General features: G+C 43.0%; 5 protein-coding genes and 1 long non-coding RNA gene across 7 annotated transcripts in view; 2 read left to right on the top strand and 4 right to left on the bottom strand.

Annotated features, from left to right (window-relative positions):
- Nucleotides 1-210: 210 nt before the first annotated feature.
- On the bottom strand, nt 211-10563 carry LOC106612854 (solute carrier family 13 member 2). Of its 2 annotated transcripts, none has more exons than XM_014214429.2 (12): nt 10284-10563; nt 8708-8836; nt 8250-8386; nt 7730-8001; nt 6760-6940; nt 6180-6302; nt 5669-5878; nt 5281-5375; nt 2521-2636; nt 2251-2412; nt 1845-1982; nt 211-1509 (listed from the first exon to the last, which is right to left on the bottom strand). In XM_014214429.2, the coding sequence occupies exons 1-12, from the start codon at nt 10383-10385 to the stop codon at nt 1375-1377; spliced, it is 1800 nt and encodes a 599-aa protein (XP_014069904.1). In that variant the 5' UTR covers nt 10386-10563; the 3' UTR covers nt 211-1374. The 2 variants fall into 2 exon arrangements, with proteins under 2 accessions (XP_014069904.1, XP_014069905.1); XM_014214430.2 differs by having other exon boundaries at nt 10357-10513.
- Nucleotides 10564-19559: 8996 nt separating this feature from the next.
- LOC106612858 (uncharacterized) lies at nt 19560-22075 on the bottom strand. Its single transcript, XR_001330378.2, has 3 exons — nt 21789-22075; nt 19936-20315; nt 19560-19759 (listed from the first exon to the last, which is right to left on the bottom strand). It is a non-coding gene; the product is annotated as an uncharacterized lncRNA (long non-coding RNA).
- slc46a1 (solute carrier family 46 member 1) lies at nt 21714-27752 on the top strand. Its single transcript, XM_014214432.2, has 7 exons — nt 21714-22272; nt 23524-23758; nt 23994-24150; nt 24352-24836; nt 25326-25409; nt 25605-25761; nt 25862-27752. Exons 1-7 carry the CDS (start codon nt 21952-21954, stop codon nt 25917-25919), a joined length of 1497 nt encoding a protein of 498 aa, XP_014069907.1. The 5' UTR covers nt 21714-21951; the 3' UTR covers nt 25920-27752.
- On the bottom strand, nt 27669-41013 carry LOC106612856 (NAD(+) hydrolase SARM1). The gene is made up of 10 exons (XM_045724541.1): nt 39652-41013; nt 37816-38203; nt 37431-37661; nt 33206-33418; nt 32368-32459; nt 32041-32234; nt 31831-31963; nt 31480-31669; nt 29945-30066; nt 27669-29699 (listed from the first exon to the last, which is right to left on the bottom strand). The coding sequence occupies exons 1-10, from the start codon at nt 40128-40130 to the stop codon at nt 29522-29524; spliced, it is 2220 nt and encodes a 739-aa protein (XP_045580497.1). The 5' UTR covers nt 40131-41013; the 3' UTR covers nt 27669-29521.
- A 6184-nt stretch (nt 41014-47197) lies between these two features.
- Nucleotides 47198-48395, top strand: LOC123724146 (uncharacterized). Its single transcript, XM_045687090.1, has 2 exons — nt 47198-47957; nt 48080-48395. Exons 1-2 carry the CDS (start codon nt 47219-47221, stop codon nt 48202-48204), a joined length of 864 nt encoding a protein of 287 aa, XP_045543046.1. The 5' UTR covers nt 47198-47218; the 3' UTR covers nt 48205-48395.
- Nucleotides 48396-55727: 7332 nt separating this feature from the next.
- LOC106612859 (scavenger receptor class F member 1-like) overlaps nt 55728-60948 on the bottom strand; it is an 8423-nt gene continuing 3202 nt past the window's right edge. Inside the window, exons 9-13 of the mRNA XM_014214436.2 lie at nt 60716-60824; nt 60342-60466; nt 57708-57845; nt 57305-57494; nt 55728-57099 (exon numbers count right to left, since the gene is read on the bottom strand). Of these exons, the coding sequence (XP_014069911.1) occupies nt 56052-57099; nt 57305-57494; nt 57708-57845; nt 60342-60466; nt 60716-60824 (1610 nt within the window). The 3' untranslated portion in view covers nt 55728-56051. The remainder of the gene's footprint in view (nt 57100-57304; nt 57495-57707; nt 57846-60341; nt 60467-60715; nt 60825-60948) is intronic.

Raw genomic sequence — 60948 nt, 5'->3', positions numbered from 1 at the left:
TACCACCCGACTATACATGGTACCACCCTACCACCTGACTATGCATGGAACCACCCTACCACCCGACTATGCATGGTACCACCCTACCACCCGACTATGCATGGAACCACCCTACCACCTGACTATGCATGGTACCACTGAGTCTTTCTCTTGTTTGTTTGCCTCTGAGTTACACTACCATGGAATGATCACGGGAGAATGGTACCCAGATGTTTTTATATCTCATTTTATTACCGGCCGCCCTGATGACCCTAGGTCATGGAAAGGTCATCCAAAGGTCATCCTGTCCTACTGTCCAATGAACACGGCCCCCTGCCAGTGGTTCCTTTAATTCATTCTATAAATAGTCATTTCATTTGATTAATTTCCTTCATTACCCTCAATTATTATTTTGTACTGTATTTTTCTTCATTTTTTACCTACTGCTTTGAAAGGACTCTGAATTATCTGAAAGCTATATAATTGAAAACAACAATAATAACATTGAAATAGAAAGGATTTGCCTTCAGTACCCTTGTCTCCGTTCAAACCCGGTGGGGTCTCCGCCAGTGGGAATAATCCTATGGATGTCAATGGGATTTGAGCCCATCATTTTTGCCCAAGTTCATATTCTGCAATCCTACAGGAAGTGGGTATGAAGGGAGCAGTGCCACAAAATGTTTGAACCCAAGAAATCAATGTGCAAACCAAATAGTAATGTCATCATCATACATGAACTAATATACAATTATAACCAATACAAATTTAAAAAAAATCCCCCAAATAACATTTTGATTTAGTTTGCGATGGCCTTTGATTGGACACTTGAAATGATTCTCCTATTTCGAAGGGTTGAGTTTCTGTGTGCAGTATTTAATACAGTGGACATGATACATAAACACTGACGAAACAGTAATAAAAATATACATTTTGTGCAGCAGCATTAAGGACCAACAGCACAACGTTTCATAATAATGATGCCACTGATGGTTTCCTGACTTAAAAAAGAACATTTGTATTCCAACTCAGATTGCCTTTCACATTAAATAGATGTTTGTTTGTTTGTTGTTGTTTTGATATAATAACGTAATCATAGATCTCCCTCTTGTGTCCTCTCCTCTAAGCTTAAACAGATTTGGCAATCCGAAAAAGGATCAAATACAACCTGCATGTTTTAGCTGTACAAAAAACCATTGATTATGGTTGTGTGTTGTTATATGGAGTGTGTATACAGTAGGAGCCTACAACACCCTGAGTGGGTTGACCATCAGCACTGTCTTCTGTTCACAGCCTGTCCCAGATAGACGTCTTCCCATCCCTCCGCTCTCTTCCTCCTCTTCTTTTTGTTCTCCCCTTCCTTCCCTCTTTCCTTCCTTCCTTGCCAGTGTCTCCAGATCAGGGGGTGGGTATGGTGGTAACATTGGCCCAGTCAGGGAAGGTGTTGAGATTGAACATGGCTGCTCCCCAGGTGTTAAGTGCGATGTTGATGGTGATGACACCAACAATGTTCAGAACGAACCCAGCCTTCGCCTGTTGTCAGCGCGGTGAAAAACAAGTAGAAACATGGGTTACAGACGGAATGATTCACAACCATGTATTCTACTAGCCTGGATCCAAAGTGAATTGCTCCGTTTCACTTCTGGTTTCAATGATTCAATCAATGAATCACATTTACTGTATTTACAGAATAAAACTATTTTTATATCAGCAATTGTCACAAAGTGTTTTTTACAATGAAGAGATGCCCAGACTGAAACAGTGAAACAGAACAATTCAGTTTGGATCCAGGATAGTATTTCACTCTCTACACAAAGTACTGTATGGAGAGGGGTGAGGGGTGAGGGGTGAAGGGTCATAGGTCGTACCATATCCATGACTTTGAGGTTGCCATAAGAGAAGGCAATGGCATTAGGGGGCGTGGCCACCGGCAACATGAAGGCCAGCGAGGCACAGATGGTGCAGGGCAGCATGACGTACAGTGGGTGGAGCTTAATGGCTACAGCCTGGGAACAGACAGACAGGGTCATACATGAGTCAAAGAGGTGAAATGAACATATTGTGTATGCCTAATATGCTGACCAAACCTCTCGCGGGGCTTTAGTTTTCCCCGTAAAATGGAACCAATGGAATAGTCCCAAAAGGAGCACCACTTAAAATCATTGATCCAGGCTTTCTAAGTGGACATGTGTGTTACCATGTGTGTTACCATGTGTGTTACCATGTGTGTTGCCTGGGTGTGTGTATGTACATTTCTAAGGGATTCTGTCTTACCATAGAGGCCAGTATAGGCAGGAACAGTGTGGTAGTAGCTACGTTACTGGAGCACTCAGTGAAAGTGGCGGTGAGTAGACACAGGAGGAAGGAAATGGCAAAGGGAGGGATGGATTGCAGGGGGGCCAGACTTTCTCCTAGCCACTGAGACAGACCAGACACCTGCACACAGAGAAAAACATATCCACAATTGTCATAATTTTTGTTTAAAAAAAGAAAACACAGACCGACCGATTTGGACAGACTGAACAACCTACAGACAGACAGTACCTCACTGCCCCGGGCCAGAGCGAAGCCTCCTCCCAGTAGCAGGAGAATGTTCCACGGCATCTTCTCTTGGACCACGTCCCAGTTCAGCAGGGTGGGAGGGGCCTTCAGGGGCTTTCCTATAGGGACAAGACACACACAGAAGAATGACACAAGGTTTACTATCACGGTCCTTATAGCCTTGATTCCAGGCACTCCTGCAGGAACTTGGTAGTATGATAACTGAAGAATACAGTCCCGAAGATCTGTGTATTTACATGGTAGTTAGGAAGGTACAGTGTTATTAAAGTGTACAGTATCTCTGTCCAAATCTATATGGGCAGAGATTATACTGTTACGATGTACAGGACTCTGTCCTAGATAGAACTGTACTAACTTACTTATATTGATACTCAGGGAGCAAAGGCCATCGATAACTCCTAGATACTAACATGACCACAAAAACACTCTATTCCAGGAACGGAAAACCAGAAGTCAAGAAGCCATGACAAGGCACCTCAAAGTCTGCTTTGCAAACTCTGCTGCCTCACACTCCAAACTCAAACTCTTCACTAAGTGCCTTTAATCATTGTGACACCCATGTATTTACCAAACACATTAAGCTGCTGCCGTTTTGAGGTAGGAGCTGCATTACTGGAGCACTTGGTTTTGACCTTGTCACTTATCAGGAGTAAGAACACTAAACTCGGCTTAGGTTACAGAGGGAGAAAAGTCAATATGTATTTAATATGAATGAATGAAATCTTATTTTGGTGTCAAATCGCCAGTTGGCAACCCATCCCTTATGGCATTAATTGACACAAACAAACATTACAATAATTCACTGTGAAAATTCAGTGATTCTTGTCATTCCGGTGTTCTCTACAGTGGGCATTGCATAAAGACTGAATTAAATGTTTGATATTGTAACGGCCATCGAAGGGAGTAGACCAAGGCTCATCATGTATTTATTGTACTGAGAACACATAAACAAAGAAACAAAACCGACAGCCAAACAGTTCTGCCAGGTAAGCAACACTAAACAGAAATTAACCACCCACAAAACCCAAAGGAAAACAGGCTGCCTAAGTATGGCTCCCAATCAGAGACAACAATATACAGCTGTCCCTGATTGAGAACCATACCCGGCCAAAACAAAGAAATACAAACCATAGAAAAAAGGACATAGAATGCCCACCCTAGTCACACCCTGGCCTAACCAAAATAGAGAACAAAAACCTCTCTATGGCCAGGGCGTGACAGATATAAAAGAAATCTATACATAATAAATAGCAAATAAGGTTATCCAAAAAATAATTCTATCCCTTTATAAATGTCCGCCAGTCATTTATTGATTTCAAAGCTATTTGTTTCGGGGAAAGGGCAGAACAGAGAATACAGCCGTTGTAGGGCAGGGCTGACCTTGAGGCTAGCGCTATCACGCTGCAGCCCTCTGATGTGTGTGTGTGTGTGTGTGTGTGTGTGTGTGTGTGTGTGTGTGTGTGTGTGTGTGTGTGTGTGTGTGTGTGTGTGTGTGTGTGTGTGTGTGTGTGTGTGTGTGTGTGTGTGTGTGTGTGTGCGTGACTGAGTGAGTGAGTGTGCGAGCCCTGAGAAGTAAGGGTGCTATCAGGACGATTACAAAGCCTGGGACCCAAATAAGTCATTCCTGGGACCCAAGCTCATGAAAACATGGGCCATAAGTGAGATTTGTTTGAGGGGCCTCCCCTCCTCGCAGGCAAAACATTTTATAGGCCCCCCTCCTGGCGGCGGAGAGAAAAGTTTTAAAGCTAATTTCCTGCAATTCTACACATTTTGCCATGACTTATGCCATGTTAATATATATCTGAGCGAGAGTGATGGCGGCCCCGTGGAGGTCAGGGCCCTTGGGCATGTGCCCTGCTTGGCCGGTCGGTATTCGACCATGACTACTACATGTTTAGATAGCTGGCTAGACTAATTTACTAATCTAAAAATTGTTAGCTGACATAGCTAATTGAGTGACTGTCAGAGTGGCTCAGTTGGTAGAGCATGGCGCCTGCAACGCCAGTGTTGTGGGTTTGATTCCCATGGGGGACCAGTACGAAAATGGATGCATTCACTACTATAAGTTGCTCTGGATAAGAGCGTCTGCTTAATGACTAAAATGTACAACAACAAAACATCTGACAATAAGAGAAAAACTGCTGATGCCCAACCAAATGTCTAAATTGCACCTTGTGTATTCTACTATTCAACCAAATGTCTAAATTGCACCTTGTGTATTCTACTATTCAACCAAATGTCTAAATTGCACCTTGTGTATTCTACTATTCAACCAAATGTCTAAATTGCACCTTGTGTATTCTACTATTCAACCAAATGTCTAAATTGCACCTTGTGTATTCTACTATTCAACCAAATGTCTAAATTGCACCTTGTGTATTCTACTATTCAACCAAATGTCTAAATTGCACCTTGTGTATTCTACTATTCAACCAAATGTCTAAATTGCACCTTGTGTATTCTACTATTCAACCAAATGTCTAAATTGCACCTTGTGTATTCTACTATTCAAACTTTCAACAGTAAATTGAGACCCCGACTGAGTTTCCCCCCCAACAAAATAATGTCACGACCCACCATGAACATGTCCGAAAGGCTGCTCTATACAATAGTATCACAGACAGACAGGTAGACACACACACAACGTCTCTCTCGATCACACACTCGTAAACACACCAATGTACTCTCACCACTCATAGATATATTGACAAAACACACACATGCACAAACGTACACACATACCATCCTCAGAGTACCCGCCACATCTGGGTAGTTGGGATGGGATCATAAAGAACAGTGTTGACATCAGGATGGCCACCGTGCCATCAGTGACGTACCTGGGACAGATATAAATGTCTCTTGGTCCCATTTCTCAATGTGTCCTTATGTATTAATATGGTAGTTACATAGACATGTACAGTGTAATTACAGTTTATATCCACATTATGTGTATAGCTAAATTGTTAACTTACATGAGAGTGAGAAAGCGGGAAAGAGCAAAGACTGGGATACACAGCAGAAAGCTATCAGATTAAAAAAAGCGAGGGAGAACCAGGAAGAAGCAGAGGGAGTGACTAGTAGGCACAACACCCAGGAGTTACTACAGACAACATACTGATCTATCACTCACGGTCTGTCCTTGTTGAAGAGCACCGTGGCCCAGCCGGGCATGAAGCCTGGTTCTCTGGTGAACCAGAGCAGGACCAGCAGGACAAACAGTACTAGGATACAGCCCTCAGCGAAGCACATACTGCCCAGCTTCTTATACTCATTCTTCATCACCCCGTACGCCTCCTTGTCACCATCTTTATTCATCCCGCAGCCAAACGACTTCTTCATGCTGTGTGTGAATGGGCAGAACAGATCCGAGACATATCAGAGATCTCTATATAGTGTCATATAGGTCTCTGGGTCTTATATAGGCGTGTATCTACTTTGTCTATATGTCAGTGTCTTACCTAAATGGACAATGAAGTATCTATATAAGTGAAATATGAGCATAAACCATTATCTTCTATTGTTTTACTATGCTTAGTCATTATATTGCATTTTTATGTTATATTGCTTCGGCTTCCTGCCACGAGACGATGTTATGGATATTATTGGCTGTAGATAAAACATAACAGGAAAGAAGGACTCACTTGCAGCCCAGGTACATAAACTGCAGCCACAGCCAGGAAATGATCAGCATCAGAACCATGTTGGGGAAGGAGAAACCGAACCAGCTGGCAAAGTTGATGATGTCTCCATTTCCTGGGAACAGCCTGTGGGGAAAGAATGATAGAATGATAGAATTAGAACTAGCATTAGTTACATGAACATTCTAAAGGGTACTGTACTGTAGGTACACCCAATATGGCCGCTGGGCTGGTGCACCCGCCACAAAAAACTGCTTTGAACGGGAAAGTACAGGGAATCCTAATTCTATGGAGGAAGTGACAAAGATGTTAGCTAACTCCCAAGCCAGGGAAGGGAATGGAAACATGATCAAAGGAGCTACTGTTCAGTCAGTGTATCCAGCCTTGTGCTTTAGCTGCTGTAAGTAAAGTAGACTGGGCACTACAGTTCTCCCAGAGATGAACTGTTGCTTAACCGGTTTGCAATACTGTATCCACACAGAATAACCATTTAATGAGTGCTACTCAGATGGGTATCTTACTGTATTTACTTGTAATACTACCCACGCACAGTAAGCATTCATAAACAGACATATAAACGTACTCGTCGACCTGTCCCTTGAGGATGAGGTTCGGGGTGGTGCCCGTGAGGGTGGCTGTTCCTCCGATGCTGGCAGCGTAACACACACTGAGACTCATGCCTTTATCGAGGTTCAGGTACTTAGCCTCCCTCTTCAGCCTCCTCTCCCTCGCCTCCAGGCTCTCCTCCACCTCTGGCTCGGGCTCTGGAGGGAGAGAACCATGGGTCAGCCAATCAAAATGTTCAGGGATTAGAGGTCAGTCTATCAGAAGTTTTTCTAAGCGTAACTAAGGGTTTAGGGCAAAGATTATTCACGTTGTTTTCAGGGAGTCTGCAAGAAACAGGGATTGAGAGTATCTGGTGGTGATATTGAACATGATGTTCAATGTGTCCGTGTACTTTGTATTCTATCTCAGCCAGATGAGACGATAAGTCCAAACAATCTTGTCTCGAACAGACAAAATCAATGAGGTCACATCCTGAATTATCATATCATTAACTTATCAATATCTCTTACTTAACTGTGTTCCTCTACTAAGATGAATGGTTGAATAATTGACAGAAGGGTGTTTCAGGGAATCAACAACAGCTGTGTTATTACTGGGCTGGAACAAAAGCCTGTACACCCTGATAGAGGAACACTGTGGTTGAGAGAACAGACACTGTATTCTACTTCCCTAACTTGACCCCATTCTCCCTGGGCTTGACATCCTTTTTATATTTAGCAGCACCTCCATCAGCTGCCAAATAAGGGAGATATCATTTATTACAAAAAGAGAAAGATGTGGAATAGCTTGTGATTGTGAAAGCTCATGGTCGAACTAATGGACACATAATCTTGTGGTACCAGGCTGTATTCTCGTTTGAGAATGGCTTGATAAACCTAGAACGGATGGTGTTGGGGCTAATGGACACAAAACAAATGCTCACACACACACATACACCACCTCCACCCCACCACCCACACACACCACTTTCTCCTAACAACACACACCTATGGTAATAGTTTTTTCCTTGTCACCCATCTCAAAGGCCTGGTTTTCCTGGCCCTTTGGTACCCCAGTCCCAGTCCCAGTCCCAGTCCCAGTCCCAGTCCCGGCCCCCCTGATGGCCATCAGGTCCATCTCCCTCTCCTCTGCCTGGGCCTCAGTGTCACACAGCTGCTTCAGCACAGCGTTAGCGATGGGCAGCATCATGGCAGTGGAGGCTGTGTTACTGATCCACATGGACAGGAAGGCTGTGGTGCCCATGAAGCCCAGCATCAGACTGGAGAGAGAGTGGGGAATAGAGAGAGAGAGAGAGAGAGAGAGAGAGAGAGAGAGAGAGAGAGAGAGAGAGAGGGGGGAAAGAGAATGGAGATAGAGTGGAAAAGCAAGAGTGAGGAGAATAGAGAGTGAGATAAAAAAACATTTAAAAATGAAACATATAAGACACTTAATATGAATAGAACATTGGGCTATCAGAACACTAGACCAAACAGCTCTGTAATAGAATCATTAAAACAGGTCTCTTACAGGGCAGGCCTCACCCCTACTAGCAGCAGTACTCTGAGGGCCATGCGTGTGTGAAGGTTCCAGTATTCCACAGCTATAGCCACCAACAGGCCTCCGATGAACAGCATGTTAGAGTCCTTCATGTACTGGTTACACACCTGGATGAGAGACAGACAGGGGGGTTCTGAACGAGTGTACTGGCCTGAGACAGGTTCTGCTTAGAAATACCATAATGTTCTAATAATGGGATCAACAGTAAGAAGTTTATCAACACTACTTAGGTGCTTTATTCATACGTCCTCAACACTGTATCTACTAAACAAAGATTTACATTTCACTTTTTAGTCAACTGTTGACCTGTTTATTCTGATCATAAAACAGAATGTTGTTGTCTCCGTTAGTCTAATGGGTGGGTAAGATCCAGTCATTAGGTATGGAGGTGGTTGAGTAGAGAGGGGAGAGGGTAGCAGTGTTGGTACCTCGCTTGACTCCATGATGCCCATCATAGGGAAGAGGATGACAGGCAGCAGACCAGTCACAGCCAGGGGCATACACTCTGTACACCAGTACAGGGCCATCAGGATGATTACAAAGCCACAACTAGCCTCCTGTACACACACATGATACAGACGGGGACTGTGAGAGTACTGTTGAGGTAGGACAACATGTACAAATGCACACAACACACAGTCATTCCTCTCTCAGGACCATTTTGTTCTTAGTAAACAATCATCTGGGACAACAGCCGACAGCATCAAAGCACAGACAAGCAGTATAACTATTTTAGAACATAAAGAAGTGTTCTTGTGTGCAATTCAATAAATCTATTCAATAAGTCAGTTATAGTTCTTGCAATGCATAGTTAATAACAATCAATTAAAACAAATATTATGCCTACCCAAATTCATATTACTGTCATTTCTAAAGGTGCTCCAGTTCTCTCCAGTTCTCCATGGACATAGTATCTCCCATGTAACTTAACATGATCATTTTGTTGTAGGTCTAATCTTTAACCACGATGGAGAGGTCAAGGGAGGTTGTGTCTGCAGGATATAAACTGTAGCTGGGCCAGCAATGAGTTGGCATAATTATGTCATTTAGTTACGATGCCCTTCAGTTAACCAATTAAAGCTAGAATCCTCAGTTGCTACATACATTTTGGGGGATTATGTATTAATTATGTACCTGTTGATTTTTGAGGAATATAACTTATCTCATGAGCTTAGTTTAACTGTCGTACCCCATCAGAACCCAAAATATAAGCTTGTTTTACTCCACTGTTTGTAAACAATGTCAATGTAAACAAATACTGTATAGCCTCAAAACATGGTTAAACCTATAATTGTTATATCATGGATGGTCAGTCCTAGCATCCCTAGCTCTCTCTATGAATTTGAGAGTGGTTATATTTCTCCAGCCCCATCCCTCAGCTGTTTACCAAAAGTTTGAATCAGTGACGGGGGGGTAGTTGTATGAACTGCAGATTGCCCTTTAAATATCAATTTTGATAAAACAAATATATTCTTAGAGGGAAAAAACAGGCTTGGATTTTCTATAAAAATATTTATGATACATTGTAAGCCCTTGGTGATAAAAGATGAAGAAGGAACGATAAAGTGCCTGTCATGCAAGTCTTTCATTCCTGATGGTTTATTGTCCTGGAGGGCAACCGTAACTCACAGCGAACACTGAACCAGCAATGTGCATGGCTGAGGAAGTTCTTATCTACAGTGTCTACACACACTAAATGACCAGTCTACAGTAGATTCCTGGATATTCTGAAATATTAAGAAATGTCACAAATACAATAGAAATGTCACATCAGGAAATACACACAGATGTGTAATCAAAGCATGCAGTGAAGCGTCAATAAACATATAGAGTTTAAGGAATTTCAGTATTACATTTGTGTACAACCAGGACTTGAAATGCTGCAGAATAACTTCTGAACTTTCAAGAGGTTTAAAACAAACAAATCACAGCCTCTGCACAGTTAGACACAAACAAACAAACAGACACACACACACAAACACACGCATACACACACACTCTTACCGGTCCCCCAACTATTAGGGGTAAAGGTAGAATCAACAGAGGGATGAGGAATATGATCAGGTAATTCCGATACCTCCATAGTCCACTTAGACACACCACCATGGCTGGTCCAGATATCCAGAGGGTAGCGCAGGTACACAGAGAAGAGAAATGGATATATTAGATAGAAAATATAATTGGAGTGCGGGGGAGATGTTAGGAGATAAATGAGGACACTACCACACTGTTAAAAGAGAGAACAGGAGATAAAGTTGCAGTATATATATCACACAGAGAGAATTAAATATTAACTTTGGAGTGAGGCGACTGGGCTGAGGAAGGAGTGTGTTGTACAACACAAGACAGTAATGTAACTGAGTGCCTGAGTGTCTGAGTGCCTTAGTGAGTGAGTGAGTGAGTGAGTGAGTGAGTGAGTGAGTGAGTGAGTGAGTGAGTGAGTGAGTGAGTGAGTGAGTGAGTGAGTGAGTGAGTGAGTGAGTGAGTGAGTGAGTGAGTGAGTGAGTGAGTGAGTGAGTGAGATCACCTTACCAGTGTAAGTTTGAAATGACAGATTCCTATTGCAGGATATACTGTATAAGGATGAGCATGGTTTTATAAAGTGTGAGTGTACAAATCTCTACAATCCAGGGAAATATTGTGTACTGTTTTTTTGTCCAAACATATTTAAGATGGATAAAAAAGCATGAAAAGGCTAAATAAAATTTGGCCCTAAACAGAGAGTACACAGTGGCAGAATACCTGACCACTGGGACTGACTAAACTTAAGGAAAGCTTTGACTATGTACAGACTCAGTGAGCATAGCCTTGCTATTGAGAAAGGCCGCTGTAGGCAGACCTGTCTCTCAAGAGAAGAAGGGCTATGTGCACACTGCCCACAAAATGAGGTGGAAACTGAGCTGCAATTTCTAACCTCCTGCCAAATGCATGCCCATATTAGAGACATACAGTATTTCCCTCAGATTACACAGATCTACAAAGAATCTGAAAAAACAATTTTGATAAACTCCCATATCTACTGGGTGAAATACCACATTGTGCCATCACAGCAGCGATATTTGTGACCTGTTTCCACAAGAAAAGGGCAACCAGTGAAGAACAAACATCATTGTAAATACAACCCATATCTATGTTAATTTATTTTCCTTTTTATACTTTACTATTTGCACATCGTTACAATACTGTATATAGACATAATATGACATTTGAAATGTCTTTATTATTTTGGAACTTCTGTGTAATGTTTACTGTTAATTGTTATTGTTTATTTCACTTTTGATTATTATCTACTTCACTTGCTTTGGCAATGTTAACATATGTTTCCCATGCCAATAAAGCCCTTGAATTGAATTGAATTAAATTAAATTAAATTGAGAGGGGTAGTGAGAGAGCTGGAGAGAGAGATGTCCAATTTTCGAAATACAAAAGCCTACAGTACATGGTAAAATTCCCCAAAAAGGTGAAAAGAAGATCCTTTTCATGTTCCCTGTTAAGGTATACAGTCTTGCTGAATAAATATACACTGAGTGTACAAAATATTAGGGATGTTGCTCTTTCATGACCAGGTGAATCCAGGTGAAAGCTATGATCCCTTATTGATGTCTGGGGTGTTTGTTTTATGTGGTTCGGGGTTTGTTGGGATATGTCCTTATGTAAGAGGGGTGTTTGTTTTATGTGTTACGGGGTTTTTGGGTATTGTTCTATGTTTTGTATTTCCATGATTTTCTATGTTGTGTATTTCTTTGTTGGCCTGGTATGGCTCTCAATCAGGAAAAGCTGTACATCGTTGTTGCTGATTGGGAGTCATACTTAGGTAGCCCTTTTTTTCACTTGTGTTTTGTGGGAAGTTATTTTTGCATAGCTGTGTGTAGCCTGCAAGACTGTTTGGCATGCGTTCGTTTTCTTGTTTTTGTTACGTGTCTCAAATAAAGTTAAAATGAGCACTCAACCCGCTGCGCCTTGGTCCACTTCATACGACGACCGTTACAATGTCACCTGTTAAATCCACTTCAATCAGTGTAGATAAAGGGGAGGAGACAAGTTAAATAAGGATTTTTAAGCCTTGAGACAATTGAGATATGGATTGTGATTGTGTGCCATTCAGAAGGTGAATAGGCAAGACAAAAGATTTCAGTGCCTTTGAACGGGGTATGGTAGTAGGTGCCAGGTGCACTGGTTTGAGTGTGTCAAGAACTGCAACGTTGCTGTTTTTTTATGCTCAACAGTTTGTATCTCCCTTTCCTTCCTTTTCCTTTCCCGATTGTATCAAGAATGGTCCACCACCAAAAGGACATCCAGCCAGCTTGACACAACTGTGGGAAGCAATGGAGTCAACATGGGCCAGCATCCCTGTGGAACATTTTCAACACCTTGTAGAGTCCATGCCATGACAATTTTTATAAATGTTATTTACTTTACCTTTATTTAACTAGGCAAGTCAGTTAAGAACAATTTCTTGAGGCTGTTCCGAGGGCAAAAGCGGGGTGCAACTCAATATTAGGATGGTGTTCTTAATGTTTTGTACACAGTGTATATCCCACCCCAGCCCTTTAGGCAATGCTGGCTTTTCAAGTGTTACCTATTGCTTTGTTGATCTATTGGGCACCCTGTCACGTGATCATCACATTCACCTGAGGCTGCCTCACCCATCCACCTCCCCCTTGTTTGGGTTGTGCCAAAGTCCATTGAAGAGAAAAACAATAAGAGCTGGGCAGAGGGCCTTGTCAGACAAATACCTGCATAAGGGCCTCTCCTACAGAAACCTGGGTGGTTTTCAGTAACCATAAACTGAATAAAATGGGGAGTTACAATCTGAATGTTTCTAATATTAGACGCTTATATTCCCTTTCCATTGCACAAATGTCGCTACAGAATGCCCTAATGAACACAACCCATGAACTCCATCTTGCAGTTTTTTACAATCGCTAGGACCCATTTCTCAATACTTAGGTCATTTTTTCAAAACTATTTACACAGTTCTCCTAACCAACTTTCAGCTTGGCACAGCAGTTCATTTCACATCCAAAATGCCCTAAAACTACCAAAACACTTCATACATGTCTCAAATCAACTCATTCTTCCATAACACTAACAAAGGTTGTCAACCAACAAGCACACGTTGTCACTCATAAAACAATTACCTAAAAAACACTAACAACAGGTAACATTACACAATGTTTTCTTTTGTAAAATGTCTTTACAAAACAAGAATGACACCTCTCTACTGTTTAGGATTCACTGCAGTATATGTTATAGGAATGACACCTCTCTACTGTTTAGAATTCACTGCAGTATATGTTATAGGAATGACACCTCTCTACTGTTTAGAATTCACTGCAGTATATGTTACAGGAATGACACCTCTCTACTGTTTAGAATTCACTGCAGTATATGTTACAGGAATGACACCTCTCTACTGTTTAGAATTCACTGCAGTATATGTTACAGGAATGACACCTCTCTACTGTTTAGAATTCACTGCAGTATATGTTACAGGAATGACACCTCTCTACTGTTTAGAATTCACTGCAGTATATGTTACAGGAATGACACCTCTCTACTGTTTAGAATTCACTGCAGTATATGTTACAGGAATGACACCTCTCTACTGTTTAGAATTCACTGCAGTATATGTTATAGGAATGACACCTCTCTACTGTTTAGAATTCACTGCAGTATATGTTATAGGAATGACACCTCTCTACTGTTTAGAATTCACTGCAGTATATGTTATAGGAATGACACCTCTCTACTGTTTAGAATTCACTGCAGTATATGTTATAGGAATGACACCTCTCTACTGTTTAGAATTCACTGCAGTATATGTTACAGGAATGACACCTCTCTACTGTTTACAATTCACTGCAGTATATGTTATAGGAATGACACCTCTCTACTGTTTAGAATTCACTGCAGTATATGTTACAGGAATGACACCTCTCTACTGTTTAGAATTCACTGCAGTATATGTTATAGGAATGACACCTCTCTACTGTTTAGAATTCACTGCAGTATATGTTATAGGAATGACACCTCTCTACTGTTTAGAATTCACTGCAGTATATGTTATAGGAATGACACCTCTCTACTGTTTAGAATTCACTGCAGTATATGTTATAGGAATGACACCTCTCTACTGTTTAGAATTCACTGCAGTATATGATATAGGAATGACACCTCTCTACTGTTTAGAATTCACTGCAGTATATGTTATAGGAATGACACCTCTCTACTGTTTAGAATTCACTGCAGTATATGTTATAGGAATGACACCTCTCTACTGTTTAGAATTCACTGCAGTATATGTTACAGGAATGACACCTCTCTACTGTTTAGAATTCACTGCAGTATATGTTATAGGAATGACACCTCTCTACTGTTTAGAATTCACTGCAGTATATGTTACAGGAATGACACCTCTCTACTGTTTAGAATTCACTGCAGTATATGTTATAGGAATGACACCTCTCTACTGTTTAGAATTCACTGCAGTATATGTTACAGGAATGACACCTCTCTACTGTTTAGAATTCACTGCAGTATATGTTATAGGAATGAATCAGACATGATGCAATATGCTTCATGTCATTTTCTGGCATTGAGTGATTCCAAAATACAAGAATTTGTATATACACCATCTACCAATAGAGATACAATAGCAATGCTAGTCAACCCTGTCTTCTGCATTTGGCCACAGGTTCTCATCCACATCAGATCTTATATCATCTTGGGCAGTACAGCTACTGTAGGAAAGAATATTTTGGCATGCCTGGTCCATCCCTGGCAATCGTTTGCAGATATGTCCAGGCATCCAGCATTCATTGCATCCAGGAGGGACATTTGATCATGTGGATGGTGGTCATAAACCTTCCACCTCCATGAGGAAAATAATTCCTCTATGGGGTTGAGGAATGGAGAGTAAGGTGGGAGGAAAAGTGACACCATCCTGGGATGGGCTGCAAACCACTCTGTAACTGCACAGGAGTGGTGAAATGCCACATTGTCCCATACAATTACAAACGTTGGCCGATTTTGCCTCACTGCAACCCTTTCCTCACCTGACTCAACCCTTCCATAGAGGTCATCCAGGAATGAAATGCGCTCGGTGTTGTATGGCCCAATTAGTGGTTTGTGTAACAGCAATCCATCAGAGGATACTGCTGCACACATTGTGATGTTGGCACCCCTCTGGCCCAGGACATCCACTGTGACTCTTTTCCCAATCACATTCCTTCCTCGCCGCTGTGTTTTGGCCAAGTTGAAACCAGCCTAATCCACAAAGAGGAATATGTGGGGTGTTTGCCTGGCTTCAATCTCCATGACTCTCTAAAATAAATCCACAAGGCAACTTAAGAGTTAGGCTATTACGGTAGTTTACATTATACCTTAACACATGCCATTGTGTGCCGCTGCCCTGTTTGGTTTGGTTCAAAACCAGTTGTGTATTTTATAGTCATCTTACCTGGACATATTGGTTCCTGAGTTGCTTGACTCGTTCAGAGTTCCTCTCAAAGGGGACAGTGTACAACTGCTTCATCCTGACTTGATGTTGTTTCAGGACTCTAGAAATAGTTATGCTTACATTGTGAATATTTCCAAATGTAATGTGGTCTGCCAACACTGTCCCGAATCTCTGTGAGTTTTATGCCATTATTTCTGATGAGCATATCAACGATTGCAGTTTCCTGCACAGCAGTGAAAATCCTACCTCTCCCACCTGTGGGAGGTAACCGTTGGGTCCTAAGCAGAAATACAAAAACAATTACACACAAGTCGGTTTGGAGGCTTTGCTCAATTTACTTCTGTAATGTACAGTTCAGTCAGATGCCCTTGCAGAATGCACATCTTACCTGTTGTTTTGCCGGAAATTTCTCACAATAGATGCCACTGCTGAGCGTTGCAGATTTGGCTGCACTTTCAGACCAGCCTCTCTTATTGATAGACCATGATTTATTACATGATCAATTATAGTAGCCCTAATCTCATCTGAGACTACAGGTCTTGATCTTCCTCTCCCTCTCCCAGCCACTCTTCTTCCTCTGTCAGCCACTTCTCTCTCTCTGTCTGGGTCCATGTTTACATTACTGTACAGCATTATTCCTAAGATGACCCCTTTTGTATAGATGGTAATGAAATTGACAGACTAACACCTGTGTAGGTGTTCAGCTACAATGGGAATCAGCTGTGGTTGGTCTAATTGTTTTGATAGTATTTCATTTTTTAGATTTGGAATATATTTCAATACGTATTACTGTAGAAATGTAGCAAATTTCTGTCTTATTCAATTGTGTGGTATGTTAGGTTTTGAACTTCCGTTTAACAGTTTTGAAAAGAGTATGTAAAAATGTGCAAATTGGCCTGTAGGAACATAGAGTTTTGGTGGTGGTTGTGTCTGAGTGAGAAAATAATTCATGAAAATTGAAAGATGTAGTCATTGAATGCATTGTGTGCCAAAGCAATGAAAATGATCCACAGATTAGCTTACATAGACTGCTGTTGTACTCACTGTGTGAAGAGTTTTGAAAAAGTGACCTAAGTATTGAGAAACGGGTCCTAGCGATTGTGAGAAAAAAAAATGTCATGTAAGAGCACCCCTCCCCCACAGAACGTTTTTCTGACAGAGCAAAGTACAGATTTTGGAATATCATCAACTTTTTCTGATAGGTTTGGATGTTTTGAAACTATTCACTCTCTTTGAAGAGATTACAAATGATTGATCCCAAAGCAAAACAAATGTTGAGCCAAATGAAAATGTAACCCCTGAAATGGCTTTGTATTACTTTGCATTACTTAAACATTAAGCAAGCCAACTATAACTGTAAGCTTGTAATGAACACGAGGGGAGACAGACAGCTGGTTTCAAGTGCAGGGCGCAGCTGGTGTTTATTGGTAAAGGACCACAGGAGGAGGCAGGTAGCTGGGTCCAGGGGCAGGCAGAAGGTCATACACAGGGGGTCCAAAAAGGCAACAGTACAGGCAGGGAAAAGGCTAGTAACGTCATCCGGGAGATCAGACAATAGGTAGATAACAGGAAATCCGATAGGTTAAAGTACAGGCAGGAAATAGGCAAAAGGCGTCATTAGTGAGGCAGGCCAAAACTATCATACACAGGAGGATTAGATTATGGGGAAAAACAGAGCTCCAAATAGAAGTGTGTCACAAAACAAACAACACCTCACAGTGATGGGGTGCAAAGAACTGAACTAAATAGTGTGGGATAATGACATACAGGTGTGTGAACAGGTGATCAGAATTCAGGTGATTGGGAGCTGGAGAGTGAGCTGCGTTCAGGGGGTCTATGTGTTTGAGAGTGTGAGTTGGAAAGTGGGCTGTAAAGTGAGCTGCGTTCAGGGGGTCTAGGTGTTTGAGAGTGTGAGTTGGAAAGCGGGCTGTAAAGTGAGCTGCGTTCAGGGGGTCTAGGTGTTTGAGAGTGTGAGCTGGAAAGCGGGCTGTAAAGTGAGCTGCGTTCAGGGGATCTATGTGTTTGAGAGTGTGAGTTGGAAAGTGGGCTGTAAAGTGAGCTGCGTTCAGGGGATCTATGTGTTTGAGAGTGTGAGTTGGAAGCAGATGTTATAAAGCAAGTCAATGTAATATGTATGAATCACCGACTGCAACAGGCACAGACATTTCCCTGCATCTTTCCCTTTCTTTTCTAACTGGTGTCTGTCTATACATTCATCAGAGAGAGAGCGACAGAGACAGTGTGTGTGGGCGTATGTGTGTGTGAATACTTTAAAATACAAAGTGTAAACAGATATGAGATGAGACAAGAATTCTCACCTCTTGGCAGCTCAGTTCAAGGACTGAATGTGGGTGGGTGTGTTCCATTTAAAACAATGAAAATGATCTTAAGGTAAATATATTCTCTGAGTTAAACTGAGATAGAACTGTTTATTCATCTAATTACAGCTCATCCTCGTCCTTTATTGTATCCATCTTGGATAGGAGGAAAACTGCACGTACAAAATAATACATGTTGGAAATAAATCTGATTAGTGACAGACTATTATCCATAACTGTAACCAAGTAAACTAAAAAAACGATTTGTGTTTTATGGCACTTTTCTGTTGAAGCCAGTTTATTGTGCCATAACAACGGTCGTCTGCTATACAGTAGAATAATAGTTGTTGGAACAACCCTAGGCCACTATGCTTTCCAAGTGAATACATCATATTAGACTAGAAAATGTAAGCTTCTAAGCATGTTTGGTGCTTTAACCACTGTCATTACATGGCTTTAACCACTGTCATTACATGGCTTTAACCACTGTCATTACATGGCTTTAACCACTGTCATTACATGGCTTTAACCACTGTCATTACATGGCTTTAACCACTGTCATTACATGGCTTTAACCACTGTCATTACATGGCTTTAACCACTGTCATTACATGACTTTAACCACTGTCATTACATGGCTTTAACCACTGTCATTACATGGCTTTAACCACTGTCATTACATGGCTTTAACCACTGTCATTGATTTGACATGGCTTTAACCACTGTCATTACATGGTGTCATTACATCATCTCTGGGTAAAGTGCCCACATCACTGTTTAGAAACATGTAGGAATATTCCTCCATGCCACCCATAACGCCATAACTCAGATTCCCAGATAGTGTGTGTTTGTGTGTGTGTGTGTGTGTGTGTGTGTGTGTGTGTGTGTGTGTGCCTGCTGTGTGCCTGCATGTGTGTGTGTGTGTGTGTGTGTGTGTGTGTGTGTGTGTGTGTGTGTGTGTGTGTGTGTGTGTGTGTGTGTGTGTGTGTGCCTGCTGTGTGCCTGCATGTGTGCCTGCGTGTGTGTGTGTGTGTGTGTGTGTGTGTGTGTGTGTGTGTGTGTGTGTGTGTGTGTGTGTGTGTGTGTGTGTGTGTGTGTGTGTGTGTGTGTGTGTGTGTGTGTGTGTGTGTGTACCACAATACGTAAACTAGGATAAGTCTGAGTTTTCATGTCAACTTTCCCATGTTAAGACAATGTTACATAAATGGTACATTATGGTACTTTACATATGAACTTTATTGCCCAAGACAGCCTTGAATTCGGTTGAGAAAACTCTTCAGCACAAATTCCCGTTGAGTTATAAAGAAAAGTCTTTATATGACCTGTTTAACAATGCACTTCAATTGCTGCAGCTGGAAGTCAATGTTCCCTTTCTCACAACAAGCATTTTGTTCTCAGTAATAGTGGAATTTGAACTGCAATAATGGAAAGTACTTTTTCATCGATATGATTGATTGCTTAATTTGGGGTGATTTCTGATAGTAAACTAGCTTCAAATGATGTTCTGGAATTCTGTGCCTTTATTGTACAGATGTTTCATAGACATTATTTGGAAATATTATGGAACACACCTTGAATACAACAGGATATGTCAGGATATTTCTGAGAGGGATTGGTGAAACATGTGAGGACACATGCAGGATGAACATTCCCAGCCAAGGCAGCAGCTACTCTTCTTGGGGTCCAAACACACTAAGGCACTTACATTACACATAAAACCAAAGATAAATCAACACATCATATAACATTGTTACACCACTATATATCTACAACAAAACATGTATGATACCACCATACAACAATATTACAATTACAATGTACGTGTGTGTGTGTAGAGTGTGTGTGCTAGCGCCCATGTGCGTATGCGTGTCTGTACCTGTGTGTGTCTCTTCACAGTCCCCTGCTATTCCACAAGGTGCATTCTTGATACACATGGGAAGCTGTTGAGCATTAAAAAAAAACAGCAGCGTTACTGTTTTTAACACACTCTAACCAGCGCGCCTGGCACCTACTACCATACCTCGTTCAAAGGGACTTCAATATTTTGTCTTGCCCATTCACCCTCTGAATGGCATACATGCACAATCCATCTCAATTGTCTCAAGGCTTAAAAATAATTATTTAACCTGTCTCCTCCCCTTCATCTACGCTGATTGAAGTGGATTTAACAAGTGACATCAATAAGGGATCATATCTTTCACCTGGATTCACCTGGTCAGTCCATGTTTTGTACACTCAGTGTATATCCATTGATTTCTGAAAATGTATAAATGCCTCATGAGTACAACTGTCACACCACATCAGAATCCAAAATATATCCATTGTTAGTAAACAATGTAATTGTAAACAAACTCCTCAAAACTATAATTCTGGTATAATGGATCATGGACAGTCCTTGCGTCAATAGTTCTGTCTATGCATTTGAGAATTGTTTCCCAAAAGTTTTAAACAGTGATGGGTGAACCTTTGTAGCTGTTTGAACTGCAGATTGCCCCTTTAATATGTATTTTGATCAATTAAGTTAATCAAATCAATTGTTTTGATTTTACAGAAACAAATGTATTTTTAAGAAACGTTTTTGAATAAATGTCAGTTTATCTAATGATGTAGATCTAGAATTAGGCTACATGTGTAATAACTATCTAATAACATAAAGAGTACAGAATGTGTAATCATTTGTTGATTAAATGTCTAAATGTTTGACCTTTTTTTATATATATAATTACATAACGAAATAAAACAAATGCATGTGGTGACATTGTGACAATTTGATGTTCGGCAATTCCAAAGCAACAGTGACGCAGCCTCAGATTTTTCACTTTAAAATGTATATAAAACCAAAACCAATTATTGCAAAGTTTAACAAACCGTACAACTCTATGGACAAGGACAAGGCCTACTTTTAGCAATTCCCACAGACATTTTGACAAAAACACATTTACTTGAAGAACATCGCAAATGCAAAGTTTGGTAACAGAATGACAGAGCCACAGATGAGACAGATATTTCACCGGATGTATAAATGTGAAGCATCCGGTTGGCATTTCCACACACTACCAAATATAGTGGTGAGAGAAAGCCCAGTGGCCGGCAGTGGGAGAAGATGGAGGGAGATGGATTTTGGCCGACATTCTGCAAATGTTCTCATCGATAAAACGTTTGATCTCAATACAGTTTTCTATTTCCAAAACTAGAATATGTTACGAAAAGAGTGGACTAAGTTTGTAGACTTTACCCTTTGCCAAAGTTTCCAAAAAATGTGTTGTTTAGAAGGAGTGCAAAGGCGAATTGTGTTACTGCATACGCGCACTTCACATAGTAGCTGTGTAACTGAAATGTGCAAATACGTGCTAGAATGCGCCAATAGGCTTTCACTTGCACTGTTCCTAGGCCGTCATTGTAAATAAGAATGTGTTCTTATTAATGACTTGCCTAGTTAAATAAAGGTTAAAAAAAAAGAAAAAAAAGTCTATGTGTTTTTGTAAAATATTCTGAGAAAATTGTTAAAAGTAGTCATTGTGCATAGAGGTGTGTGGTTTGTTTAACTTTGCAATCATTGTTTTTTGTTTGATATTCAGTACATTTTAAACTGACACCGTGGAATTATCCTGAAATGGGAGAGCAACAGAAACTCGACGTGCAGTTCGAAGCTTCGTCCAGATGGGGCAATCTCGAGACCATTATGCGGACAAGACTACTGTATTAATAACTTCTAGAGGTTTTACTTACAGTTTAAGTACGTTTTGTCTTTGTTTCTGATCAGAACAAGTGAATTATTTGAAGATTTTGCCCGCAAACTATTCAGTCTTGCGAAGACGAGTCTATAATAACAAAGGAACCGAAACTCTTAGTTAGGGTCTTGAATCTTTTTTTGGTATCCTACAAACTGGCAATGGAAGATTCGGACACCAGAGCAATTCTTCCCGAAGATACTCTATCGTCTGTAGACGACGACATACCGATAAATGACACATTTTGTAATAACGAGGAGGTTGAGAATAAGGGACACATTTGCTATAGACGGCCGCCGTTCGCTTGCCCGCTTTCGGTTTCTGTTGAACCCGTGTTGTTCTTATCGATGTTCTCACTGTCTCTTCAGTGGCCGCTGTCTACGCAGTACCTATGGGACCGCATCAGTGAAGACGTTGGTTACAACGGAACAAAAGGAGGGGGATGTGCCAACACTTCTGGGCCCCCAGACCCACTTCAAAAGGTGGGGGAAACATAGACAATCCTCTATCACTCCTGTTCTTGTGTGCACGCTTTTATTCCAGCCTAGCACTAACACGGCTGGTTTAGCAAATAAAGGTCTTGAATGATGATTAAATAATTGCTTAATTGGTTGAATAACATCAAATAATAATCTAACTTCACGTTTAACATCTTAATGATCATTATGATAAATGTTAACCTTTATTCAACAAAGTTAGTCTAGCTGGGATAAAAATATATTTTTTAAGAGACCTGTATGGGATCAATATCATGCCAAATGTATTGTGAACTCACAGCATGCATTTTATATTCGTGTATCATGATCTGTACAATTAAGCTCCAATCCACAAATGTATATCACCAATCCACAAATGTATATCACCAATCCACAAATGTATATCACCAATCCACAAATGTATATCACCAATCCACAAATGTATATCACCAATCCACAAATGTATATCACCAATCCACAAATGTATATCACCAATCCACAAATGTAAATCACCAATCCACAAATGTAAATCACTTTCCACAAATGTAAATCACCAATCCACAAACAAACACGATTTGATTTGTGTATCGATATATTGCATTCGATTTTTTTTATTACTACAGATATGTAGGTCATTTCCAAGGGCCTTAAGTAAAATGACTGCCATAAGATTTGTACATAGGAGAGATATGCGCAAACATGACAGTTATGGCAAATTATCAACATTTCTTGTGTTACTTTTTGATTGATTCGATTTTTTTTTACTTTAGTTTATTTAGTAAATATTTTATTTAGTAAATATCTATTTCTTGAACTGCATTGTTGGTTAGGGGCTTGTAAGTAAGCGTTTCACTGTAAGGTCTACACCTGTTGTATTCGGCGCATGTGACAAATACAATTTGATTTGATTTGATACACATCAATATTAAAAGCAGTACGTCAGTAAAGGACATGTACATGACACAAGTTAAAAAAAAAAATAGAGTGCAATACATCAAATGATGGCCAATAAAATAAGTATCAAAATACGTAATGTAAGACAGAATCCTTCCTTACATACTGCAACGCCAACTAGTGACATCAGGTGACAACTAGAAACAACTACATGTCCCAACTACCAGTTCATCTATTTGTCCTTTGAACTCCTCTAGGGACACCAGGTAATGTAGTTTTAGGTTGGCATGCAGATAACTGACCATGACAGTGAACTGTTTGCTTTCATCATAACTCAAACCATATCCTCTCATCATTCATCAGGAGGTAGAGACCCTGACAGCCCACTGGAACCTGTACATCAACTTGGGAGGATTTGCAGTGGGGCTGTTTGTGGTGACTCTGCTTGGCTCCTGGAGTGACCAGGGGGGCCGGCGCCCCGTGCTCATCCTGCCCAGCCTGGGTCTGGCCCTGCAGGCTGGGGTCTACCTGCTGGTCATGTACCTCAAGCTGCCCGTGGCCTGGTTCCTCCTGGGCAGGCTGCTCTCAGGCCTCTCAGGTAGGGATATGTCCTGTATTGATAAGAAGATGGGACACCATTATGTTAGCTTCAGGAAGATCTTTACTAAGATACAACCAGATAACACATCATGTCCAACTCAAGTTTTTCAGAATCAATTAGTTGCTAGGGCCAATTAACCAATTAATCCGCTTTTTTTAAACACGTTTTTTGATCAATGTGGGCATCCTTGACCGACTTATTGATTAGTCAACTAACTCATCCTTACTCTCAGGCGACTTCAACAGCATCCTGGCAGGCTGCTTTGCCTATGTGGCTGATACTAGCGACAGGGGCTCCCGGACCTTCAGGGTGGCAGTGCTGGAGGCCTGTCTGGGACTGGCTGGCATGCTGGCCAGTATCATAGGGGGGCAGTGGCGGCGGGCACAAGGGTAGGTTATATCATGTTAAGATGTCCCAAGGTAGCTAGCTATCTGTGGATGAAAAACATATCACTCTCATATTCTTCTTCAATTCATTTTTTGATTACAGTATGTTTGTAAGCTTCTTAACTGGATAACACTTATATCTCTCATGGGGACTTGATCCATACTGAAATAACCAAATTCCCCACCCTTTCTTTTCCTCCCCAGGTACATTAACCCATTCTGGCTGGTGCTGGCCACTAACCTGGCTGCTGCCCTCTATGCCTACCTGTTTGTACCCGAGTCCGTCACCCCTGACCCCAGTGCCAAACTCTTTACCACCCGTCACCACCGCGCCGTCTACCGCCTCTACTCTGCACTAGGCGACCCCACTGAGGTCGGCAGTTACACAAAATGGAGGAGGTACAAACTGTGGCTGTACATCTTCTGCTTCTTCCTGGTGGTGACGGTCCACTTTGGCAGCCGCGAGCTGTATGTTCTGTATGAGCTGAGCTCTCCGCTGTGCTGGGGCCCAGGGCTGATCGGCTGGGGCTCTGCAGCCCAGAACCTGGCCTACCTCAGCAGCCTTCTGGGGTTGAGGACCTTGCAGCGATGCCTAGAGGACTCCTGGGTGTCTCTGGTGGGACTGGCCTCAAACATGACTGGCCTGGTGGTCATCTCACTGGCCAACACTACTGAACTCATGTTCACAGGTGAGAGGCTATCCCAGAAAACAAAACGAGTTAAAATGACATCATTACAACCAGATTACAATCAGTTTAGAGTTTACTAGATGTGTTGACCTTTTTCACAGTTTATTATTAGTCTTAATGAACATGTGCTCTTGGCTCAGCTAGCAACAGTATAAGTCAGCAGTATTACCTGATGGTGTCTGGAGAACAGTGCACAGGGAGAAACGCTGTAGTAGCACACAGTAAGACACCTGTCTCCCAGAGTACTAGATCAATAAGCCTGCCCTGGAGGACTTCTGTTTTCTCTCTCCTCCTGTCTGGTTTCTTCCACAGAGATCACACAGCTGGGTAGAGGTCGCAAAACTCACTGCTTATTCACTGCCTTCTTGTGATGGTGATAGATTATACATGGAACATCCCCATCATCACTGTTGTGTGTCCATTCCCCAAGTAAACTTCCATAGTGTACCTTTAACAGGTAAATGTGTGTCTACTCCCCTTCTCTAACAGGCTATGGGCTGTGCTTCCTCTACATGGCAGCCACTCCAGTCCTCAGGGCCAAGCTGTCCAAACTGGTGGGGCCTGAAGAACAAGGTGAGAGAGCGCTTTCAAAAGAAGGCCCTTAGCTGGGATATATTCACAATATGTCACGGCCTCTCATGTATACAGTTTCATAGTGCTCTATGACTACATCTATAAGGTGCTGTAAATGTTCATAAGGTAGCATAACACTTCATAAGAATATGCTTTAAGTGCTACGTGCTATTTCCTGTCCTGTGTGTGTTTCAGGTGCGTTGTTTGCGTCGGTGGCCTGTGTGGAGGGGCTGTGTTCCCTGGTGGCCAGCAGCCTCTTTAACACTCTCTACCCAGCCACCCTGCACATCATGAAGGGATTCCCCTTCCTGTTCGGAGCCCTCCTCCTCCTCATCCCTACAGGGATCATTGGGTAAGTCCTTCCTTACCTGAAATTCCAATTTCAGATGTCCTCATTTAAAACACTAAGGCCATAAATACCTTGTGATTCATGCATGTTGTTGTGTGTTTAGGATAGTTGAGTGTCGGGATCAGAGAACAGACAGAAGAGAGGACTCTGCAACATCCTGACAGACAGACAGACAGACAGACAGACAGACAGACAGACAGACAGACAGACAGACAGACAGACAGACGGACGGTTAGTAGATAAACTTCTTCACATCACAGCTTGAGCGTCTGGAAGGCCACAGCCTCTGCTGCCCTACATACACCTTTTTACCAGTGTGCTGGAGAGGTAGCTGACTGTCATTAGACCACACAAAGTTTGGATTCCGTGGCTTCAACACCAAAAGACCAAAAAGCTGGAACCACCAGCCAACTCCCCATGTCAGACATCACTGTGCACTACGTCATGTGAGACTAGAAGAGAAAGAGGTCTGGGTTCCCTGTTGTATTTTAAACTGAAAACCTAATGTGAGCTGACATACAATTGTGGTCAAATAATACCCACAGTACTATATCAAACTATCCAAGGGCAGGCAGAAAATACATGACTCAGAAAATATGAAATTCAATAACAGTGCATCTCAATGTCACCATAGCATGCGAGCAGCAGGTAGATCGACTTTAGCCCAACTTGTCCAGACTCAACCATTAGTATCTCTGAACAAAACGAGACCCATCCGCTTCTAACAGCAGTCAGGGAGTACTGAGTTACACTGCTTACAGTTTACTGTCATCCCTCCATTCAACAGATAGCCCAGTCTAACCCCTTAAGTGCCCTAACACAGCAACCCTGTCACCCCTCCATACTATACAATAGATAGGAGTGTGTGTGTGTGTGTGTGTGTGTGTGTGTGTGTGTGTGTGTGTGTGTGTGTGTGTGTGTGTGTGTGTGTGTGTGTGTGTGTGTGTGTGTGTGTGTGTGTGTGTGTGTGTGTGTGTGTGTGTGTGTGTGTGTCATTAGATGGCCTAGTCTAAACTCCCTGCTCCCTAAAGTGTTCCCACATAGCAACACATGATAACCCCCCAGCACAAGGCCACAGCTAGCTCACACACACCACACACACTGTCCTGGGTTCAACCCTCAGTAGCACAGGGGGCAACCAGATCTCTTATAACACATTTAAAAGGATGCAACAGAAACTGAGGGGTTGGGGCCAGGGGGAGAGTTGAAGCATTACTGTCACTCAGTATTTGGGATGATATATTTTGATTTGCTGTTAGGGAGGAAGGCCTGCGATAGCCTACTGGCTTTCTGTCTTCTGAAATCATGTAACCAATGTGTTCAATGCACTGACTGGAAGTTGCTTTGGATAAGAGTTTCTGCTCAGTATTGTGATTTGATTTTATTGTCTGTACCGTACAGTATTACTGATTTTTAAATACTGAATGATATTTATCATCTTTAGAAAATGGAACGAATGAATAATTGAATCATACCAATGATATATATTTGACACTTAAAGTTAAGTGGCTTCTTGAAATGAAATGATATTGCCTTATAAAACATTTATAGCACCTTGTAGATGCTGATGTGGAAAGCCAATTATATATTTGATAACACTTAACTGGCTTCTTATGAAATGTTATTGCCTTATAAAACATTTATAGCACCTTGTAGATGCAGAAGTGGAACATATGAAACTCTACAATAAAGCAAGCCACAAAAGGGCATGGTATATGATGAGTGTTTCACAACTAGGGGCCTTCTGCCTCATGCCTTACTGATTTACCGTTTCATAATACCATTGAATCTATTAGCTGCTATGAATATGTTAATAATAATAATAAGGCAATATAACGCTTCATAAGAATCCATTTCAAGTAGTGTTGCACTATATTGTAATGCACAGAAAGATTCACAGATTTACTGTATCCTGGGGTAGTTGTTTTTATTGCGCTACTATATTGTAAAATGACAACAATGCCTAAATCTTGAATAAAGAAAGTAAACAAGAACATGTCTATGTATACAGTATTTAATCAACATACCTGTATTAAGGCAACAGGGGAAATAGCCCAGAAGAGCCATCAAAACAGTGTCAAGATATAGCTAGCAGTGCTGAGAGCAAATACTGTAACTTGGGACTGAGGTGACATTTTTTGTTTTCCTTTCCCCCACACCATTTAGTACTGTGTGGGTACATAAGTATCTACTGTACATCACTAACAGATATGAATCTACAACACAAACACGTCACTAATAACCTAATAATTCCATGTTTAAAGTAAAGTGTTAGCGTTCCACTTCATTGAATTATAAATACAATAACCTGGTGATTTGATCACTTCTGTGCTCATTTTGCAACACTTGGTTAGTAATATCTAAACAGATAATCAGAAACTGCATGATTGTTTTGTTAGATGTTTTTCTGATCATGTCACAGATAATAGTAGACTTCAAATGATTTAGACAGGGGTGGTGCATGCTGGTCTAAAAAGGATCCTCAATGTGAGCCATGTATACAGTATTTAGCTCTGCCCTCAATGTGATATCCTTTATCTACTGAATTGCTTCTATCCAATAGATACAAGCTGGTGAACTAAGGCTGACTGTCAATCAGCCAAATCAATTACAGAATCTCTTTTGGCGTGAGGAAGGAATCAAACCACAAATCAGCATTGTAGTTACATCAGTTTAGCCGAACAAAGTAACGCAGCATGTTGTGACTGTATACTACAAGACTTTCTGACAGGCAGGTGATGGAAGTGTTTTCATAGAGTAGCTTCAGCCTTAGCTGGTAGTGTAGATATTGTTTTTGTCAACTGATTGTATCTTTGTGAACAGTGAGAGAGAGTGTCTATCCGTTTTCACATGTGCAAGATACATTGATAATGGTATTTTTCATTGCCTCAAGTTTGGTTGAGAGAGAGAGTTCTTTGTGAACCCCTGATTGTCGCTGGGCAGATGAGTGTAAGTGTATAATGAGTATAGTTATTGTAGACCTCTTCTATCCTGGTCACAGATCTGTTTGCGTTGTTTTGACATCTCGTATGGTCCTTGTCACGACAATGACCATAGGAGTTGGCAAAACAGCACATAAACAGATCTAGGACCAGACTCGATCTGTATCGGTCAGAGGTCATCTCTGTGGGATTAGGCGGTTTGCCAGCACCCAGGTTACACAATCGTAAAGACACATCAAATCAATGCAATAGTCGACCACCAATGAGCTTGCAGAATTCCATTTAAGCACCATGAGAAGAAAAAAAAGAAACAGTATTTCAAATACACTATGTACTTTACACTGGAACATTACTAAAAGCCTGGTCCCAGATCTGTTTGTACTCTTTCCAACTCCAAGCCTAACATGTCAAGGAGTTGGAATGATAGCACAAACAGGCTGGTACTCAGGCTACTATAAACCAGAATGCTGTCTTTTCTTTGAAAGTATGGGCGTATTTAGAACAATGAGAGAGCAGTGCTAAGGAGAGGAAACAGAGATACTCCACATTTGTATTACGTGTAATGCATGATGCCATCAACGGCTGACTTTTCACACTGGTTATTTCCTGAGAGACAAACAATATACCTGACCATGCTAATAACAGCTTATGACATTGGTACTGCAGTTTTGGAGAGCACTACATGGTATTTACAAGTGCTGAAAAACATATGATTTAAATACAGACTATTAAACGTGTCTTCACATGCACACGTGTAGAGCTGACCAACCAGAGCGCAGAGCATGCTCTGTTCGACATTATTGATTACTGATCACTAATGGTCACAATTTTACATCATCACAGACCAGAGCTCCATTCAAGGGCCTTTGTTTCTTCTGTGGCCCTTGCGGCCCCTTAGGGCAGTCTGTCTTGGGACAGTCTGTCTGGTCTTGGCTGGGGTTGCCTTTGAGAAAACGCAGGATCTTCTCAATGGTGGCCTCTTGGTACTCATGGGACCACCTGTATCGAGAGAGAAAGGGAGGGAGGGAGGGAGAGAAAGAGGGAGAAAGGGAAAGAGAAAGGGAGAAAGAGGGAGAGATAAAGAGAGAGGTTGAGTGATAGAGAAAGATAGAGAAGGAAAGAGAAAGAGAGGGAGACAGAGACAGGGGGAAAGAAAATGTAAGAAACTCCAGCGAAGTGCACTTTGGATAAGTGTTCAAACTGCTCATCTCTCTCAAACAGTCTGCCGTCTCTGTCTGACTCACTTGATGCCGTTGAAGTTGAGGATGGTTTTCATGTCCTCAGGCAGAGAGTTTGGGTCAGGCCACATGAAGTTATCAGTGACAGGGACGATGTTCTTCTTCCCAGCGAGAGCTGTGACTATCTCCTGCAGGATTTACGAGAGGTACGTTAAATCACAGACAGGCACAGTGTCTACGCAGTCTAGACATGTAAGGGCCGGGGTATATGGGGAAAATAATCTCTCGACTGTAACATTGTTCTGTATGCAGGGCAGGGGCGTCAATAGGGTATGGCAGAGTATGGCAGTCGCCAGACCCTAGCTCAACACCAACTATTTAAAATAGGCTACTAAAATCATTCCAAGGCAAATGCATAATTAGCGGGCTGGCTTTAGGACCATGCACACGCCTTTGAGCGTGCGAGAAGGGTGTTTATCCGGTTGGATGCCTTTGAGAGAGCACATCGACGCAGCTGCAGTGAACAGTGCAACTTTTCTTTCAAAATAGTGCAGAGGTGGAAGATGGTTGTAGATGGCTAGGTAATTACTGTTTGACTTGACATGAAACTAAACTTGAGTTTTTAATACTGGTGCTGAGCTAATGGGTAAAGTAGCAGCTAATTGCTGTATGACATGTTTGTAGAACGTTAAGTCCTTTATGGACTAAGGTGAATGAAGCTACAGCAGCAAGGTGATAATGTCCAGTCAATTTGGTTGTTTTTGCAGTTTGTTTTTAGCGTTTTTAAATTGTGTAGCAATGGAGTACATGAGCTTCAACTTTATATAAATTCCTTGGAGCTTCAACGTTGCCATACCCTAAGTTCAGCTGAAATGACGCCACTGATGCAGGGGACCTCTCTATGTCTAATATTGTATATCACCAACATATAGATGGAACATCTAGACATGTAACAGCTAGAGTGACAGGATTATACACATAGAACATTTTTGGAATTCCATCTAGATACTATTGGATCTACACTGAATGAACAAAACATTATGAACACCTGCTCGTTCCATGACAGACTGACCAGGTGAATCCACGTGAAAGCTATAATCCCTTGTTGATGTTCGTCGAGGCATGGATTCTACAGGGTGTTGAAAACGTTCCACAGGGATGCTGCCCCATGTTGACTCCAATAATTCCCACAGTTGTGTCAAGTTGGCTGGATGTCCTTTGGGTAGGGGACCATTCTTGATACACACAGGAAACTGTTGATAGTGAAAACCCCAGCAGTGTTGCAGTTCTTGACACAAACCAGTGCGCCTTGCATACCCCATTCAAAAGCACTTAAACATTTTGTCTTGCCCATTCACCCTCTGAATGGCACACATTCACAATCCATGTCTCGAGGCTTAAAAATCCTTCTTTAACCTGTCTCCTCCTCTTCATCTACACTGATTGAAGTGGATTTAACAAGTGACATCAATAAAGGATCATAGCGTTCACCTGGATTCACCTGGTCAGTCTATGTCATGGAAAAAGTAATGTTTTGTATACTCAGTGTATATTGTTCTGTATGCAGAACCTATCTATGTATAGATCTGTCTATGTCTGACCTTGTGTACCCAGTCCTTCATGCCAGTGTCGCCCATGCACTTGTCGAGGGCGTTGGCAGACAGCACCAGGATGAAGTTCCGTGCCCGCTGGACGCTCTGGATCAGCTTGTCCTCAAACTTCCCTGCTTCCAGCTTCTCCACGTCAATGAACACACTGAAACCTCTGACCTGCAGGTGGACCTTCAACAGACTGGGGGGGGAGAGTAACAATTGACGATCTATAGATCTTAGCCTCCAGATAATCCTGACAAACCTGATAATGTTCTCAAAGCTCCCTAGCTTTCCCTCTCTCCTGACTATTATTCCTCGCCCTATCCATGACTCTCCCTCTTCCTCTCCCTCTCTGCAGACCTTGCGAGCTGGGAACCGGTAGTCCTGCGGTAGCTAATAAACACATCCGGTCCAGGGGGCTGGGCATCGGTCAGACACGGCTTAATCGGCCTACGGGTGGCTGCCAGGATCTTGGCGCGATGGATGCCGTTCTCTAGAAGGAGAAAAGGAATACTTTATTCTCCATTGTCTTGCAGGGCAAGTACATGTGGCTTTTGGCTCACAACCCACCTATGTAACAGTCTGACTGGAGCTGCTTGTCGGTGAGGTGGAGGACGTTCTTGCGGTCCACGCCAGACTGCACCAGGCCGTAGGTGTACTGGCGGAAGCGTGGGTTCACCTCGCCCAGCCAGTCAGCCATGTTGTTGGGGTCACAGGTCGAGTAGTTGGCGTAGGTCTTCAGCACACGCAGGTCACGGAGGAACCTAGAAGACAAATCAAAATGGAGTTGGCAGGGTGAGGTGTGGATTTTATTTCAATGCTCAATTTCACTGATGTTGACTGATGTAACAGATGTTTTATAAGCTTGATATAAACTTGACAGATGACTGAACTAACCTCTTGCGAGTGAGTCCTGCGGTCATGCCCAGGTCAGTGCTCAGCTCCTGCTCTGTGATGTTCAGCAGTAGGTCACCATCCACCTGCAGCTCCTGAAGGATGGGCAGAGAGAGTAGAGAGAAAGACTGAGTTAATTTAGTGAGTAAGAGGCTAAGGAGAAATACAGGTAACTGCCAAAACAAAGGAAACACCAACATAAAGTGTCTTAATAGGGCGTTGGGCCACGACGAGCCAGAACAGCTTTAATGCGACTTGGCATAGATTCTACAAGTGTCTGGAACTCTATTGGAGGGATGCTTTGCTGATGGTGGTAGAAAACGATGTCTCCAGAATCTCCCATAAGTGTTTAATTGGGTTGAGATCTGGTGACTAAGAGGGCCACGGCATATGGTTTACATTGTTTTCATGCTCATCAAACCATTCAGTGACCACTCGTGCCCTATGGATGGGGGCATTGTCATCGTATGGGGGCATAGCCATGGTTGACAAAATAATGGCCAAAATACTGGCCTGCCCAGCATTTTTATACATGTCCCTAAGCATGATGATATGTTAATTGCTTTATTAACTCAGGAACCACATCTGCGTGAACGCACCTGCTTTCAATGTACTTAGTATCCTTCATTTACTCAAGTATTTCTGTTATTTTGGTAGTTACCTGTAGGTATCCATATCTAATGGATATGAAACCAAACATTGACCTTATTTTGTCACCATCTTTACAAGGACTATAGAAGAGCATTCTCATTGTTTACTGTTCAAACCTTGTCTTTTGCTATCGCTATCTCTATCTATCTTTCTCTCTCACACACACACACCGAGACACAGAAACACACACCTGGAAGCGCTCAGTGTAAGAGCTGAATCCAATCACTTGGAGCCATCTCTGCACCTCACCACCCTTCCAGTTGGGCACGGAGGACAGGATACGTCGCGGCACCTCCTCCCCCATCATCCCCAGTGCCCGCTTGGCCAGGGCACAGGCTGTCCCGTTGCTGGAGTACATGACAATCCTTTTCAGGCTCTGCACCGCACCTATCTCCTGGAAGATCTGGGAGGAAGAATGTACACACATTCAATTGTATGTCCATTGATATTGTAGGGCTGGTGATTTTAATTAAGGAACATTTAAATCCCTTTTACCTCATTTTTACCGGTATGTCACCTGTGCAACTAGATGCAACAAAACTTGATCACATTTACTCCACACACAGAAACGCATACAAGGCTCTCCCTCGCCCTCCCTTTGGCAAATCTGACCATAACTCTATCCTCCTGATTCCTGCTTACAAGCAAAAACTCAAACAGGAAGTAACAGTGACGCACTCAATACAGAAGTGGTCAGATGAAACGGATGCTAACGGACTGTTTCGCTAGCACAGACTGGAATATGTTCCAGGATTCATCCGATAACATTGAGGAGTTTACCTCATCAGTCACTGGCTTCATTAATAAGTGCATCGACGATGTCGTCCACACAGTGACCACACGTACTGTACATATCCCAACCAAAAGCCATGGATTACAGGCAACATCCGCACTGAGCTATAGATTGGAGCTACTGCTTTCAAGGAGCAGGATACTAATCCGGATGTTATAAGAAATCCCGCTACGACCTTCAATGAGCCATCAAACATCCAGCTTGAACGCTCGTCGGATGTGGCAGGGCTTGCAAACTATTACGGATTACAAAGGGAAACCCAGCCGCAAGCTGCTCAGTGACGCGAGCCTACCAGACAAGCTAAATGCCTTCTATGCTCGATTCGAGGCAAGTAACATTAAACCATGCATGAGAGCGCCAGCAGTTCCAAACGATTGTGTGTTCTCGCTCTCCGTAGCCAATGTAAGACCTTTAAACAGGTTAACATTCACAAGGCCGCGGGACCAGATGGATACCAGGACACGTACAAAGATCATGTGCTTACCAGCTGGCGGGTGTCTTCACTGACATTTTCAACCTCTCCCTGACCCAGTCTGTAATACCTACATGTTTCAAGCAGATCACCATAGTCCCTTTGCCCAAGAACGCCCAGGTAACCTGTCTAAATGTCTATTTCCCATAGCACTCACATCATTAGCCATGAAATGCTTTGAAAGGCTGGTCATGGTTCACCCAAACAAGGGCACTGCGTTCATCCACCTCTGGCCTGCTGGCCCCCCTACCTCTGCGGAAGCACAGTTCCCGCTCAGCCCAGTCAAAACTGTTCGCTGCTCTGGCACCCCAATGGTGGAACAAGCTCCCTCACGACGCCAGGACAGCGGAGTCAATCACCACCTTCCGTAGACACCAGAAACCCCACCTCTTTAAGGAATACCTGGGATAGGATATAGTAATCCTTCTAACCCCCCCCAAAAAAAAAGATATAGATGTACTATTGTAAAGTGGTTGTTCCACTGGATATCATAAGGTGAATGCACCAATTTGTAAGTCGCTCTGGATAAGAGCGTCTGCTAAATGACGTAAATGTAAAAATGTAACATCAACACCAACATCCCAGACACTCTGGACCCACTCCAAATTGCATACCGCCTCAATAGAACCACAGATGACACTGCTCTCCCCCACCTGGACAAGAAGAACACCTACAGTTGAAGTCGGAAGTTTACATACACTTAGGTTGTAGTCATTAAAACTTGTTTTTCAACCACTCCACAAATTTCTTTTTAACAAATGTGGCGTACAGCAGGTCAGCCACCAGGGGGAGACTCGTCGAGGCCTGGTAACAGATGGAGTATACATCACGAGGCGATGGCTCCATCTGCTGGACATGCCAGGTCTCGACGGGCTCTCCAGCCAGGACTAATTGGGGCTGATTGGGAGCTGGTGAGTAATCAAGGGCGGATTGCTCACCAGCTGTGCAAGGCCCATAAAGCTGCCAGAAGGGCAGCACACAGTGGAGGAATGGGGGAAGATAGGACTCCTGTATTATTGTTAATGGTTGCAGAGGTAACAAGAGTGAGTTCAGTTTTGTTCCCGACAGGAAATATCCAGACCCGGAATCCCAGAAGACGGCATCCCGGAGAGGGTCTCGTAGGGGAGACATATCCTTTTCTTTTTGATCTATTATTTAAATAAACACCCTTGAAACTGAGCTAATCCTTCTCTGTCCATGTCTGATATGGGTAAACGTCTTGACCAAACCCCCTGGTCTGCCATACAAACTATAGTTTTGGCAAGTCGGTTAGGACATCTACTTTGTGATTGACACAAAGTTAAGGTATTGGAGTGGTCATCACAAAGCCCTGACCTCAATCCCATAGAACATTTGTGGGCAGAACTGAAAAATTGTGTGTGAGCAAGGAGGCCTACAAACCTGACTCAGTTACACCAGCTCTGTCAGGAGGAATGGGCCAAAATTCAAAAATGGGCCAAAAAACTTATTGTGGGAAGCTTGTGGAAGGCTACCTGAAACGTTTGACCCAAGTTAAACAATTTAAAGGCAACACTATCAAATACTAATTGAGTGTATGTAAACTTCTGACCCACTGGGAATGTGACGAAAGAAATAAAAGCTGAAATAAATCATTCTCTCTACTATTATTCTGACATTTCACATTCTTAAAATAAAGTGGTGATCCTAACTGACCTAAGACAGGGAATTTTTACTAGGATTAAATGTCAGGAATTGTGAAAAACTGAGTTTAAATGTATTTGGCTAAGGTGTATGTAAACTTCCGACTTCAACTGTATGTGAGAATGCTGTTCATTGACTACAGCTCAGCGTTCAACACTAGAGTGCCCTCTAAGCTGATCACTAAGCTCAGGACCCTGGGACTGAACATCTCCCTCTGCAACTGGATCCTGGACTTCCTGATGGGCCACCCCCAGGTGGTGAGGGTAGACAAGAACACATCCGCCATGCTGACCCTCAACACGGGCCCATCTGGGGTGCATGCTTAAGTCTCCTCCTGTACTCCCTGTTCACCCACGACTTCGTGGCTGTGCACGACTCCAACACCATCATTAAGTTTGCTGACGACACAACAGTGGTAGGCCTGATCACCGACAACAATGAGACCACCTATAGAGAGGATGTCACAGACCTGGCAGTGTGGTGCCAGGACAACAACCTCTCCCTCAATGTCAGCAAGACAAAGGAGCTGATCGTGGACTACAGGAAATGGAGGGTCGAGCACGCCTCCATCCACATCATCGGGGCCATAGTGGACTTGTCAAAGACTCCAGCCACCCAAGTCAGAGACTGATCTCTGCTACCGCACGGCAAGCGGTACCGATACACCAAGTCTAGAACCAACAGGACCCTGAACAGCTTCTACCCCCAAGCCATAAGACTACTAAATAGTTAACCAAATAGCTAACCGGACAATCTGCATTGACCCCTTTTGGACTAACTCTTTTGACTCATTACATATGCTGCTGCTACTGTTTATTATCTATCCTGTTGCCTAGTCACTTTACCCCTACCTATATGCACATATCTACCTCAATTACATTATACCCCTGCACATCGACTGTACTGGTATTCCATGTACAGTTTTTAGCCAAGTTATCGTTACTCATTGTGTATTTATTCCTTGTGATATTATTTGTATATATTTTTCTCTCTTCATTGTTGGGAAGTAAGCATTTCATAGTTAGTCTACACCTGCTGTTTACAAAGCGTGTGACAAATGCAATTTGATTTGATTTTATATATAGTTAGGTAAGTGGGCACCAGAAGTGGTTTTAGGCCCCAAAAGGTTGTTGGGTGAAATCCCTGTATCCACTACCCACTAAAGCAGGGTTTCCAAACCTGGTCCTCTGGACACCAAGGGGTGCACATTTCATTTTTTGTCCTAGCCCTACACAGCTGACTCAAATAATCAACTAATCATCAAGCTTTGATCATTTTAATCAGCTGTGTAGTGTTAGGACAAAAACCTAAACGTGCACCTCTTGGGGTCCTGAGGACCAGGTTTGGGAAACTCTGCACTAAGGTGTAGTGGTCACCACAGGGAGAGCGTGCAGGCTTTTGTTCCAGCCCAGCACTAACACATCTGATTCAGCAAATCAACTGCTTATCAAGGTTGAACCAGGTGTGCTTTTGTTCCCTGATACTGACCTTGGTGTTGCGCTGGCGTGACTTGATGCTGGTTTCGACACACAGGTAGAAGGCAGCGATACACTTCCCCTCCAGTCTGGCACCATCCAGTAGTGGCAGGAGCTGCTGTAGATCTGCCGCCGTCCTCCCCTGCATGCTGTCCGCACTGTCCAGCAAGCTCCTGGCAAACTCATCAGGGTCCAGAGATGCAATAAAGGGCTCCACCAGCTCCAACGTCCCTGACTTCACCACCTATAATAATACATTTAGCAGACACTTTAATCCAGAGAAATGTACAGTGTTGTGTGCATACATATTTTCGTATAGGTTGCCACTGCAGGAATCACACCAACCACCCTGGTGTTACAAGCTCCATGCTGTACTAACTGAGCCACACAGGACCCACCTCCTGCTCGATCTCCCGGTTATTGGCGAGCACGGCCACCGCTAAACACGCATGGAAGCGGATGAGCTCGTCCTCTTTGGAGAACGCCAACGGAAACAACCACTCGGCTGCCTGCTTCTCGATCATCAGCCGCTGGCAGTGATGGCCGCCATACATGGCGCAGTTGGCGAGTGCCACAGCACAGTGGCGGAGGACAGTGGGGTCGGTACCGCGGCACCAGAAGAGCAGGGCATCCAGGGCGCCGTTGGCGATGAGCTGGGCAGACGTCTCCTCGGTGTGTTTGAACATGTGCTCCAGGATGCCTGAGACGCTGCGGGCCAGCTGGGCGTCCTCTGTCTCCCTCGTCAGATTCAGGATCACCCCCAGACCCATGTGAGCCACGTAATCTCTGAATAAGAAGAGAGAGAGGTGAAGACGGTAAAGAAAATGATTAGTATATAACTAGGCAGGGTTGGGTAGGTTAATTTCAAAATGTAATCCGTTACAGATACTAGTTACCTGTCCAAAATTCTAATCAGTAACGTAACTTTTGGATTACTCAAACTCAGTAATGTAATCTGATTACATTCAGTTACTTTTAGATTACTTTCCCCTCAAGATGCATTAGAAGAAGGCAAAAATGTATGTTACCAATTGAACGACATCTATGGCAGGATAAATCTGTGTTAAAGTTTACATATTTGGCCATATGGATGTTAAATTTTACTTTATGGGTTTGTTATGTAGGCTTCTTCTAACCCATCACTTTCTACTACATATAATATGATTCAATTATATCTTTACATTAAAAACCAAAGTCTATCAGAATTCCAGTCATTCCAATAAATGTTATACCCCTTGATTTTCAAGAATAGGACTTGGAAATATGGAAGTATAGATTAGCCAAATTGTTTTACCTGAGCACCAAAACTAAGGACTTATTAGCCAGCACTACTCTGTTTATGATTTTGTTGTCATGGAGGACTGATTGGGCTCATTGGTTTGAGTAGAAAAATAAATGCTGCGTTCATGGAATGGCATGCTTTGACCAATAATAAGTGATATCCGTATCACCTAAACTACACCACTGATGTCATCCTTACCTCCTTACCTGCTGTCATCCTTACCGCCAACAGTGCGACTTGGAAAAACATAGCTTGGACTGTAGCCTACAAATGACTAATCCTGCTCTTTCCCCGCGATCCATCAAACACATTTGGTGTGTCATCACAGTGGTCTCTGACTTGTGGTCAGACTCGCTCAGGTGGAACAAATTTACATTTGCGCCTTTTTTCAATGCTGATTTGAATGTCATTCAGAAAACAGAGAAGTGTCAAATATTTTTTTCGCAAACATTCTTTCTGAACGTAAAACTTATCCTCGAAGTAATCGTCTAGTTTTTCAAAAGTATCTGTAATCTGATTACAATATTTTGGCTGGTAACGCAACAATTACCGTTATTATCGCAACAATTACACGTAATCAGTTCCTCCCCAAACCAGTGGCTGAGTTTCTAAATGTTTTTTTTAACCTTTATTTAACTAGGAAAGTCAGTTAAGAACAAATTCTTATTTACAATGACGGCCTACCGGGGAACAGTGGATTAACTGCCTTGTTCCGGTGCAGAACGACAGATTTTTACCTTGTCAATTTGGGGATTCAATCCAGCAACCTTTCAGTTACTGGCCCAACACTCTAACCACTAGGCTGCCTGGTCTAACCACTAGGCTGCCTGGCGCCCCAGAACGACTAAGACTTATCTGTATCTGGGTCCTGGAAACTGTCCCTAAAGGTTAGGACCAAGGTAATATGTTGTACAACTGAAAAAGTGCATGTGGGCCTGTAGTGAATACACACCTGTTCTCAGAGACCAGTATCTGCTCCAGTAGTTTGGCAGACTCATAGGTGATCTCCACAGCAGGTGTCATGAGGAGTTGCAGGAGCAGCTCCAGTCCTCCGTCCAGTCGTATCCTGTTGCATATCTCCTCCGCGACCTGCCGGCCCACAGTAGGCAGAACCCAGGCCTCCTCCACTAACTGGAACGTCTCTGCGATGGCCCTGCGGGTCTCGTCTAGATCCGATGTATCTTTGGCTGATTTCAGTGTCTTGATAGCGGAGCGCAGGGCCGGGAGCGAGGTATCCAAAACATCCTGGACGTCGGCACCGTGGACACCCGGTGAGACCGGTGGTGCTTTCGGTTCCGAGAATGAGCTCGAGCTGCCCGACCTCCGGTTCCCAATCCGGCTGACATATTCCGGTACCGTGAGTCTTTCGGAGCTGAACATGGAGAGGTATTGATAGAGTCTCCAGAGGAAAACGGTTAGAGATAAGAGCATCAACAGCCAATCTCTGTCAGGGCCAAGAGGGCTTGTTGCAGGCCCTGATCAATAACAGATCAATTATCAGGCTAGTTTCTCTGGAGAAATAAACGTGTGCGTAATAACCTGGTTATAAATGAATGGGAAACAATGTTTGTCTTGCATTCAAGTTGTTTAGATACATGAACAAACCACAATAGGTGAAATTACAATCCCATCATCTGGACTGGATGCTGAGCTATAAAATCAAAGTGACAGCTTTCACTAAATTGCATCATCATCACACTGATGTCATCTTTGAAAATAAGTGAATAAAGACTCATCTCGCATCATCATGACCAAGCCGTCACACTATGCTTGCATTTAAACACGGATGTCCTCCGTTTTCTCCTATCGTTTACACAAGGCCTTGTTGGATCAAATTATGTCTACTCAGAATAACCCAACGCCAAATAAATTATCAAGCTTTCACTGTGTCCACTATTAGATAATGTATCACCACTGCGGATGTTTAGAGAACTCCTAGACAGGGAAAACAATTGTCTCAAAAAGCCCATTACATATCAAATTACGTTTACCAGCTGGATGGAGAAATATAAACAGCTCTGTTGTCTTCTGTCTCTCGCTTGCATTATTGAGGCTTAATCCAGACAAAGACGCACTGTCGATCAAAATGACTCTCACGGTTTTCCTTTTTCCTCTCTATTCACATGACTATATTGAAACGACATGTTGTCCTTTAATCCATAACAAATATATCTTATTTAGGCTACGTATTGTTAAAATAGCCTCTCTCCTTGACATCCTTGACTCAGCATCCTCGAACGTCCTCGAAGCTAGGACCGCCCATTACCTTCAGGATATATTTACAGACGGACATGTCATACCGAGGCCCGCTCAGCAACAAAGCGCCAGTATGGTGCTCATCTCCACTATGCCCCCTTGTGGATAAAGGTAGAAGTATAATCAATCAACAAGATGGTACACACATCAACTGTGCTAAATAGGTTATTATGGAGCTACAATAAGATAAAACAGTGCACATCAATTGCTACACTACATGTCCAAAAGTATGTGGACACCTACTCGTTGAACATCTCATTCCAAAATCATGGGCATTAATATGGAGTTGGTCCCCGTTTGCTGCTATAACAGCCTCCACTCTTCTGGGAAGGCTTTCCTGTAAATGTTGGAACATTGCTGAGGGGACTTGCTTCCATTCAGCCACAAGAGCATTAGTGAGGTGAGGGAACTGATGTCAAATCAAATCAAATCAAATTTTATTGGTCACATACACATGGTTAGCAGATGTTAATGCGAGTGTAGCGAAATGCTTGTGCTCCTAGTTCCAACAATGCATTAATATCTAACAAGTAATCAAACAAATTCACAACAACTATCATATATACACAAATGTGAAGGGATGAATAAGAATATGTACATATAAATATATGGATGAGCGATGGCCGTGCGGCATAGGCAAGATGCAGTAGATGGTATAGAGTACAGTATATACATATGAGATGAGTAATGTAGGATATGTAAACATTATTAAAGTGGTGTTATTTAAAGTGACTAGTGATACCATTATTAAGTCCATTTATTTAAGTGGCCAGAGATTTGAGTCTGTATGTTGGCAGCAGCCTCTCTATGTCAGTGATGGCTGTTTAACAGTCTGATGGCCTTGAGATAGAAGCTGTTTTTCAGTCTCTCGGTCCCAGCTTTTATGCACATGTACCGACCTCGCCTTCTGGATGATAGCGGGGTGAACAGGCAGTGGCTCGGGTGGTTGTTGTCCTTGATGATCTTTTTGGCCTTCCTGTGACATCGGGTGCTGTAGGTGTCCTGGAGGGCGGGTAGTTTGCCCCTGGTGATGCGTTGCGCAGACCGCACTACCCTCTGGAGTGCGTTGCGGTTGCGGGCGGTGCAGGTGACGTACCAGGCGGTGATACAGCCTGACAGGATGCTCTCGATTGTGCATCTGTAAAAGTTTGTGAGTGTTTTTGGTGACAAGCCGAATTTCTTCAGCCTCCTGAGGTTGAAGAGGCACTGTTGCACCTTCTTCACCACGCTGTCTGTGTGGGTGGACCATTTCAGTTTGTCCGTGATGTGTACGCCAAGGAACTTCAAACTTTCCACCCTCTCCACTACTGTCCCGTTGAAGCGGATGTGGGGATGCTCCCTCTGCTGTTTCCTGAAGTCCACAATCATCCCCTTTGTTTTGTTGACATTGAGTGAGAGGTTATTTTCCTGACACCACACTCCGAGGGCCCTCACCTCCTCCCTGTAGGCTTCTCGTCGTTGTTGGTAATCAAGCCTACCACTGTAGTGTCGTCTGCAAACTTGATGATTGAGTTGGAAGCGTGCATGACCACAGTCATGGGGAACAGGGGTGGAGATGTTGTTTCCTACCTTCACCATCTGGGGGCGGCCTGTCAGAAAGTCCAGGACCCAGTTGCACAGGGTGGGGTCGAGACCCAGGGTCTCGAGCTTAATGACGAGTTTGGAGGGTACTATGGTGATAAATGCTGAGCTGTAGTCAATGAACAGCATTCTTACATAGGTATTCCTCTTGTCCAGATGGGTTAGGGCAGTGTGCAGTGTGATGGCGATTGCATTGTCAGTGGACCTATTGGGGCGGTAAGAAAATTGGAGTGTGTCTAGGGTATCAGGTAAGGTGAAGGTGATATGATCCTTGACTAGTCTCTCAAAGCACTTCATGATGACAGAAGTGAGTGCAATGGAGCGATAGTCATTTAGTTCAGTTACCTTAGCTTTCTTGGGAACAGGAACAATGGTGGCCCTCTTGAAGCATGTGGGGACAGCAGACTGGGATAGGGATTGATTGAATATGTCCGTAAACACACCAGCCAGCTGCTCTGAGGACGCGACTAGGGATGCCGTCTGGGCCGGCAGCCTTGCAAGGGTTAACACGTTTAAATGTTTTACTCACGTTGGCCACGAAGAAGGAGAGCCCACAGGCTTTGGTAGCGGGCCGTGTCAGTGGCACTGTATTGTCTGTCCTCAAAGCGAGCAAAGAAGTTGTTTTAATATGTCTGGGAGCAAGACGTCGATGTCCGCGACAGGGCTGGTTTTCTTTTTGTAATCCATTATTGACTGAAGACCCTGCCACATACGTCTCGTGTTTGAGCCGTTGAATTGCGACTCTACTTTGTCTCTGTATGGACCTCGCATGGGCGATTAGACCTGGTCCACAGTCTGTGTTCCAATTCATCCCAAAGGTGTACAGTGCGGTTGAGGTCAGGGCTCTGTGCAGGCCAGTCAAGTTCTTCCACACCGATCTCGACAAACCATTTCTGTATGGACCTCGCTTTGTGCATAGGGGCATTGTCATGCTGAAACAGGAAAGGGCCTTACCCAAACTGTTGCCACAAAGTTGGAAGCACAGACATTGTATGCTGTAGCGTTAAATTTGCCCTTCACTGGAACTAAGGGGCCTAGTCTGAACCATGAAAAACAGCCCCAGACCATTATTCCTCCTCCAACAAACTTTACAGTTGGCACTATGCATTTGGGCAGGTAGCATTCTCCTGGCATCCGCCAAACCCAGATGTGTCCGTCGGACTGCCAGATGGTTAAGCGTGATTCATCACTCCGGAGAATGCATTTCCATTGCTCCAGAGTCCAATGGTGGCGAGCTTTACACTACTCCAGCCGACGATTGGCATTGCACATGGTGATCTTAGGCTTGTGTGCAGCTGCTTGGCCATGGAAACCCATTTCATGAAGCTCTTGATGAACAGATATCAGCAGAAACAAATAACAATATTTTGTCCATTATAGTCATTAGGCCTTTTACTGTTGCTTAAAGGGGAAATCTGCAATTTCTACATCCGTTTTAGGACTTTTTAATTAATGATATAGGCTAAGTATTCATACCTATTAACTTATTCCACATTTTTATGTGTTACAGGCTGAAATCAAAATTGATTAAATATAATTTCTCTCACCCATCTACACACAATACTCCCATAATGACAAAGTGAAAACATGTTATTAGCAATTTTAGCAAATTTATTGAAAATTAAATACAGAAATATCTAATTGAAACAGTATTCATTCCACTGAGTTAATACTTTGTAGAATTACCTTTGGCAGCGATTACAGATGTGAGTTATTCTGGGTAAGTCCCTAAGAGCTTTCCACACCTGGATTGTGCAACATTTGCCCATTATTCTTTTAAAAATTCTTAAGCTGTGTCAAATTTTTCAAGCATTTTTAAGTCAAAACTGTAACTCGGCCACTCAGGAACGTTCACTGGATTTTTGGTAAGCAACTCCAGCATAGATTTGGCATAGTGTTTTAGGTTATTGTCCTGCTGAAAGGTGAATTCATCTCCCAGTGTCTGGTGGAAAGCAGATGGAACCAGGTTTTCCTTGAGGATTTTGCCTGTGCTTAGATCCATTCCGTTTCTTTTTTATCCTGAAAAACTCTCCAGTCCTAAACAATTACAAGCATACCCATAACATGATGCAGCCACCACTATGCTTGAAAATATGGAGAGTGGTACTCAGTAATGTGTTGTATTGGATTTGCCCCAAACATAACATTTTGTAATCAGGATAAAAAGTGAATTGCTTTACCACATTTTTTGCAGTATTAATGCTTTGTTGCAAACAGGATGCATGTTTTTGAATATTTTTTTATACTGTACAGGCTTCTCTCTTTTCCTAGTTAGGTTAGTATTCTGGAGTAACTACAATGTTGTTGATCCATCCTCCGTTTTCTCCTATCACAGCCATTAAACTCTGTAACTGTTTTAAAGTGAACATTGGCTTCATGGTGAAATCCCTGAGCGGTTTCCTTCCTCTCTGGCAACTGAGTTAGGAAGGATGCCTGTATCTTTGTAGTGACTGGGTGTATTGATACACAATCCAAAGTGTAATTAATCATTTCACCACGCTCAAAGGGATATTCAATGTCTGCTTTTTTACCCATCTACCAATAGGTCCCCTTCTTTGCAAGGCATTGGAAAACCTCCCTGGTCTTTGTGGTTGTATCTGTTTCATAGGTTCTTTATTAAAGGGAAAAAGCTAACTTACCAACATTTATTTAAATTGATATATATCATTTTGAATGAAACTCTTCATTTACAGATTTCTTTCAACAAAAATAAGGTTGAAACAAGGTTGAAACAAGGTTTAACTAAACATGCTGTAGAGGTGAATGACACTGGTAGCCACTGCATTGCATTGGTCATTGATTGGCAGTGCACGGTTCTCTATCCCCTGGGTCCTCTCAGTCACACACCCAGAGAGACCCAGAGAGACCGACAGCATGAGGCTCGGGCTGATACTCCTGCTAGCCAGGCTAGCTACTAAGTTTGCTGCAGAGGGTAAGTATACCATAAAAATATATATAATCTAGGTTGATTTGAAAATGTAGTGGTGACATTTTGGTTGAAGTTTGACTGAGTTGTTACTGGTGAAAGAGAACAGGATTTGGAAACTCAGTTAGAAACAGTATATTGGAGTTGGTGGAAGTATTCCAGAAATGTTTGCTGTTCCATGGTCATTTCTAAGTGCTGTCCTTGTGTGTCAGAGTCATGCGTGGACCGCTGGGAGAATGGCTTCGACTCCAAAAAGAATTACCAGTGTGACACCATGTGTCGGCACTACAAGAGCTGCTGCTCAGACTACGAGACCGCATGTCGTATGAAAAGTAAGAAGAGAGTGTGTGTGTGCGTGCGTGTGTTTGTATATTGATTGTTACAAAAGTTACAGATTTCACTTTTAACAACCTCTAATGGTCATATTGAATAATGCACCACTGATTAACATGGTAATGAGTTGCATATGTTCAATATTCACATAATATGCAGGTAGCCTAGTGGTTAGAGCATTGGGCCAATAACTGAAAGGTTGCTGGTTTGAATCCCCGAGCTGACAAGGTAAAAATCTGTCATTCTGCACCTGAACAAGGCAGTTACCCCACTGTTCCCCAGTAGGCTGTCATTGCAAATAAGAATTTGCCTAGTTAAATAAAAAAAAGGCTTATAATTCATTGGGTATTTCATCTAATGTGACCTCTGTTTCCTTTGTCAGTGGGCAAACGTACAAAATCAGCAGGGGATCAAATACTTTTTTCCCTCACTGTAGCTCTTTCTCAATGATCTTTTCTTGTGTCCTCACTTCCTATTTTTATTTCTTCTTCTCAAAACGCATTTGAGAAGAAGATCTAAATCTCTTACCTGCGGACCTTCTCATCCAATGCGTATTGAAGTGGTGAAGAAAGAGGATATAAGGAATCATTAATGGCACAATGTTTACATTAAGAAAATGGTTGCTTAACAAACAAGAAGAGTTTTAAAGCTAGACCCCACCATCTAATGCTATATCTCATGTCATTCTCTCTCCCTCAGTCCCCAACCACCACGGTGGGCATCGGTTCATCAACAAGGACTGGATCAGCATCAAGTCCCCAGTGGACGCTGTCTTGACAGGGAGACTCTACATCACCCCCAGGCCACTGGCCGCACCCCCTACCCCCACCACCTTTACCCCCTTTACGGGACCGCAATGACGGGAGGCGCCAGCCATGGGACCAACAGTGGGGGCAGTATGGCCAACAATATGGCCAACAGGGTCAGCAAAATGGACAACAATATGGACAACAAGGGCTACAAAATGGACAGCAATATGGACAACAATATGGACAACAAGGGCAACAATGGACAGCAATATGGACAACAATATGGACAAGGGCAACAAAATGGACAGCAGTGGGACCAGCAGTGGGTCCGACGCAGAAATAGACACCAGTCTTACTGGGGTGCCGGGACGGTAATGGATATGGGGCAGGCGCTCGCAGAGAAGGGGATGGATATGGGGAAAGGATTCACAGAGAGGGGGATGGATATGGGGAAAGGATTCACAGAGAGGGGGATGGATATGGGGAAAGGATTCACAGAGAGGGGGATGGATATGGGGAAAGGATTCGCTGAGAGGGGGGATGGATATGGGGAAAGGATTCACAGAGAGGGGGGATGGATATGGGGAAAGGATTCACAGAGAGGGGGATGGATATGGGGAAAGGATTCGCTGAGAGGGGGGATGGATATGGGGAAAGGATTCGCTGAGAGGGGGATGGATATGGGGAAAGGATTCACAGAGAGGGGGATGGATATGGGGAAAGGATTCGCTGAGAGGGGGATGGATATGGGGAAAGGATTCACAGAGAGGGGGATGGATATGGGGAAAGGATTCACAGAGAGGGGGATGGATATGGGGAAAGGATTCGCTGAGAGGGGGATGGATATGGGGAAAGGATTCGCTGAGAGGGGGATGGATATGGGGAAAGGATTCGCTGAGAGGGGGATGGATATGGGGAAAGGATTCGCTGAGAGGGGGATGGATATGGGGAAAGGATTCGCTGAGAGGGGGATGGATATGGGGAAAGGATTCGCTGAGAGGGGGATGGATATGGGGAAAGGATTCACAGAGAGGGGGATGGATATGGGGAAAGGATTCGCAGAGAGGGGGATGGATATGGGAAAAGGATTCGCTGAGAGGGGGATGGATATGGGGAAAGGATTCACAGAGAGGGGGATGGATATGGGGAAAGGATTCGCAGAGAGGGGGATGGATATGGGGAAAGGATTCGCTGAGAGGGGGATGGATCTCGGGCGGAAGCTGGCGGAGGGTGGGACATGCGCCCGACGGATGACAGGGACGAAGACAGAGACAGGGATAGAAGGAGGGATAACCAGGACAGGAGAAGAGATGTATACAACTATGACTCCAGATACAACGCTGAGGAGAGGTGCCTACTGGGAGTTTGTCAACAAGGGCCAGCCAGTGCAGAGCGTCTACTTCTTCAAGGGAGGTAAGGAAAGATACTTTATTGTCCTTGTGCTTTTTTCTTTTTAACCTCCCATTAAACACACACCCTAAGGGCACAGAACAACTTGAAATCCACCAGATATATTCTCTGTATTTGTTTTCCAGATAAATACTACAGAGTGGATCTGAAGACCAAGAAAGTGGACCCAGCCAGTCCTCCTTACCCCAGGTCCATCAGCAAGTACTGTCTGAGCTGTCCTGAAAAACACCTGGGGGCCGAGAAGAAATAGTTTCACAACTGGATAAAGAAACGTATACAGTATTTAAAACGTGTACATCAAAGACTCAAATAGACAGTAATTTGAAGCTAAATAATTTGAACAATCACTTGACAAAAATGTTCTGTTGTGAGGACATTTATGTTTGTACCTGGAATCTTTATATGTAATACTTTTACAATTAAACACAATCTAACTGTAAAGGGTACACACATGTTATTAAGGGGATTGAAATGAATTGCCTGTAGCTCTTCCTATCCCTTATTGGATATCAATGAAAGCCCACCCACCTCTGTTCCCCGCCCCCAGTCTGACTGATTTGGGGCAAAGTTCAGCTGGTTGGTGTTTATCTGTCCTCTATGGAGTTTGACAGGGTTCCCATATAACAAATACTATAATATACTATGGTCTAAATACTGCAGTATTACTATATTTATATAATGTAGTATTCACTGTAGTGTTTTTGCAGTCTTTACTGTAGTATTCACTGTAGTGTTTACTGTAGTATACTGTAGTATTTACAGAATAGAATAAATACTGTACTGAAAGAAAACTGTAGTATATACTATAGTAATTCATGTAGTGTTTTTGCAGATTGTAATATACTGTAGTATTTACTGTAGTGTTTTTGCTGACTGTAGTATTTACTGTAGTGTTTTTGCGGACATTAGTGTAATATTTATTTTTGTGTGTAGTATTTACTATAGTGTTTTTGTTTTATTATCTTTGACATAGAAGTGTAGGCTTTCACAGTGTGTAATATAGTATTCTACAGTATACTAAAGAATTCTATAGTAAAATGTAGCAATCTCTCCTCTCTATTATCTGACCCAGTTCACCAGACGAGCCTTTAAAGGTTGGATTGACAGTGTGAAACAGAAACACTACTACCACCTAGTGAATGACAGGCTAGAAAGACATCAACAAACACAACTTTGGACTACCAGGTCTCCATTTCCTGACTGCAGCGCTTTCAGTGGAGTATGATATGGAGCTGTTTTCGGCTGCGTAGAAGGACATGTTATGTGGGAGGCAAGCTTAACAGTGATCAAGAGGACAGAGGCTTAGCAAAACCTACAGATAGTAAATAGACTATGCCAGGTAGCAATAAGACACTGTTCTGCATTCTTTCACATGACAACTCAATTCCACTTGAATTTGACAGTGAACACGGTCCACACTTGTTGATTCCCTGCTGATTTAAAAAAAAAAATTCAAACATTAGATTAAAGAAGATCAAGTAATCAATCATCCATTCTAACCCTGTCTGTCAACCCCTCCTTATATCATGTACAAGCAGAGGGGGAGTGGTCACCATAGAGATAAATATTGTATCTACAGTTATGTCTATGGTGGCTAATTTCCTTTTCTATGTAAATGCCCACATGTAACCAAAATGCTCTCAATTCTACTGGCAGCTGACAGACACCATAATATACATACATCATATACATGGCAGGTATTCAACCAGGCATTGTTTTGTTTCACTCATTGTACATCCCAAATGGCACCCTATTTCCTTTATAGTGTACTACTTTTGATCAGGGCCAGAATTAAAGGAGTAGGTTGCCATTTATGGCACAGCCTCAGTGTTCCAGTGAATAATATATATCACAGACAGATGATGGTTTGGAAAGGGTTGGTGCTGCCAGTGCCAAGCGTTTTAAATGGTTCAAGCTGGCTCAACAGAGCAATGTTCACCTAGTATTTGTATTTGTATTTATTATGGATCCCCATTATTTTCTGCCAAGGTAGCAGCTACTCTTCCTGGGGTCAGGCAAAATTAAGGCAGTTATATAATTGTAAAAACATTAGAATACCTTCATAACAGATTTCACAACACACTAAGTGTGTGCCCTCAGGCCCCTACTCCACTACCACATATCTACAAAACAAAATCCATGTGTACGTGTGTATAGTGCGTATGTTATCATGTGTGTATGCATGTGTCTGCGCCTATGTTTGTGTTGCTTCACAGTCCCCGCTGTTTCATAAGGTGTATTTTTATCTGTTTTTTTAAATCTGATTCTACTGCTTGCATCAGTTACCTGATGTGGAATAGAGTTCCACGTATTCATGGCTCTATGTAGTACTGTGCGCCTCCCATAGTCTGTTCTGGACTTGGGGACTGTGAAGAGACCTCTGATGGCATGTCTTGTGAGGTATGCATGGGTGTCTGAGCTGTGTGCTAAGCGTTTAAACAGACAGCTCGGTGCTTTGAACATGTCAATACCTCTCACAAATACAAGTAGTGATGAAGTCAACCTCTCCTCCACTTTGAGCCAGGAGAGATTGACATACATACTGTTGAAGTCGGAAGTTTACATACACTTAGGTTGGAGTCATTAAAACTCGTTTTTAAACCACTCCACAAATTTCTTGTTAACAAACTATAGTTTTGGAAAGACGGTTAGGACATCTACTTTGTGCATGAGACAAGTCATTTTTCCAACAATTGTTTACAGACAGATTATTTCACTTATAATTCACTGTATCACAATTCCAGTGGGTCAGAAGTTTACATACACTAAGATGACTGTGCCTTTAAATAGCTTGGAAAATTCCAGAAAATTATGTAATGGTTTTAGAAGCTTCTGATAGGCTAATTGACATCATTTGAGTCAATTGGAGGTGTACCTGTGGATGTATTTCAAGGCCTACCTTCAAACTCAGTGCCTCTTTGCTTGACATCATGGGAAAATCAAAAGAAATCAGCCAAGGCCTCAGGAAAAAATTGTAGACCTCCACAAGTCTGGTTCATCCGTGGGAGCAATTTCCAAACGCCTGAAGGTACCACGTTCATCTGTACAAACAGTAGTACGCAAGTGTAAACACCATGGGACCATGCAGCTGTCATACCGCTCAGGAAGGAGACGCGTTCTGTCTCCTAAAGATGAACGTACTTTAGTGCGAAAAGTGCAAATCAATCCCAGAACAACAGCAAAGTACCGTGTGAAGATGCTGGAGGAAACAGGTACAAAAGTATCTATATCCACAGTAAAACGAGTCCTATCGCAACATAACCTGAAAGGCCGCTCAGCAAGGAAGAAGCCACTGCTCCAAAACCGCCATAAAAAGCCAGACTACGGTTTGCATCTGCACATGGGGAAAAATATCATACTTTTTGGAGAAATGTCCTCTGGTCTGATGAAACAAAAATAAAACTGTTTGGCCATAATGACCATCGATATGTTTGGAGGAAAAAGGGGGAGGCTTGCAAGCTGAAGAACACCATCCCAACCGTGAAGCACGGGGGTGGCAGTATCATGTTGTGGGGGTGCTTTGCTGCAGGAGGGACTGGTGCACTTCACAAAATAGATGGCATCATGAGGCAGGAAAATTATGTGGATTTATTGAAGCAACATCACAAGACATCAGTCAGGAAGTTAAAGCTTGGTCGCAAATGGGTCTTCAAAATGGACAAATGACCCCAAGCATACTTCCAAAGTTTTTGCAAAATGGCTTAAGGACAACAAAGTCAAGGTATTGGAGTGGCCATCACAAAGCCCTGATTTCAGTCCCATAGAAAATTTGTGGGCAGAACTGAAAAAGCGTGTGCGAGCAAGGAGGCCTACAAACCTGACTCAGTTACACCAGCTCTGTCAGGAGGAATGGGACAAAATTCACCCAACTTATTGTGGGAAGCTTGTGGAAGGCTACCCGAAATGTTTGACCCAAGTTAAACAATTTAAAGGCAATGCTACCAAATACTAATTGAGTGTATGTAAACTTCTGACCCACTGGGAATGTGATGAAAGAAATAAAAGCTGAAATAAGTCATTCTCTCTACTATTATTCTGACATTTCACATTCTTAAAATAAAGTGGTGATCCTAACTGACCTAAGACAGGGACATTTTACTAGGATTAAATTTCAGGAATTATGAAAAACTGAGTTTACAAGTATTTGGCTAAGGTATATTGTGAACTTCCGACCTTAACTGTATTATCAGTGTTTGCTCTCTGTGTACATCCAAGGACGAGAGCCAATTGCAATTTTCCTAAGTCCATCTTTGGGGCACATGACCACACGACTGAACAGTTTTCAGGTGAGACAAAAGTAGAGCCTGTAGGACCTGCCTTGTTGATAGTGCTGTTAAGAAGTTAGAGTAGTGCTTTATTATGGACAGACTTCTCCCCATCTTAGCTACTGTTGTATCAATATGTTTTGACCATGACAGTTTACAATCCAGGGTTACTCCAAGCAGCATAGTCACCTCAATTTGCTCAATTTCCACATTATTTATTACAAGATTTAGTTGAGGTTTAGGGTTTAGTGAATGGTTTGTCCCAAATACAATGCTTTTAGTTTTTGAAATATTTAGGACTAACTTATTCCTTGCCACCCATTCTCAAACTAACTGCAGCTCTTTGTTAAGTGTTGCAGTGGTTTCACTCGCTGTAGTAGCTGAAGTGTATCGTGTTGAGTCATCCGCATACATCGACACACTGGATTTACTCAAAGCCAGTGGCATGTCGTTAGTAAAGATTGAAAAAGGTTAGGGGCCTAGACAGCTGCCCTGGGGAATTCCTGATTCTACCTTTACTAAGGGTTGGTAACAAGCTGATTGTTCGGCTATTTGAGCCAGTTAAGGGAGCTTTACTATTCTTAGGTAGTGGAATTACCTTTGCTTCCCTCCAGGCCTGAGGGGACACACTTTCTAGTAGTCTTAAATTGAAGTTAAGGCAAATAGGAGTGGCTATTATCCTCAGTAATTTTCCATTAAAGTTGTCAGACCCCAGTTGCTTGTCATTGTTGATAGACAACAATAATTTTTTCACCTCTTCCACACTGACTTTACAGAACTCAAAATTACAATTCTTGTCTTTATTAATTACTTTGATGTGAAGTGTCAGCGCTTGTTGCTGGCATGTCATGCCTAAGTTTGCTAATCTTGCCAATGAAAAAAATAATTAAAGTAGTTGGCAATATCAATCGGTTTTGTGATGAATGAGCCATCTGATTCAATGAATGATGGAGCTGAGTTTGCCTTTTTTCCCAAAATGTAATTGAAAGTGCTCCAAAGCTTTTTACTGTCATTTATCTTTGTTCCATAGTGTAGTTTCTTCTTCTTTTTATTCAGTTTAGTCACATGATTTCTCAATTTGCAGTACATTTGTCAATCGGTTGTTCAGCCAGACTTATTTGCCATTCCTTAGGCCTCATCCCTCTCAACCATACAATTTTTCAATTCCTCATCAATTCATGTGGATTTAACAGGTTTGTTAAATCCATGCTTATTAGTAACTCGCTTCATAAGTGCATGCTTATTAGTTACTTGGATAAGCAATTTCAAGTGCAACGTCTCATTACACACCACAGACCAACAAATATTCTTTACATCAACAACATAGGAATCACTATAAAAATTATAGTATGACCTCTTATACACTTTCCTAGATAAGGCTACTATACTGTGATCACTACATCCGATGGATATGGATACTGCTTTCAAGCTCATTTCTGCAGCATTAGTAGAGATTTGATCAATACATGTTGATGATTTCATTCCTGTGCTGTTTGTAACTACCCCAGTACTGTAGGTTGACTGATAACCTGAACCAGGTTGCAGGCACTGGTTACAGTTTGAAGCTTTTTCTTGAGTGGGCAGCTTGATGAAAGCCAGTCAATATTTAAATCACCCAGAAAATATACCTCTCTGTTGATATCACACACACTATCAAGAATTTCACACATTATCCAGATACTGACTGCTAGCAATTGGTGGTCTATAACAGCTTCCCACAATAATGGGCTTTAGGTGAGGCAGATGAACCTGAAGCCATATTACTTCAACAGTATTTAACATGAGATCCTCTCTAATCTTTACAGGAATGTGGTTCTGAATATAAACAGCAACACCTCCACCACTGGCATTTCTGTATATGTTATAACCTTGTATTGCTACCACTGTATCATAAAGGGTATAGTCTAAGTGAGTTTCAGAGATAGTCAAAATATGAATGTCATCTGTTACTCGAAAGTTATTAATTTAATGAACCTTGTTTCTTAAGCTACATTTGTTAACTTGGGTTATTTTGAGCACTTTTCTGGGATGCTTGCTTGTTTTCATTGCTTTACTGGGAAGCTTAGCAGAAGTAGATATTCTCATGTTATTTATGTTAGTGCAGAGTGAGCTGCACACAGTGGACTTCCTACTAGGGCACACGGCCTCAGTGCTAACAGCATAAATATGGTTCATAAGCACACAATTGCTGCATAGAATAGCTGTAGGATCAGCAGAGGCATTCAGGGCAGTTAGAGGGACATAAATTAAGTTACTTACATTGTGTCTTCCAATGCCCCTGGTATAATGTACATTTGCTAAAGCATTATGATGACTCAGTGACACAATGGTAGGGACTAACTAAGCTGGGCTTGAGACCCAGCCTTAAAATTCGGTGAAAGGATCCAGGATCCCAAATCATTTGGGTGGATCCCATCCTCCTTTTGTTTCCAAAAGGTATCGAAATTGTCAACAAAAGTTACACCCATTGGCTTGCAATAATCACGTAACCAGTTGTGAAGAGAAAGAATCCTGCTAAAGCGTTCAATGCCATGATTCAGAGAGGGCACAGGGCCAGATATGATGGGTATTTTATTTGTGTCGAGCAGAGATTCAATCAGCTCTTTGAAATCCAGTTTCAACTGTTCAGAGCTGCCCTTCATAATGTCATTAAAACCCACATAGACTACGACAGAATCAATGTCCATGTCCTGACGTAGTACATTAGGGAGCAGCTTAGTAATGTAATTTACTGAAACTCCGGGATAGGACATTGTTTTTGTACCAGGAACAGTTCTTACCATGGAGCTGCCCAAAATCCTGGCTGGCGAGAAGGACGAGGAAATACGCCCACTCCCACGCTTCACAGGCATGCAGGCCTCCGACAGATGGAGAAGTCTCGCTCGATCCAGAGCAGGGATGGAAGGTTGCCGAAAGTTGACTTCGAAATCGTAGGGGAAGGAGTAGGAGTAGGCACAGCAGCCGCAGACGCAGATACCCCCAGCGATACCCCCGGGCCTCTCGTAGGGAGTGTAGATTGCATTGCGGGAGGCCTCTGTCTTCGGCTTCCACAGCTCATGACTTGTGACCATTGTTGATTGGCATGCTCCTCTTGCTGTGCTCCTTCGACTCCGGCCATTTGGATAACGACAAACTACAAGATAGAGATGCATCCAACATGCGCGAACGCCGTGCAGCACCGGCGTAGAAATGGTAAACATTCGATTCTGCATTTTCCCCAGTATCTTACGTAGGCTGGCTACCTGAGTGATGAAGGAAGACACCTCAAGCCTATAATCCCCGGCAAGCAAACAATTGTCACATTGGAACTCTGTGTGATCCAGTTTGTCCTGAAACAAAGCGTAGTAGATACAGCTCCTACAGCGCTGGAACCATTCATTTACTTCTCCAGACAAAGAGGGCTTCATCGTAAAACTCATCTGGGACAAACTTTGTTAGCTTGATGGCTAACGTTAGCAGCTTAGCCTAGTGATGACAGACAAGCCAAAGTGAACAAAGTGCACAGATGGGAGCATGCATTTTTTGTTTTAATTTGCATAGTTGTTTCACACATGGCAGTTACAGTGTCGATTACTATTTGGTAAGGCGATTTCAACATTATCCTATTGTTGTATGATATACATACATACAGTACATATTGTACAGAACCATCATGTACATATTGTAATTCATAAAATGGTAAACTCAATATTGTAAAGTTAGTTAATGTCAGACTCAACTGTTAACTTAAGTACATTATTAAGCTAGTTTCCAAATTCCTCATTCATTGGTAGTCAAACTACATACTAAATTGTGAGAGGAGACAGAGCAGCACAGTCATTAGCATCTGAAGTTAGGAATGCATAATCATCACGTTCTCATATAGGTTAGCTCCATCGTCCACACTGGCCACCACTCCGTCATTGGCGACTTCACTCAGACTAACAGCGTCGGTTACAACTCCAGCTGGCCCGACTGTTAGATATCCACTGTCAGTCTCAGTCTGCATCCCAGGGTCACCGATCTCTCCTCTCACCGCTGACCTTTCACCCCTGACTTCTAACCCAGCGACCTCTGGCACGCTTTTCAAAATGGAGGACAGGGGCCTCGTAGGCGTAATAGTGGCATTGGCGCCCTCAGGTGGGGGGTGAGTGTTAGTGCCATCATCAGTGTTTCCCATGACAGCAGGCGAGCTGTGGTGAACGTGCTGTTTCCTCCTACTGGGTTTCCTCATAGGTACGCCTTCCCCTACAGGACCCCCCTGCTCCCACACACTGGCCCTAGTCCCCAGCTTCCTCCTGGGTGGCTTGGTGATCCCCTCCGCCCCCGGGATCTTACCCTTGGACCTAGTTCCCCCCTCCTGGTCTTTATGTCTCTGGAGGCTGCTTAGCCTGCGTAGCATGGCCTGTACCGGGCCATCCGAGCTGGGGAGCTCTAGTTTAGACAGGGGCCTCCCCACCCCCGCCTTCCCCACTGTCACGTACACTGTGGTCACCTTGTCCATCCCTTTATCTATCTCTGCCTTCTGGCCATCGGATGTGGACCCTGCTGCTTGCCCACCCTTTCTGTTAACAGCGGCATTGGATATGGTGCGTCTTCTTCCTACTACTGCTCCAGGCACCTGCAGAGTAGACATGGCTTGGGACGGGGTGGCAGGGTACCTGTCCACATCGGGGTCCCCTGCTTCACCACTGGATCCTAGTTCTTCCAATGGTCCAGTCCCACCTCCACATCCATCCACACCCCCCTCACCTGTCTCTGTCTCTTCCCCCTCTGAGGCCTTCCCTCCATGGGCCTGGAGGGCTGACAGCATCAGGACCCCCCAGGGGGACTTAGGTTTGGTGCGGGGGGCCCCGGGAGTCAGGTCCTGGGCAGAGCCTCGGCGCTCCTTGGGGCTGAACCTGGGATGAGGTGAGATTGAACTTTATTAATCCCCAAGAGGAAATTAATTTGACAAACTCTCAACATTAAAAACAATCACAAGACAATTGCAATGACTATAACTTTGCAGAGACAAGTTAAAAAGAGAATTGAAGTGCCGCGTAGTGTCGCGTGGTGTGTGTAGTGTCCAATGTCCTCATCATGATGACTGCGACCTGGTGTTACCTGGTGCCTTCGGCGAAGGAGACGGAGGGGCGTTTGGACTTGGCGTTGCTGGAGGTGCGGGGGATGCCAAAGGGGAGGGACATGTCTTCTGCACTAACGCTGAAGGCAGAGGGGTCGGGGAACATGTTACACTTAGAACTCATCTCATGCTGGAACTCCTGGAACTCACCGCCCGCCACTGCAGGGATGTCTGAGGGAGGAAGAGTGGGGTAAAGGGAGGGACAGGGAGAGAGTGAAAATAGGGAGTCAACGAAGCACAAAGGGTTGAACACACACACACACACACACACACACACACACACACACACACACACACACACACACACACACACACACACACACACACACACACACACACACACACACACACACACACACACACACACACACACACACTGATTACCTTCTCTGGGGGGGACACAGTAGAGAGCCTCTCCGGTCTCCTCATCACTGTCGAAGGAGGATCCATCCGTCACCCAGCCTGAGGAGGGAGGCTCTATGAAACTGTGGTTGAACGTCAGCTCAGGGTCGTGGTGGGACACTGGAGAGAGAAGTTCTTATTATTATTACTGTCATAATATTGTAATAAGTATAGCATGCACACCTCTCATGTTTCCAGGTGCATGGAGAAAAACCTTGAGAGCATCCAACAAGTACTGGAGTTTCTTCCTTACATACAGTACCAGTCAAAAGTTTGGACACACCTACTCATTTAAGGGTTTTTCTTTATTTTTACTATTTTCTAAATTGTAGAATAATAGTGAAGACATTCAACTATGAAATAACACATTTGGAATCATGTAGTAACCAAAAAAAGTGTTAAACAACTATATTTTAGATTCTTCAAAGTAGTGTGAGAGTTCAGTGACCAGCCGGGGGTAGAGGACACGACAGCACCCTCCACAGGGGATAGGTACTCCACAGGGGATAGGTACTCCACAGGGGATAGGTACTCCACAGGGATAGGTACTCCACAGGGGATAGGTACTCCACAGGGATAGGTACTCCACAGGGGATAGGTACTCCACAGGGGATAGGTACTCCACAGGGATAGGTACTCCACAGGGGATAGGTATTCCACAGGGGATAGGTACTCCACAGGGGATAGGTACTCCACAGGGGATAGGTACTCCACAGGGGATAGGTACTCAGTGTAAATCCAATTAGTACACACCTGGGCCCATTAATTGCTTTGTGTCTTCCTCAATATAGGTGTGCCAGGACAGGAGCTGGGGGAGGATTGGGAGGAGAAACCTGTGAGGACGTCAGATTTTCCTACCTCAGAGAAAGCTTTGTTTCCTAGGGCACCTTGTCTCTCTGTTAACCAAGGCAGGCTATAGGTAGAGAGAAGCGTTCCTCCGGTAACTATTATGTGTAGAAGATCGTCTAAAGACAGGAGTAACCGTTTGTTGTTTTGCGTTCCCTTTTTGGCCACGGCCTTTTGGTCAACTGTTTAGTTTATGTTTATTTGTTTTGTTACGCTGGTGACAGCGTTGGACGTTACCCTCTACTGGAATTATTTTGTTGGGTGACAGAAAACCTGTTTAGTAAACAATCACAAGAAAATGAATCACAACCACTGCCTCTGGTCTGTTCATGTTTTGCCTCCCGCCTGTGTTAGGGTGTTTTGGACAAGCTGATCCATTCACAGTAGCCACCCTTTGCCTTGATGACAGCTTTGCACACTCTTGGCATTCTCTCAACCAGCTTCAACTGGAATGCTTTTCCAACAGTCTTGAAGGCGTTCCCACATATGCTGAGCACTTGTTGGCTGCTTTTCCTTCAATGTGCGGTCCAACTCATTCCAAACCATTGGGTTGAGGTTGGGTGATTGTGGAGGCCTGGTCATCTGATGCAGCCCTCCACCACTCTCCTTCTTGGTCAAATAACCCTTACACAGCCTGGAGGTGTGTTGGGTCATTGTCCTGTTGAAAAACAAATGATAGCCCCACTAAGCACAAACCAGATGGGATGTCGTACTGCTGCAGAATGCTGTTGTAGCCATGCTGGTTAAGTGTGCCTTGAATTCTAAATAAATCACTGACAGTGTCACCAGCAAAGGACCGGTGGGAACCACACATGCGGAGATCATCCGTTCACCTACTCTGTGTCACAAAGACGGTTGGAACCAAAAATCTCAAATTTGGACTCATCAGACCAAAGGACAGATTTCCACCAGTCTAATGTCCATTGCTCACATTTCTTGGTCCAAGCAAGTGTCTTCTTATTGGTGTCCTGTAGTAGTGGTTTCTTCGCAGCAATTCGATCAGGAAGGCCTGATTCACACAGTCTCCTCTGAACAGTTGATGTTGAGATGTGTCTGTTACTTGAACTCTGTGACGCATTTATTTGGGCTGCAATTTCTGAGGCTGGTAACTCTAATGAACTTATCCTCTGCAGCAGAGGTAACTCTGGGTGTTCCATTCGTGTGGAGGTCCTCATGAGAGCCAGTTTCATCATAGTGCTTGATGGTTTTTGCGACCGCTGTTGAATACATTTTCTGGATTGACTGACCTTCATGTCTTATAAGGTAATGACGAAATGTCATTTCTCTTTGCTTATTTGCGCTGTTCTTGCCATAATATCGACTTGATCTTTTACCAAATAGGGCTATCTTCTGTATACCACCCCTACCTTGTTACAACACACCTGATTGGCTGAAACGCATTAAGAAGGAAAGAAATTCCATAAATTGACTTTTAACAAGGCACACCTGTTAATTGAAATGCATTCCAGGTGTTTACCTCATGAAGCTGGTTGAGAAAATGCCAAGAGTGTGCAAAGCTGTCATCAAGGAAAAGGGTGGCTACTTTTAAGAATTTCAAATATAAAATGTATTTGTATTTGTTTAACACTTTTTTGGTTAGTACATGGTTCCATATGTTATTTCATAGTTTTGATGTCTTCACTATTATTCTACAATGTAGAAAATAGTACAAATGAAGAAAAACCCTTGAATGAGTAGGTGTGTCCAAACTTTGAATGGTACCGTACATACAGACACATGATATGATCTGTAGTGTGATATTGGACTGACCTGTGACTCTGGGTAGCCCAGAGGACCAGACAGAGATACAGGGTACAGCAGAGCTCACGTTGGCCAGGACGTTATACACATGATGCTTCATACGGACAGAGGTACCACCGTCACCCACTGCTACCCTGTAGGACCACAGCAAGGTCAGAGGAACACACACACACCTGCATTTGCCATCAGAATCATACACACACACACACACACACACACACACACACACACACACACACACACACACACACACACACACACACACACACACACACACACACACACACACACACACACACACACACACACACCTGTCTTTGCCATCAGAATCATACACACACACACACCTGTCTTTGCCATCAGAATCATACACACACACACACCTGTCTTTGCCGTCAGTAGGTCCTCCACAGCAGCAGCAGCAGCAGACCAGACCCAGCAGCACCAAGATCAGAGGGACCAGGAGACCAGCGATCAGAGCCCTGTGACCACCTGACACCACACACACCCACACATAAACAAATGTGATTCAACCTCACATATTCCTTCTTGAGGAGAAAAAATATTTGAATCCATAGACCCATCTACTTTTACTTATCATTAACTACACATTAAT

This window comes from Salmo salar, chromosome ssa09, assembly GCF_905237065.1.
Source record: "Salmo salar chromosome ssa09, Ssal_v3.1, whole genome shotgun sequence".
Lineage (NCBI taxonomy): Eukaryota > Metazoa > Chordata > Actinopteri > Salmoniformes > Salmonidae > Salmo > Salmo salar.
Note: the sequence above shows the minus strand (reverse complement) of the source record. Positions and strands in the feature narration are given on the sequence as shown.

Excerpts from the sequence above, each read along its gene's own strand:
- LOC106612854 (XM_014214429.2), bottom strand. The coding sequence starts at position 10,385 with ATGGTGGTGTGTCTAAGTGGACTATGGAGGTATCGGAATTACCTGATC. Across the intron at positions 6,303-6,759 it reads CTCAAGGGACAGGTCGACGA|GCTGTTCCCAGGAAATGGAG; the intron begins GTACGTTTATAT and ends CTTTCCCCACAG. Across the intron at positions 2,413-2,520 it reads CTCTGGCCCGGGGCAGTGAG|GTGTCTGGTCTGTCTCAGTG; the intron begins GTACTGTCTGTC and ends CTCTGTGTGCAG.
- slc46a1 (XM_014214432.2), top strand. The coding sequence starts at position 21,952 with ATGGAAGATTCGGACACCAGAGCAATTCTTCCCGAAGATACTCTATCG. Across the intron at positions 23,759-23,993 it reads GCTGCTCTCAGGCCTCTCAG|GCGACTTCAACAGCATCCTG; the intron begins GTAGGGATATGT and ends CCTTACTCTCAG. Across the intron at positions 25,410-25,604 it reads GGTGGGGCCTGAAGAACAAG|GTGCGTTGTTTGCGTCGGTG; the intron begins GTGAGAGAGCGC and ends TGTGTGTTTCAG.
- LOC106612856 (XM_045724541.1), bottom strand. The coding sequence starts at position 40,130 with ATGCTCTTATCTCTAACCGTTTTCCTCTGGAGACTCTATCAATACCTC. Across the intron at positions 33,419-37,430 it reads CACGCCAGCGCAACACCAAG|ATCTTCCAGGAGATAGGTGC; the intron begins GTCAGTATCAGG and ends TCTTCCTCCCAG. Across the intron at positions 29,700-29,944 it reads CTCAACTTCAACGGCATCAA|GTGGTCCCATGAGTACCAAG; the intron begins GTGAGTCAGACA and ends CTCTCGATACAG.
- LOC123724146 (XM_045687090.1), top strand. The coding sequence starts at position 47,219 with ATGGATATGGGGAAAGGATTCACAGAGAGGGGGATGGATATGGGGAAA. Across the intron at positions 47,958-48,079 it reads CGTCTACTTCTTCAAGGGAG|ATAAATACTACAGAGTGGAT; the intron begins GTAAGGAAAGAT and ends TTTGTTTTCCAG.